Here is a 72,089-nt window from a genome sequence, read left to right as displayed (position 1 = left end):
GATTTGTGGATGTTGAACCATCCTTGCATTCCTAGAATAAATCCCATTTGATTATGATATATGATCCTTTAAATGTATTGTTGAATTTGGGTTGCTAATATTTTTTGAGGATTTTGCATCTATGTTCATCAGGGATATTGGTCTGTAATTTTTTTTTGTAGTATCTTTGTCTGATTTTGTTATCACAGTAATGCTGGTCTCATTGAATAAGTTTGGAAGTGCCCCCTTCCTTCAGTGTTTTGGAATAGTTTGAGAAGGATAGGTATTAGCCCTTCTCTAAATATTTGGTAAAATTTCCCTGTGACTCCATCTGGTCCTGGATTTTTATTTGTTGGGAAGTTGTTTTTAAATTACTGACTCAATTTTATTAGTGGTAGTCATTCTGCTCAGATGTTTTTCTTTTTGTTCAGTCTTGGAAGATTGTCTATTTCTAGGAATTTGTCTCATTTCTTCTAGATTGTCTAATTTGTTGGCATATAATTGTAGAATTCTCTTATTATTACTTGTATTTCTGTGATATCAGTTATAACTTTTCCTCTTTCATTTCTAATTTTATTCATTTGGATCCTCTGTCTTTTTTTGTTCATGAGTCTGGCTAAAGTTTTATCAATGTTATCTTTCCAAAAAACCATCTTTTAGTTTCCTTGATCTTTTCTATTATTTTTTGTTTCTATTTTATTTATTTCCACTCTGATATTTATTATTTCCTTCCTTCTACTTACTTTGGGCCTTGTTTGTTCATCTTTTTTCTCATTTCTTTAGGTGTAAAGTTAGATTGTTTATCTGAGACTTTTTTTTTTGTTGTTGTTTTTCTTTTTGATGTAGGCCTATATTGCTATATACTTCTACCATTCATCATCAGGGAAATGCAAATGAAAATCACAATATGTCACCTTACACCCATTAGAATGGCTATTATTAAAAAGATAAGAAATAACAAATGTCGATGAGGATATGGAGAAAAGGGAACCCTTTGCACTGTTGGTGTGAATATAATGGTGCATCCACTATGAAAAACAATATGGAGGTTCTAAAAGTTAGTTTTAAAAACAGAAGTATCATTTGATCCAGAAATTCCACGTTGGGTATTTATCCAAAGAAAACAAAAATAGTAACTCTAAAAGATATATGCACCCCCATTTTCATTGCAGCACCATTTACAATAGCCAAGATATGGAAGCCAACTATATGTCAACTGATGGTTGAATGGATAAAGAAAATGTGATCTATATATATTATATATGTAATAGAATATTACTCAGCCATAGAAAAGGAGCGAAATCTTGCCATTTGTGAGAACATGGATGGACAGGGACAGTGAGGGCATTATCCTTAGAGAAATACATGAGAGAAAGACAAAATTCCCTGTGACATCATTTACATGTGGAATCTAAAAAACAAAACAAACAGACAAACCTAACAAAACAGAAGCAGAGAATAAACTGGTGGTTTCCAGATAGGAGGGGGTTGCATGGATGATTGATGTACATAAGGGGGATTAAGAAATACAAATTTCTAGTTATAAAACAAATGTCATGGGATGTATGTACAGCATAGGGAATATAATTAATAATATTGTGATAACTTTGTATGGTAACAGATAGTAGCTAGACTTATCATGGTGATCGTTTTGTAATGTATAAAAATATCCAATCACTGTGTTGTACACTTAAAAGTGATATAATATTTTAAATCAATTGCATTTTGATTAAAATATTTTAAATCAAAATGAATGTTATATTGCTTCTTTGAAGTAAAATAATTTATATATAGTTAATTTAAACAAAACAACTCTTTCTAGATGGCTTAATAAAAGGAATGGTACTTGCTTCAATCATTGGTTGCTAATTAATAGCGAATAAGTTATAATTCCATAAATAACATGTAAAATCTTCATGAAAAATTATGCTAAAACTCCTAAATTGTGACGGTGATAAGTTGATCAGGAATGTATAGCTACTGTAATATTAACGAAAGAAAAAAATACTTAAATATTTGAAAGATTTTACACAACATATATACTTCGCTTGAAAATTTATTTTTCGTGTTCAACTACTCTAAATTTTTATTTGTCATCAAACATAAAGATTCATGAATTAAAGAAAAATTCAAGTCTTATAGATTAACTTTAAAACTATTATCTGTAATCCTATCACTGTTCCTTATGAATTTCAACCAAAATTTGAAATTTAATTCTTTGTTGTTAGCTTGATTTGTAGAGAGTCAGTTACTTAAGGCATTTTTTTTTTTTGGTTGGAAGATCACTGATAAAAGGAGAGGAGAAGGTATGAATGTATGATAGTGAGAGTGAAATGACACATGAAGAAGAGCCTAGCCACATTGGAAGGATTTTTTTCTTTTCTTTTTCCTTTCCTTTCCTTTCCCTTCCCTTCCCTTCCTTTTCCTTCCTTCCCCTTCCTCTTCTTTCCTTCCTTCCTTCCTTCCTTCCTTCCTTCCTTCCTTCCTTCCTTCCTTCCTTCCTTCCTTCCTCTCTCTTTTTCTTTCTTTCTTCTTGTTCAAATTTAGTTAGCTGTTGCCTTAGAAAATAGCAAACAGCTTGAGGGAAGAGAACACTTCAATTCTGATAAGGGGATACCTGAAAAAACTGGATGAAGCCTGGGATCTAGGAGAAGGCCAGCTAAGATGGAGCACTTCCTTTAGATTACCTGAGTAGCAAAGGTAAAACGAGGGTCTCAGGAACCCGCAATTTCTGCTGGAAGGGAGAGTGGAGATCTTATGGCATGAACTAACCATCTTTATCTAAACAACCACTGATCACCTTTGTTAACTTTAGATGGCTAATATTTTAATGCTGGTAACTACTCTGAGTTATATTTAAGAGATTGGTTACTTAAAAAAGAACTTACTGACTCCCTTTTCCTATTTCTTACAGTGATACTCAGTTTGCCCTTTTATATAATATAGTATATAAACTATTATATGTAAATGGTTTTGTTCAAAAGGGACCAGTTCCCACATCTATGTACAAAGTAGACTAAGATTGAGATTTCTAACCAATGTTCTCAGGTTGTGACCCTGGGAACTGCAAAATACAGTGTTTATCATGATGTAAAGTGCTTGGCATATAGCAAGCATGCAAAAATAGTTACTAAATGAGTAACACATAACAGAAGAGAAGAGTGAAGAGTAGGGGAAGAGAAAAGTCATTTTAGGCAAGCCTTCAAAGTGTAGACAATGATGGGGTCAGCAACAAAGAAGCCAACACAATTTGTGACACTGTATTTTTGTTATAACAACTGCTTGTCATGTTATTACAGTATTCCTGGTTCATAATGTTGCTGCCCTACTGCCATGGCCTATTTTCTTACTTATTAGGACCAAGAGTAATCTAACATTCTAATGACTGGTAAGTTACAAGTAAAGCTATTTTTGGCACTCAGGAGCTTAGAAGGGAGGTTGAAGAGACTTGGAATTAGCAGAGCTGACAGAGTAGATGGCACATACTTTAAGCATGCTTTCCTTAAAAGCACAAGAACACAGGTAGCTAATTTGAGGCCTTCATATCAAATATGAACAAGTAAAGGGAAAGGTATACTCAGAAAAAAAAAAAGATGAGAGAGAGAGAGAGAGAGAGAGAGAGAGAGAGAGAGAGAGAGAGAGAGAGAGAGAGAGAGAGAGGGAAATACATCACCTGGCAAAGAGAAGTGTTGAAAAGAACAGGGTTATCACAGGCTGGATCCTAATATTCTGCTGCAGTCACCAAACATGATTTAGATCACTTTACCAAACAGAAATAAAAACATCTTTCTGGTGAAAAGTATTATTTTGGTTAACAGTATTCACTACTCAACATAATTGTTCCAAAGACAATAAGAGAAAGTAAAGTACAGAAACTTCATTAGAAGATGACAGATTATTTTAAGTGAGCAAAATGATATTGCTAGAAAACATATCACTTTTAAAAATAGTAAAAAACAATTGACCTGACAATTTTGTATTCAAGACTTGGCCCAAAGAAATGACCTGTCATGTGCACAAAAGGTACATGTATAACTCTACTCATCATAGCATTATTTGAAATAACAAAAGATAGGAAACACTCCAAGTATATAACAATAAGAGATCAATTAGATAAATAATGACACATCTATTAGAAATGGTATTGTAGAAATATAATTGACACAACATGAGATTAAAATGACTAAGTGTAAGAAATTAGATTACAAAACTTCATGTGTGGTATGATCCCATTTTGAAGACTAAATATTTATGTACATATAAGAACAGAAAGCACATGGAAAGGCAGACAACATAATACCAATGTTAACAGTGGTTATCTCTGGGTAATGGGCTTAAGGATACTTTTTCATTTCATCTGACTTTCACTTTCTATATTTTTCAATGATGGAAATGTAATTATGTAGCAATAAGGGTTTTATTTATTTTTTAATGTTTCAATACTTACATTCTTTTTTTCCCCCATTTTTAAATTGAAGTACAGTCAGTTTACAATGTGTCAATTTCTGGTATACAGCATAATGTTTCAGTCATACACACACACACACACACACACACACACACACATACATATATTTGTTTTCATATTCTTTTTCATTATAGGTTACTACAAGATATTGAATATAATTCCCTGTGCTATATAGTATAAGCTTGTTGTTTATCTACCTTATATATAGTAGTTAGTATCTGCAAACCTTGGATTCCCAATTTATCTTTTCCCACCCCTTTTGCCCCCTGGTAACCATAATTTTGTTCTCTATGTGAGTACATTCCTGTTTTGTAAATAAGTTCACTTGTGTCTTTGTTTTTTTTTTTAAAGATTCTACCTACAAGTGATATCATGCAGTATTTTTCTTTCTCTTTCTGGCTTACTTTACTTAGAATGACAATCTCCAGGTCCATCCATGTTGCAGCAACTGACGTTATTTTATTATTTTTTAACAGCTAAGTAGTATTCAATTGTATAAATATACCACAACTTCTTTATCCAGTCATCAGTTGATGGACATTTAGGTTGTTTCCATGCAAGATGGGTTTTAAAAGAATGAAATGACTATTTGGCAAGTTAGTTAGAATTCTTTTCCTTTTTTTATGGAAGAGCCCAGTGGAATTTTTTAGTGACTAAGTATTGTCAATTGTTGTGCAGAAATGCCTATGTATCTCGACTACACTGGGTACACAGAGTATCTGTTAGAAGAATGCATGTATAGATAATTCTTTGAGATATTTTCTGTTACTATATCCCTTACATAGACAACAGACAAAAAATAACATTTATTTTGCCTGATTAAGAATAAATACCGCATATGAAAGCTACTGATATTCAAATCACAGAAAATTCTTGAAAACAAGGTTTGAGGATAGAAATGTTAGCTTTAAACTTAGTGTGTCAACAATATTAATAACTTGTACAATGAACCCAGGTTCTGTTTATGAATTTATCAGTTCACCATGATGAAAGAAAATGGATCAAGTTTTTTCTAAGACTAAACTCTTCAAAGTAAAATAGATATTTTTCACTTAATGTGTCTTATCTTCTTTCATCATTGTATTTAATCCTTCATCTTCATGGATTACTTCTGTGAGGCCAGCAAGTCTCAGGCTTCCATTCCCCCTAATCTATTAAGTGGAAGAAACCTCTAATCAGGGTATGTTTTCTCAAATCAGGGCATCTGTTTATGCTAAGCAGAGGAGAGTAGGAAGAGCAAACAATAGTTTGTTTGGTTACAGAGATAAAAAGTCCCTAGAATAACCTCAAGAAGTCCTTAATTCTGGAGTTTTGGTGCTGACTTGTTCTTTTTGTATGGCTCCTCTTCATCTCAAATTATAAACATTATTAAGGATACAAATTAGTATTTGTGAATGAAAAGTTGGTCACCTGTAGAGAAATTGATGTAGCTCCTAAGTTTTCTATCTGCAGTTAGAAATGAGTTTGTGAGGAATAGCTGCTGAATCCAAATACTATGCAGTATAGTTACCAGAAAAGGATAATTTAGAGTTAAACTGTAGGTATCTTCAGTTAATACAATTGATTTTTACATTAGTAAACTATTTATAACACTTAATAAGGACCATCTTGAATCCTACAATGAAAAAGAATTTGGCCTTTACTTTCTTCTTTAGTGCTAAAGAACTTGAAGAGTTGAAATGTTTTTAGTATTTACTGCAAGTCATGTTAAGTGAAATTATAGTTTTGTAGTTTTTAACACATTTTTTTGAAATGTGGGAAATATACTTCAAAATTGACCCCAACAAATTGATGAAAACACCTTGACATAAAGGTACTACAATTCCATATATTACTTGAAAAGCAATAATTTGATCACAAATATCTTTTACTTTCTTGGTTTTCTCGATTCTTGCTTGCAAGGAAGGAAGCAGTAACTCAACTGGCATAGCAAAAAGTTAAGTGGAGACTTGGTAGTTAATGTATTGTTATTAGTGTCAATAATGTATATCCCTTCTGGATTATGATGGGCATTGACATGCCCTTTTGGGAAAGGTAGAAACAAAAGTCAATCTGTATCCCAGGGAGAAGGGTAACTTCCCTTACCAGTGTGATAACCATATCAGTGGCCTTCCAGATGAGTTAACTGGTATGATTTATGGTGGGACTGCTAGAGTTTTACATGAAGTTCCTCACTAATGCCCTAGTCACTGCTCAGATCTCTGAAGCAGTGTAACCTGAAGTCTGTGTAACCTTGGATAAAGTCTGTGTAATCTTGGATAAAGCCTACATTTATTATTGCTTCTTAACACTAGGCAGAGTAATGCTTAGCCACTATTTCTTGGGCAAAGGGATCTAAAGAAATGCAGAAGAGTTTAATGTGTTCGTGTGCTGTCCCACTATTCTCAGAAGAGGCAGTAGCAGAGGGATTTTATTGCATAAATATAAAAAAAAATGCTACTCTACTTGAGAAATAGTGGAGTCTAACAGAAAGTGCTTTGAAATGGAAGTTAGGAGATCTGCATTCTAGTCCCAGATTTGCAATGTATTATTATTATGACCTTGAGAAAGTCCCTTTCCCACATGGGGCCTCTTCTTTTTTCTTGTGTAAAATTAAGTTAGGGGGACAATATTGCCTCTAACTTCCAATTTGTTATTCTAATAAGATAATAGCCTTTTGTTTCACACTGTTCAGTGTTAGGTTCCTGCTTGAATTGAATAAACTTTTCCCAGCGTAGAAAAGATAATGGTCTTAATACACTTATGATTCTTTTAAGGGAATTCATTTCTTCTTGAGAAAACATCCACAGATAGATAGTACTCCTTTATCCTATCCTTATCTCCCACCTCGCTTCATTCTTTTTTCCATTTAAGATAGCTAAATGCTTTTCTCCACAGCTGGCACTACCTATGGCCTTTGTTTCTCACAATAAGATGTTCACTGTTATGGGCTGAATTGTGTCCTTTCAAAATTCATATGTTGAAGACCAAACACCCCCAGTACCTCAGAATATGAGTATTTGGAGATAGGGCTTTTAAAGTGGTGATCAAGTCAGTACGAGAGAGTAGAGGTGGGCCTTAATCAACTCTGACTGCTATCCTTATTAGAAGAGAAAATTTGGACAAAAAAAAAAAAAAAAACATATCAGGGAAGAACAAGCTGAGGAAAGACCATGTAAAGACCCAGTGAGAAAGTGGCCATCTGAAGCCAAGGAGAAAGGCTTCAGGAAACACCAAGCGGCCTACACCTTGATCTTGAAATTTTAGACTCCAGAATTGCGAGAAAATAAATTTCTGTAGTTTAAATTTACTATGATTTACTATGTACCCTTAAGGACTTGTTGGGCAGGGGCAAAGAATAAGTATAAAGTGAAGTCCTTGCTCAAAGGAGTAATTTTTTTTTAATTAAGACTTTATTTTTTAGAGAAGTTTTTGGTTTACCAAAAAACTGAGCAGTAAATGCAGAGTTCCCAGACATCCCCTCTCACCCCACCACAATTTCCCCTATTATTAACATCCTGTATTAGTGTGATTCATTTGTTATAACTGATGGGCCAATATTGATACATCATTAACTAAAATCATAGTTTATATTAGGATTCAGTCTTCGTATTGTACAGTTTTATGGTTTTGAAAAATGCATAATGTTATGTATCTCCCAGTAGAGTATGATACAGAATAGTTTGTGTCCTAAAAATCCCCATGTACCCTATTCATTCACTCCTCTCTCTCTTTCCTCAAGCCCCTGGCAATCACTGATTTTTTACTGTCTCTATAGTTTTGCCTCTTCCAGAATTTCATATAGTTAGAATCATACAGTATATAGCCTTTTCAGACTGGCATCTTTCACTTAGCAACATGCATTTAAGGTTCCACGTGTCTTTTTGTGGCTTTATGACTCATTTCTTTTTAAAAAATTAGTTTATGTTGATGAATAATATTTCCATTGTATGGATGTAGCAGTTTGTTTATCCATTCACCTATGAAAGAAATTTTGGTTGCTTCAAAATTTTGTCAGTTATGAAGAAAGCTGCTATAGAAACTTGTGTACAGATTTTTGTGGGAACATAATTTTACAACTCAGTTAGATAAATTTCAAGGAGAAAAATTGATCATATGGTAAGAGTATGTTTAGTTTTGTAAGAAAACATCAAAGTGCTTTTCAAAGTGGCTGTACCATCTTCCATTTTCAATAACAATGAATGAGAGTTCCTGTTGCTCCACATCCTCCTAGCATTTGGTGTTGCCAGTGCTTCAGATTTTGGCCATTCTAATAGATGTATAGTGATGCCTCATTGTTGTTTTAATCTGCAGTTCCTTGATTACATACAACGTTGAGCATTATTTCATATTCTTATTTGACATCTGTATATCTTCCTTGGTCACATATCTGTTCATATCTTTAGCTCATTTTTTTGCCTCTTTTGTTTTCTTATTGCTGTGCTTTAAGAGTTCCCTATTACTTATGTATCTTACATAATTACAACCCTATTACTAATGTATCTTATCACTGGAAGTTTGCACCTTTGGTCACCTTCATCCAACTCCCCCTCCCCCATGCCCACCTCTAGTAACCGCAAATTTGATCTATTTTTTCTTTGAATTTGTTTGTTTTTTGAAGTAAAATTGGTCTACAACACTATTTTAATTCTTGGTGCATAGCACAGTGATTCAGTATTTCTGTACACTACAAAATGATCACCACAGGTTTAGTTTCCATGTATCATCATACAAATATATTACATAATTATAGACTATATTCCCCACACATTACATTTCATACCAGTGACTCATTTATTTTGCAGCTCACTTATTTCTCTCCCTCCACTCACTGCTCCCATCTGGCAACCACCTTTTTGTTCTTTGTACCTATGACTCTGATTCTGTTTTGTTACGTTTGTTCATTATTTTTTTTCAGATTCCACATATAAGTGAGCTTGTATGGTATTTGTCTTTCTCTGTCTGACTTATTTCACTTATCATAATACTCTCTAGGTCCATCTATCATTTCAAAAATGGCAAGAATTCATTCTTTTTCTGGCTAAGTAATTTATCTATCTATCTATCTATCTATCTATCTATCTATCTATCTATCTATCTATCTATCTATCTATCTATCATCTATATCACATCTTTCTTTATCCATTCATCAATGGGCACTTAGGTTCTTCCATATCTTGGCTATTGTGAATAGGGGTGCATAATTTTTTTTTTTGAATTAGTGTCAGTTCACTATAGAGAACTATTTCTGGTTTCTTTCTTCTATTTCATTGACCTATCTTTATGTTCTTTTGCAAATACAGCAGTGTCTTGATTACAGTAGCTTTATAGTAACTCCTGAAATCAGGTAGTGGCAGCTCTCTGATTTTTTTTTTCTCTTTCAGTATTATGTTGACTATTCTGAGTCTTTTTGCCTTTTTGTATAACTTTAGAATCAGTTTGTTGATATCTACAAAATACCTTCTTGGAATTTTGATTTGGACTGCATTGAAACTATAGATGAAGATGGGAAGAACGGAGACAATATTGACTTTTCCTATACATGTACATGTAATATTTCTTCATTTATTTTATTTTATTATTTTATTTTATTTTTTTACATATGGATTTTTATTTTCTAACATTTTTTATTGAGTAATACTCATTTTACAATGTTGTGTCAAAGTCTAGTGTAGAGCACAATTTTTCAGTTATATATGAATATATATATATATATTCATTGTCACAGTTTTTTCACTATGTGTTACCATAAGATCTTGTTTATATTTCCCTGTGTTATACAGTATAATCATGATTATCAATTCTGCATTTTAAAATCCCACTCTGTCCCATCCCACCCCTCGCCCCTTGGCAACCACAAGTTTGTATTGTATGACTATGAGTCTGTTTCTGTTTTGTATTTATGTTTTGTTTTGTTATGTTTTGTTTTGTACTTAGATTCTTCATAAGAACAATCTCATATGATACATTTCTTTCTCTTTCTGGCTGACTTCACGTAGAATGACATTCTCCAGGAGCATCCATGTTGCTGCAAATGGCATTATGTTGTCGGTTTTTATGGCTGAGTAGTATTCCATTGTATAAATATACCACTTCTTGTTTATCCAGTCACCTGTTGATGGACATTTAGGCTGTTTCCATGTTTTTGCTATAGTAAATAGTGCTGCTATGAACATTGGGGTGCAGGTGTCATCCTGAAGTAGGGTTCCTTCTGGATATATGTCCAGGAGTGGGATTCCTGGGTCATATGGTAAGTCAATTCCTAGTCTTTTGAGGAATCTCCACACTGTTTTCCATAGTGGCTGCACCAAACTGCATTCCCACCAGCAGTGTAGGAGGGTTCCCCTTTCTCCACAGCCTCTCCAGCATTTGTCATTTGTGGATTTTTGAATGACGGCCATTCTGACTGGTGTGAGGTGATACCTCATTGTAGTTTTGATTTGCATTTCTCTGATAATTAGTGATATTGAGCATTTTTTCATGTGCCTATTGATCATTTGTATGTCTTCCTTGGAGAATTGCTTGTTTAGGTCTTCTGCCCATTTTTGGATTGGGTTGTCTATTTTTTTCTTATTGAGTCATATGAGCTGCTTATATATTCTGGAGATCAAGCCTTTGTCGGATTCACTAGAAAAAATTTTCTCCCATTCCGTAGGTTTTCTTCTTGTTTTACTTCTGGTTTCCTTTGCTGTGCAGAAGCTTGTGAGTTTCATTAGGTCCCATTTGTTTATTCTTGCTTTTATTTCTTCTAGGAGACAATTTTTGAGATGTATGTCAGATAATGTTTTGCCTATGTTTTCCTCTAGGAGGTTTATTGTATCTTGTCTTATGTTTAAGTCTTTAATCCATTTTGAGTTGATTTTTGTATATGGTGTAAGGGAGTGTTCTAGCTTCATTGTTTTACATGCTGCTGTCCAGTTTTGCCAACAACATTTGCTGAAGAGACTGTCTTTATTCCAATGTATATTCTTGCCTCCTTTGTCGAAGATGAGTTGACCAAAAGTTTGTGGGTTCATTTCTGAGCTCTCTATTCTGTTCCATTGGTCTATATGTCTGTTTTGGTACCAATACCATGCTGTCTTGATGACTGTAGCTCTATAGTATTGTCTGAAGTCTGGGAGAGTTATTCCTCCAGCCTCTTTCTTTCTCTTCAGTAATGCTTTGGCAATTCTAGGTCTTTGATGGTTCCATATGAATTTTATTATGATTTTTTCTAGTTCTGTGAAATCTGTCCTGGGTAATTTGATAGGGATTGCATTAAATCTGTAGATTGCCTTGGGCAGTGTGACCATTTTAACAATATTGATTCTTCCAATCCAAGAGCATGGAATATCTTTCCATTTCTTAAAGTCTTCTTTAATTTCCTTCATCAATGGTTTATAGATTTCTCTGTATAATTCTTTCACCTCCTTGGTTAGATTTATTCACAGATATTTTATTACTTTGGGTGCTATTTTAAAGGGGATTGTTTCTTTACTTTCTTCTTCTGTTGATTTGTCATTAGTGTAAAGAAATGCCACTGATTTTTGAACGTTAATTTTGTAACCTGCTACCTTGCTGAATTCTTCAATCAGCTCTAGTAGTTTTTGTGTGGACCTTTTAGGGTTTTCTCTATATAGTAACATGTCATCAGCATATAGTGACACTTTTACCTCTTCTTTTCCAATTTGGATCCCTTTTATTTCTCTCTCTTGCCTGACTGCTGTGGCTAGGACTTCCAGGACCATGTTGAATAGGAGTGGTGATAGTGGGCATCCTCGTCTTGTCCCAGATTTTAGTGGGAAGCTTTTGAGTTTTTCAGTGTTGAGTACTATGCTGGCTGTATGTTTGTCATATTTAGCTTTTATTATGTTGAGATATGTTCCCTCTATACCCACTTTGGCGAGAGTTTTTATCATAAATGGGTGTTGAATTTTATCAAATGCTTTTTCTGCATCGATTGAGATGATCATGTGGTTTTTGTCCTTTCTCTTGTTGATGTGATGTATTCCATTGATTAATTTGCGTATGTTGAACCAGCCTTGTGTCCCTGGGATGAACCCCACTTGGTCATGATGTATAATCTTTTTTATGTGTTGTTGGATTCTATTTGCTAAAATTTTGGTGAGGATTTTGGCATCTATGTTCATCAGTGATATTGGCCAATAATTCTCTTTTTTTGTAGTGTCTTTGCCTGGTTTTGGTATCAGGGTGATGGTGGCTTCATAGAATGAGTTTGGGAGGATTCCCTCCTTTTCAATTGTCTGGAAGAGTTTGAGAAGGACTGGTATGAGTTCTTCTTTGTATGTTTGGTAGAATTCCCTGGTGAAGCTGTCCGGTCCTGGACTTTTATTTGTAGGGAGGTTTTTAATTGCTATTTCTATTTCCTTTCTAGTGATTGGATTGTTCAAGTGTTTAGATTCTTCTTGATTCAGTTTTGGTGGACAGTATATTCCCAGAAACTTGTCCATCTCCTCTAGATAATCCAGTTTGGTTCCATATAGTTTTTTATAATATTCTCGTATGATATTCTGTATTTCTATTTTGTTTGTTGTAATTTCTCCATTTTCCTTTCTTATTTTGCTAATTTGTGCTCTCTCTTTTTTCTTCTTTGTGAGTTTGGCCAGAGGTTTGTCGATTTCATGTCCTTTTTCAAAAAACCAGCTTTTGGTTTGGTTGATTTTTTCTATGGTCTTCTTAATCTCTATTGTATTTAATTCCTCTCTGATCTTTATTATTTCCTTCCTTCTGCTGCTTTTTGGGGCTTTTTGTTCTTCTTTTTCTAATTCATTCAGGTGGTGGGTTAAATTGTTTATTTGAGATTGTTCTTCTTTTTTGAGGAAGGCCTGTATCGCTATAAACTTCCCTCTTAGCACTGCCTTTGCTGCGTCCCATAGGTTTTGAGTGGTTGTGCTTTCATTATCATTTGTCTCAAGGTATTTTTTAATTTCAGCTTTGATTTCCTCATTGATCCATTGTTTTTTCAATAACATATTGTTTAATCTCCATGCTTTCCTTTTTTTCTCCTTTGTTTCTCTGTTGTTAATTTCCAGTTTCATGGCATTGTGGTCAGTAAAGATGCTTGAGATAATTTCTATCTTCTTAAAATTGTTGAGGTTTCTTTTGTGCCCAAGTACATGATCAATCCTGGAAAATGTTCCATGTGCACTTGAAAAGAATGTATATCCTATTTTTTGGAGGTGTAATGCTCTGAAAATATCCACCAAATCTAGTTTTTCTATTGTAGTATTTAATTTCTCTGTTGCCTTATTTATTTTCTGTCTGGAAGATCTGTCTAGTGATGTTAATGCAGTGTTAAAATCTCCAACTATGATTGTATTCCCATCAATATCCCCCTTTATCTCTGTTAGTAATTCTTGTATGTACTTAGGTGCTCCTATATTGGGTGCATATATATTAACGAGTGTAATATCCTCATCTTATATCACTCCTTTAATCATTATAAAATGTCCTTCTTTATCTTTCTTTATGGCCTTTGTTTTAAAGTCTATTTTGTCTGAGATCAGTACTGCAACACCTGCTTTTTTGGCTTTTCCATTTGCATGGAATATCCTTTTCCACCCTTTCTCTCTCAATCTATATGTGTCCTTCTCCCTAAAGTGGGTCTCTCGTATGCAGCATATTGAAGGTTCTTGCTTGATTATCCAGTCTGCCACTCTATGTCTTTTGACTGGAGCATTTAGTCCATTAACTTTTACAGTAATTAATGATAGATGTGTGTTTATTGCCATTTTGAACTTATCTTTGCAGTTGAATTGGTATATCCTCTTTGTTCCTTTCTTCTTCCTTTTGTGGTTTGGTAATTTTCCTTTGTATTATCATGGATTTTATTTAATTCTTGTGACTCCCTTGTAAATTTTTGGCTTGTGGTTACCCTTTTTTGTAAATCTATTAACCCATTACTATAACTGTTTTTATTAAACTGATAGTAAGATGATCTCAAACCCATCCTACTGTTAAAAAAATTTAAAAAAGAAAGAAAAATATATTCTTTATTTCCCTGCCTCCCTCTCCCAGTCTCAGTGATTTGTATGTCTTCTTTTATAATTTTATGTTTACTTTATTTGTAATTCATTAGTTATCACCTTTCCAGTTGTGTGTTTCTCATTTCTGTAGCATGCTGCTGCTTTTCTATTTAGAATAGCCCTTTCAATATTTCTTTTAGCATGGGTTTAGTGTTACTAAACTCCTGCAGCTATTTCTTGTCTGTGAAACACTTTATTTCTCCTTCTATCCTGAAGGATAGCCTTGCTGGATAAAGGATCCTAGGCTGCATCTTTTTTTCATTTGGGGCTTTGAATATTTCTTGCCACTCCCTTCTGGCCTGTAGTGTTTGTGTAGAGAAATCAGCTGAGAGCCTTATGGGGGTTCCCTTGTAACTTACTCTTTGCTTTTCTCTTGCTGCCTTTAGAATCATTTCTTTATCCTTGACTCTGGCCATCTTGATTATGATATGTTTTGGTGTGGGTCTATTTGGGTTTTTCTGTTTGGGACCCTCTGAGCTTCCTGTACTTGGATATCTGATTCCTTCTTTAAGTTTGGGAAATTTTTCAGTCATGATTACTTCAAAAACCTTTTCACTCCCCTTTGATCTTTCTTCCCCTTCTGGGACCCGTATTATGCGAAGTTTGGGATGCTTTATATTATCCCATAGGTCCCTTATGCTATTTTCATTATTTTTTATTTGCTTCTCTTGTAGTTCTTCTGAATGGGTGCTTTCTATTGCCCTGTCTTCTAGATCACTAATTCGTTCCTCTGCATTATCTAGTCGGCTTTGCACAGCTATTAGATCATTCCTCATGTCTGTCAATGAGTTTACCCATTCTACTTGGCTCTTCTTTATAGCTTCAATTTCATTTTTGACATATTTTATATCTCTAAACACTATCTCTTTTAATTCCTTCAGCAATTTGATCACTCCTTTTTTGAAATCTTTATCTAGTAGGCTATTGGTATCTATTTCGTTGATCTTTCTTTCAGGGGATTTCTCTTGTTCTTTTAATTGGGAAAGGTTTCTCTGCTTCTTCATCTTGCTCATACCTCTCTGGCACTGTGTTTTATGGAGTATCAGTTGTTTATTTTGGTCCTTAAGTATTTTATCTATCTAATGCCTATTTAGGAATAGAACTTAGGAAAAAAAGAAAAAAAATAAGAGAGAGAGAGAAAGAATTTTAAAAGAAGGGAGAAAAAGGGTTTGAAAACAGTGTATAATGAATAATAGAAGAGCGAGTTGAAGCAGAGTATTAATCGGGTTGAGACGTACTTTTAAAACCTTTACAAAAAAGGGGGGGGGGGAAGATGAATAGATGTATTTGAAACCTGTGTCTAATCAATAACAGGACATCAAAACCCAATAGTAATAGAAATGAATTAAGAAGTAAAAATTAAGAGAGTAATAGGAAATAGAACAGGTTAAGATAGATTAAAAGAAAAAAAGGGGGGAGGGTTTGTCGGTGTTCTCCTGGAGTCTGTGTGCTTTTAATGTGAAGTCTTTCTGTCTTCGTCCTGTTTTGGAAGGTCAGCTTGCTGTTTTCAGAGGCCCTCCGTTGGCGTCCTCTTCTGTGCTGCTCCCAGCACCTGTGGGCAAGCAGATCGCGCCTCCTCCCAACACTGGGTCAGGTGCAGCTCTCCTCTGCTGTGGGTGGGCGGGTAGCTGCCCCTCAGGATGCCGCAGTGAGATGTTGCAGACTGGCCGGGTAGGAGGGCGGGTCGTGCTCCCTCCCAGCACCTCGGTCAGGGGCTGTGTTCCTGCCCGAAATGCGGTGGCCGCTCTCCCTCTACCTGCGCCGCCGGTAGCTCTGCTGTTCTGTGCGACTGCGTGCTCCGCCCTGGTCAGCGCTCCACAGGTGGGCTTGGGGAAGACCGAGGGACAGCCTTGTCCCTGCTCCAAGCCAGAGCACAGTTCCTTGTTTGTCTTTGTGGAGCAAGTTCTTTGAGGGACCAGGATGGAAGGATCCTATCTGCCCCGGGCTGTAGACAAGTCTCAGTCTGGCTTTTGAGGCTGCTAAGCCCTTCGGTGCAGATGCAGGTTTCGCCCCCGCCCCCACCTGGGTGCTCAGTGCAGGAGGATATGGCGGCTGTGCCTGAGCCCCGCCTCTCTTCCCCTGAAAACTTTCCGTGGGTTTTCAGAGATGGGGGTGTGCACCCTTCCCCTGAGAGCACATCAACCGTGCTGTTTTATGGAGAGCCCAGGTTGTTCTGCCCTGTGCACCCACAGCCACAGTGCGCAGCCCCTTGCGTTCCCCCGGGGCTGCCTCCATGCCACTCCCGTCCTCTGCCCGGCTTGTGCAGCCTGGCCCTGCCTGCCGCTGTTGGCCTGTGTCTCAGGCTGGGTGTCGGGGGGGAACCTCTGTGCCCGTTTAACTTAGTTCTGTTGGTCAAGGGCTGTTCTGTACAGATCCGAGCCTCGGAGGCTCCCCCTCCATCCCGCTGGCCTCTCAGTTGGAGAGGGGAGACCCAACGAGCGAGCGCCAGTCCTCCTTTTCTGCTCCCTCCCCGTGGGACCCGTCCCACGCTGCTTTGCCTTTTGTTATTTCTTTTTTCTTTTTCTCCTACAAGATTTTTGGCGTCTTTATCTTTTGAAGAGGGCGATGTTCTGTCGGAGTTCCGCAGGTGCTCTGGTTGGCTGAGTGGGTCTGTAGATGTGGGTCTTGGTGTATTTGTGGGAGAGGGTGACCTGCGAGCGTCCTTCTACTCCGCCATCTTCTCCGTCTCATCTATAATCATTTTACAATGTTGTGTCAAATTCCAGTGTAGAGCACAATTCTTCAGTTATACATGAACATATATATATTCATTGTCACATTTTTTTTCCCTGTGAGCTACCATAAGATCTTGTGCCTATTTCCCTGTGCTATACAGTGTAATCTTGTTTATCTATTCTACAATTTTGAAATCCCGACTATCCCTTCCCACAATCCGCCCCCTTGGCAACCACAAGTTTGTATTCTATGTTTATGAGTCTGTTTCTGTTTTGTATTTATGCTTTTTTGTTTGTTTGTTTTTTTTTAGATTCCACATATGAGCGATCTCATATGGTATTTTCCTTTCTCTTTCTGGCTTACTTCACTTAGAATGACATTCTCTAGGAGCATCCATGTTGCTGCAAATGGCGTTACGTTGTTGTTTTCTATGGTTGAATAGTATTCCATCATATAAATAGACCACAGCTTCTTTATCCAGTCACCTGTTGATGGACATTTAGACTGTTTCCATGTCTTGGCTATTGTAAATAATGCTGCTATGAACATTGGGGTGCAGGTGTCATCCTGAAGTAGAGTTCTTTCTGGATATATGCCCAGGAGTGGGATTCCTGGGTCATATGTTAAGTGTATTCCTAGTCTTTTGAGGAATCTCCATACTGTTTTCCACAGTGGCTGCACCAAACTGCATTCCCACCAGCAGTGTAGGAGGGTTCCCTTTTCTCCACAGCCTCTCCAGTATTTGTCCTTTGTGGATTTTTGAATGATAGCCATTCTGACTGGTGTGAGGTGATAACTCATTGTAGTTTTGATTTGCATTTCTCTGATAATTAGTGATATTGAGCATTTTTTCATGTGCCTGTTTATCATTTGTATGTCTTCCTTGGAGAATTGCTTGTTTAGGTCTTTTGACCATTTTTGGATTGAGTTGTTTGGTTGTTTCTTATGAAGTTATATGAGCTGCTTATATATTCTGGAAATTAAGCCTTTGTCAGTTTCATTTGCAAAAATTTTCTCCCATTCTGTAGGTTGTCTTTTTGTTTTGCTTATGGTTTCCTTTGCTGTGCAGGAGCTTGTAAGTTTCACTGGGTCCCATTTGTTTATTGTTGCTTTTATTTCTATTGCTTGAGTAGACTGTTCTAGGAGAACATTTTTGAGATGTATGTCAGATAATGTTTTATCTATATTTTCTTCTAGGAGATTTATTGTATCTTGTCTTACGTTTAAGTCTTTGATTCATTTTGAGTTGATTTTTTGTGTGTGGTGTAAGGGAGTGTTGTAGCTTCATTGCTTTACATGCTGCTGTCCAGTTTTCCCAACACCATTTGCTGAAGAGACTGTCTTTATTCCATTGTATATTCTTGCCTCCTTTGTCGAAGATTAGTTGACCAAAAGTTTGTAGGTTCATTTCTGGGCTCTCTATTCTGTTCCATTGGTCTATATGTCTGTTTTTGTACCAATACCATGCTGTCTTGTTGAGAACTTTTAAGATTTACTCTCAGCAACACTGATATACACAATACAGTATTATTAAATACAGACCCCATGGTGTACGTTGCATCCTCATTACATTTATTTTATAGCTGCAATTTGTGCTCTTTAACCTCCTTCACCCTCCAGCCCTGCTTCTACCTCTGGCAACCACCAATCTGTTCTCTGTATCCATGAGCTTAGTTTATTATTTGCTTGTTTGTTTGCTTTTAAGATTCCACACTATCACTAATTATCAGAGAATTGCAAATCAAAACTGCAATGAGGTATCACCTCACACCAGTCAGAATGGCCGTCATTCAAAAATCCACAAATGACAAATGCTGGAGAGGCTGTGGAGAAAGGGGAACCCTCCTACACTGCTGGTGGGAATGCAGTTTGGTGCAGCCACTGTGGAAAACGGTGTGGGGATTCCTCAAAAGACTAAGAATAGACTTACCATATGACCCAGGAATCCCGCTCCCAGGCATATATCCAGAGGGAACCTTAATTCAAAATGATACATACACCTCAGTGTTCACAGCAGCACTAGATACAATAGCCAAGACACGGAAACAACCTCAATGTCCATTGACAGATGACTGGATAAGGAAGAGTTCATATATTTATAGAATGGAATACTGCTCAGCCATAAAAAAGAATAAAATATTGTCATTTTCAGCAACATGGATGGACCTGGAGAATGTCATTCTAAGTGAAGTAAGTCAGAAAGAAAAAGAAAAATACCATATGATACCACTTATATGCAAAATCTTAAAAAAAGAAAACAAACTTATTTACAAAACAGAAACAGACTCACAGATATAGAAAACAAACTTATGGTTACCAGAGGGGTAAGAGGGTGAGAAGGGATAAGTTGGGAATTCGAAATTTGTGGATATTAACTACTATATATAAAATAGATAAACAACAAGTTTATACTGTATAGTACAGGGAACTATATTCAATATCTTGTAGTAACTTATGGTGAAAAAATATGAAAACAAATATATGTATGTTCCTATATGACTGAAGCATTGTGCTGCACACCAGAAACTGATGCAACATTGCAACCTGTCTGTATGTCAATAAAAATATATTTAAGGAAAAAAAATTGTGCTTCTATAATTGATTATACTCTGTTTTCAAAGCTTATTTCTCCCTTCTTTTAAAATTCTCTTTCTCTCTCCCTCCTTTTTTATTTCTTAAGTTTTATTCCTACTTAGGTATTAGATAGATAAATAAATAAACTCTTATAAGGACCACAATAGATGACTGATACTCCATAAGCCACAGTACCAGAGAGATATGAGCAAGATGAAGAAGCAGAGAAACCATTCCCAATTAAAAATACAAGAAAAATCCCCTGAAAGAGTGATCAATGAAATAGACATGGATAGACTACTAGATCAAGATTTCAAAACAGGAGTGATCAAAGTATTAAAGGAACTAAAAGAGATATTGTTCTCACATATAAAATATGTCAAAAATGGAATTGAAGCTATTAAGAAGAGCAAAGTAGAATTGGTAAACTCATTGGCTGAGATGAGAACTGATCTAAAGGCTGTGCAAAGCAGACTAGATAATGCAGAGGAACGAGTTAGTGACCTAGAAGACAGGACAACAGAAAGCACGAAACCAGAACAGCTGAGAGATAAACAAATAAAATCAAATGAAAGCAACATAAGGGACCTTTGAGATAATATAAATAATGCCAATGTTTGCATAGTAGGGATCCCAGAAGGGGAAGAAAGAACAAAGGGGATTGAAAATGTATTGGAAGAAATCATGACTGTAAACTTCCCAAACTTAAAGAAGGAATAAGATATCCAACTACAGGAAGTTCAGAGGGTCCCAAACAGGAAGAACCCAAATAGACCCACATCAAGACATCATAATCAAGATGGCCAGAGTCAAGGATAAAAAATGATCCTAAAGGCAGCAAGAGAGAAGCAAACAGTGAGTTACAAGGGAACCCCCATAAGGCTCTCAGCTGATTTCTTTACAAAAAGACTACAGGCCAGAAGGGAGTGGCAAAATATATTCAAAGTCCTGAAAGAAAAAAAGATGAAGCCTAGGCTACTTTATCCAGCAAGGCTATCCTTTAGGATAGAAGGAGAAATAAAGAGTTTCACAGACCAAAAAAAAAACTGCAGGAGTTTAGCAACACTAAACCCATGCTAAAAGAAATATTGAAAGGTCTACTCTAAATAGAAAAGAAGCAGGATGCTACAGAAATGCGAAACTCATAACTGGAAAAGTGATAACTCATGAATTACAAATAAAGTAAACAAGAAATTGTAAAAGAAGACACCTAAATCTTTAAGAGTGGGAGAGGGAAGCAAGAAAATATCAATTATTTTTTTCTTTCATTTTTAAATTTTTTTGTTTTTGGTAGGATGGGTTCAAGATATAGTAATGGGCTAATAGACTTACAAAAAATGGTAACCACAAGCCAAAAACTTACAAGGGAGTCACAAAAACAAACAAAAAAATCCATGATAACACAAACGAAAATTACCAAACCACAAAAGGAAGAAGAAAGGAACAAAGAGGAAACACCAAATGAACTGCAAAGATAAGTTCAAAATGGCAATAAATACACATCTATCATTAATTACTGTAAATGTTAATGGACTAAATGCTCCAGTCAAAAGACACAGAGTGGCAAACTGGATAATAAAACAAGAACCTTCAATATGCTGCATATGAGAGACCCACTTTAGGGAGAAGGACACATATAGATCGAGAGTGAAAGGATGGAAAAGGATATTCCATGCAAATGGAAAAGCCAAAAAAGCAGGTGTTGCAGTACTGATCTCAGACAAAATAGACTTTAAAACAAAGGCCATAAAGAAAGATAAAGAAGGACATTTTATAATGATTAAAGGAGTGATACAAGATGAGGATATTACACTCGTTAATATATATGCACCCAATATAGGAGCACCTAAGTACATAGAAAAATTACTAACAGAGATAAAGGGGGATATTGATGGGAATACAATCATATTTGGAGATTTAAACACCGCATTAACATCACTAGACAGATGTTTCAGACAGAAAATAAATAAGGCAACAGAGAATTTAAATAATACAATAGATAAACTAGATTTGGTGGATATTTTCAGAGCATTACACCCCCCCAAAATAGGATATACATTCTTTTCAAGTGCACAGTAATTATCTTCCTATGTTTGAGTTATTTCACATAGCATAATGCCCTCAAGGTCTATTTTGTTGCAAATGCAAGATTTCATTCTTTTGTATGGCTAAATAACATCCTATTGTATAGATATAACACATTTTGTTTCTCCATTCATTTATTGATCGACATGTAGGGTACTTCCATATCTTGGCTATTGTTAATAATGCTGAAATGAACATGAAGTGCACATATCTTTTTGAGTTAGTGTTTTTGTTTTCTTCAGATAAATACCCATAGATAGAATTGCTTGATTATATGGTAGTTCAATTATTAGCTTTTTGTGGAAGCTCCATACTGTTTTCCATAGTGACTGTAGCAATTTGCTTTCACCCCAACTGTGTATATGTATTCCTTTTCCACCACATCCTTGCAAACACTTGTTATTTCTTGTCTGTTTCATAATAGCCATTCTAACAGGTGTGAGGTGATATCTCGTGGTTTTGATTTACATTTCTATGGTGATTAGTGATGTTTGGCATCTTTTCATGTGCCTGTTGGCCATCTGTATGTCTTCTTTGGAAAAATGTCTATTCAAATACTCTGCCCATTTTTAAAATCAGGTTATTTTATTTCCTACAGAGTTGCATGAATTCTTTTAGATATTATCTTCTTATCAGATATATGATTTGCAAATATTTGCAAATGATTGCAAAAAACCCCCCCCACATTTAGTGGGTTTGGTTTTCATTTTGTTGATGGTTTCCTTTGCAGTGCAGAAACTTTTTAGTTTGATGCAGTCCCACTGGTTTATTTTTGTTTTTGTTACCATTGCTTCTGGTGCCTAATCCAAAAATATTGCCAAGACCGATGTAAAGGACCTTACTGCCTATATTATCTTTGAAGAGTTTTGTGGCATCTGGCCTTAATTTCAAATTTTTTATCCATTTTAGTTAATTTTTATGTTTGGTGTAAAAAAGCAATCGAGTTTTTTTCTTTTGCTTATGGCCATCCAGTTTTCTAACACCATTTACTGAAGAGATTGTTCTTACCCTATTATATATTCTACACATTATGGGTCCTAAGTGTAATTGAGCATATATATGTGATTTATTTCTGGGATCACTATTATGTTCCATTGATCTATTTTTATGCCAATATCTTATTGTTTTGATTACTATAGCTTAGTAATATATGTAGTTTGAAATCAGGAAATGTGATGCCTTTATCTGTGTTCTTTCTAAAGCTCGCTTTAGCTAATGAGGTCTTTGGTGGTTTTATAAATTTTTGAATTGTTTGATCGATTTCTTTGAAAAATTTCATTAGAATTGTATTTTATTTATTTTTAGATTGAAGTATGTTTCATTTATAATATTAATTTGAGGGTTTTTTTTATTGAGTAGTTTGTTTTTTAAGTTGTATGAGCTATTTATATATTCTAAAAATTAAGCCTTTTTCAGTCGTATTAGTTGCAAATTCTGTAGGTTGTCATTTTGTTTTACTTATGGTTTCCTTTGCTGTGCAAAGGCTCATAAGTTTAATTAAGTCCCACTTGTTTATGTTGGCTCTTATTTCTATTGCCTGGGTAGACTGCCCTAGGAGAACATTGATAAGATTTACATCAGAGTATTATTTGCCTATGTTTTCTTCTAGGAGGTTTATCATGTCTTGTCTTATATTTAAGTGTTTAAGCCATTTTGAATTTACTTCTGAGTATGGAGTGAGGGAGTGTTCTAACTTCACTGATTTACATGCTGTCATCCAGTTTTCCCAACAACACTTACTGAAGAGACTGTCTTTTTTCCACTGTATATTCTTGTCTCTTTTGTTGAAGACTGTTGGTCTGTGGGTTTATTTCTGGGCTGTCTTCTTTTCCGTTGATCCATATGTCTGTTTTGTCTGTCATTCAATTTTGATTATTGTGGCTCTGTCGTATTGTCTGAAGTCTGGGAGAGGTTATACCTCCATCTTCATTCTTTTTCTTCAGTATTTCTTTAATTCTAGGTCTCTTGTGATTCAATATAAATTTTAGGATTATTTACTCTAGTTCTGTGAAAATGTCCTGGGTAATTTGATAGGGATTACATTAAATCTGTAGATTATCTTGGGCAGTATGACCATTTTAACAATATTGATTCTTACAATCCAAGAGCATGGGATATCTTTCCATTTCTTTAAGTCATCTTTAATTTCTTTCGTCAATATTTTGTAGTTCTTCACATATAAGTTTTTCATTTCCTTGGTCAGATTTATTCCTACGTACTTCATTTTTTTGAATGTGATTTAAAAAGTGGCTGTTTCTTTACTCTGTTTTCCTGCTGTTTCATTATTAGTGTAAAGAAATGCAACTAATTTCTGTATGTTAATCTTGTATCCTGCTACCTTGCTGATTCTTTTATCAGCTCTAGTAGTTTGTGTGTGGAACTTTTAGGGTTTTCTACATGTAGTATCATGTCATCCTCATATAGTGACAATTTTACCTCTTCCAATTTGGATCCCTTTTATATCTTTTTCTTGACTGATTGCTGTGGCTAAGACTTCCAAGACTATGTTGAATAAAAGTGGTGATAGTGGGCATCCTTGTCTTGTTCCAGATTTTAGTGGGAAGGCTTTCAGTTTTTCACCATTGAGTATTATGCTGGCTGCAGGTTTGCATAAATAGCTTTTATTATGTTGAGATATGTTCTCTGTATACCTACTTTGCTTTTTTTTTTATGAATGGGTGTTGAATTTTATCAAATGCTTTTTCTGCATCTATTGAGATGATCATGTGATTTCTGTCCTTTCTCTTGTTGATGTGGTGTACCACATTGGTTGATTTGTGAATGTTGAACCATTCTTATGTCCCTGGGATGAATCCAACTTGATCATGAGGTATGATTTTTTTTTTATGTGCTGTTGGATTCTGTTTGCTAAAATTTTTTAAGGATTTTTGCATTTATGTTCATCAGTGATATTGGCCAATAATTTTTTTTTTTTTGGTAGTGTCTTTTTCTGGTTTTGGTATCAGGATGATAGTTGGTGGCTTCATACAATGAGTTTGAGAGTACTCCCTCCTTTTCAATCCTTTAGAAGAGTTTGAGAAGGATCAGAATGAGCTCTTTGTATGTTTGGTAGAATTACCCAATGAAGCCATCTCATCCTGGACTTCTGTTTGCAGGGAGGTTTTTTCCCTTGCTGATTCTATTTCTAGTGTTTGGTCTGTTCAAGTGGTCTATTTCTTCTTTATTCAGTCTTCATGGACTGTTTGTTTCCAGAAACTTGTCCATTTCTTCTAAGTTGTCTAATTTTTTCCATATACTTGTTCATAGTATCTTTTATGATTTTTTGTATTTTTGTGGTTTTGGTTGTAATTTCTCCATTTTCCTTTCTCATTTTGTTTGATTGTGTTCTCACTTTTTTTCACTTGGGGAGACTGACCAGAGGTTTGTTGATTTTGTTTACTCTTTAAAAACCAGCTCTTGGTTTGATTGATTTTTCTATTGTTCTTTTAATCTCTATTTTATTTATTTCCTCCCTGATATTTCTTATTTCCTACCTTCTGCTGACTTTAGTTTTGTCTGTTCTTCTTTGTCTAATTCTTTCATGTGATAGGTTAGGTTGTTTATTTGAGATTCTTCTTCTTTTTTGAAGAAGACCTGTATTTCTATGAAATTCCCTTTTAGACTGCTTTTGCTGCATCACTTAGATTTTGTGTGGGTGTGTTTTCATTGTCATTTGTCTCAAAGTATTTTTAAATTTCTTCTTTGATTTCATCACTGACCCATTGGTTTCTTAGTAGCATGTTGCTTAATCTTCACGCTGGCTTTCTTTTCTCCTTTGTTTTTCTGTGGTTGATTTCTAGTTTCATGCCACTGTGGTCAGAGAAGAGGCTTGAATAATTTCTATCCACTTAAATTTGCTAAGGCTCCGTTTGTGCCCAAGTACATGATCTATCCTAGAGAATGTTTCATGCACACTTAAAAAGAATATATATATATAAATTTGGAGGGGGATGTAATGTCTTAAGAATACCAACCAAGTCCAACTGTTCTATTGTATCATTTAGTATCTCCAATGCCTGATTGATTTTCTGTCTGGAAGACCTGTCCAATGGTGTTAGTGGGGTGTTAAATTGTATTCCCATTAATTTCTCCCTTTATGCCTGGTAGTATTTGTTTTATATATTTTTGTGCTCCTATTTTGGGTGCATATATATTAATGAGTGTAATATAATATCTTCATCTTTTGTTGCTCCTTTGATCATTATATAGTGTCTTTCTTTATCTTTCATTATGGCCTTTGTTTTAAAGCCTATTTTGTCTGAAATCAGCATTGCTACTCTTGCTTTCTTGTCATTTCAATTTGCATGAAATATCTTTTCCCATCCTCTCACTTTCAATCTATGTGTGTCCTTCATCCTAAAGTGATTCTCTTGTATGCAACAAATTGCAGGTTCTTGTTTTGTTATCTGTCACTCTATGTCTTTTGATTGGAGCATTTAATCCATTGACATTTATAGTAATTATTGATAGATGTGTGTTTATTGCCTTTTTGAAGTCTTTTTTCATTTGATTTGGTATTTCCTCTTTGTTCCTTTCTTTTTCTTTTTGCCGTTTGATAATTTTCTCTTGTATTATATTGGTTTGCCTTTTGTTTTTGTGACTCTATTGTATACTTTTGATTTGTAATTACTTTGTTTTTCAAGTATGTTAACCCATTACTATATCTATTTGCTTCAAACTGATAGTCATATAAGCTCAAAGTCATCCTGAAAAGAATGAAAAAATAATCTATATTTTCTTGCTCCCCTCTCTCACATTTAATGATTTTGATGTCCTCTTTTATATCTTCATGTTTATTCTGTTGAAACTCATTGTACTTACCACATTTCCAATTATGGTTTTCTCTTTTCTATAGTGTTTTGCTTCTTTTTTATTTAGAGTAGACCTTTCAATATTTCCTTTAGCATATGTTTAGTATTGCTGATTTTTAAAATTTTTTTGCTTGTTTGTGAAATTCTTTATCTCTCTATTCTGAAGGATAGTCTTGATGGATAGAGTATCCTAGGCTGTAGTATTTTCCCATTCAGAACTTTGAATATATCTTGCCACATCTTTCTGGCCTGTAGTGTTTTTGTAGAGAAATCAGTGGAAAGCCTTATGAGGGTTCCCTTGTAAGTAACTCTTTGTTTTTCTCTTGCTGCCTTTAGAATCATTTCTTTTTCCTTAATCTTGGCCATCTTAATTATAATATGTCTTGGTATAGGTCTATTTGGGTTCTTCTTGTTTGGGACCTTCTGTGCTTTCTGTACTTGGATATCTGATTCCTTCTTTAGATTTGGGAAGTTTTCAGTCATGATTTCTTCAAATACCTTTTCAATCTGATTTTTCTCTTTCTTCTCCTTCTGAGACCCCTAGCATGCCTAGATTGGCACACTTTATATTATCCCATAGGCCCCTTTTATTGCATTCATTACTTTTCACTTGCTTTTCTGTCAGTGATTCTGATTCAGTGATTTCTGTTATCCTGTCTTCTAAGTCACTTATTTGTTCCTCTCCATTATCTAGCTTGCTTTTTATTGCCCTTCACTCTGGCTCTTATCTCAGTTATTGAGTTTTCTGTTTTTAATTTGCTCCTCTTTATAGTTACTATTTCCTTTTTATAGTATTCTGCATTTTTATTCATAGTCTTTCATTTCCTTCAGTGCCTTTTATCACTCCCTTTTTGAATTCATGATCCAGTTGACTATCGAAGTCTATTTTATTGATTATTCTTTGAGGGGACTTCTCTTGTTCTTTTAATTGGGAGTAGTTCCTCTGCTTCTTATTTTACTTATATCTCTCTGGCACTTTGTATTATTGAGTATCAGTTATCTATTCTGGTTTGAAGAGTTTTTTTTTTTTTTTTTTTTTTTAGAGAGGATGTACTACTGTGTAGACTGTGCACTTCTAATAATTTTGCTATGAGGTCTGTCTTTAGTATGGATGGTTTCCACATCTTTCTTCTGTTTGTGTTGGCTGTTATCCCTTTGATTGGGAGTCTGGCTGGTGTTGCTGTGATCAGAGCCTGCTCTGGTTGTTTAGTGGGGCCTCCTTTTTTTGTTCTGTGGTTGTCACAGTCCTTACAGAGGCCATGTATATTCCTGTCTATTGTAATGGAGGCTTCCATACCTGTTTCTGTGCTGCAGTACATGGTAGTTGGGGTTGGAGTGCTTGAAGTACTCTTTGTTGATGCTCCTCTTGTCTCTGATTCAGCTGTGGGAATGTCAGTACTCTGCTCTGGTGTCGCCTAGTTTCTCTGCCCTCAGAGCTACCAGTGCAGATCTGCTGACCTCTGGGTCACACCTGGATTGTGCTGTGCTATGAGATCAGTGCTCCCAATGCCTTGTCTGCATACAGTATGCAGGTCTGCTGAAAATGCTGCAGAAGCAGTTGCCTCACTGTGAGCCAAAACTCCACTCCTTGCTCATTTGTCTTAGAAGTGTGGATCCACAAAGACACTTGTGGAGCAAATTGATCCCCTCTGCCTGGAGCTGTAAACAAATTTCAGTCCCACCTGTGAAGTTCAGAGCCCCTGGGTATGAATTCAGGTTTCAACCCTACAACTGCTTGGGAGCTGTACACCAGGGAATATGGTAGCTATGGTTGAGCCCTGCCTCTCTTATTGCAAGAATGCACCAGCAATGGTGCCTGGGACTTGTGGTAACAATGATATGGCCCAGCTGCATTGTGCTCTTCCCCACAATGTTCACCAGTGGTGTTGCTTTTTTAAAAATGGAGGCCCTACACTGTTCTGTTCTGTTCTGTATACACTCCCAGCCATATCCCACAGCACACTCCAGCCCTCTGAGTCTGGCTCTGCACAGTCAGCCTCATCCTTCTGCCTGGCCTTGGCAGCCAGTCTTGGCCCACTCTCACTAGCTCATGTCTAAGGCTGAAGATTTCCAGAACCCTTTGTCCCAGTTTCTCTCAGTTCTGTCGACCAAGCAGCTGTTGTGCACTCCTCCAAGCCTTGGACATTCTCTTTCCATCCCTGCTTACCTCTCTGTTGGAGAGGGGGCATCCTCCTTTGCACTCCCTCCCCATGGGACAGGTCCCATACTAATGTCCTTTTTATTCTTTTTTTCCCTCCTACCAGATTTTGTGAGGAATTTTGTCTTTGAAATAGGCCATGTTCTGGCAAAGTTCAGCAGGTGTTCTGAGTGAATTGGTGTGTTCATGGATGTCTCTTTTGGTGTATTCATGGGAGAGGGTGAGCTAAGAGCCTTCTACTCCGCCATCTTGACACCCTCTCTGAGTTTATTCTTCTTTTTTTTTTGGTACTTCCAATGCAGTGGTGCTTACTAAAAAAGGGCCCACAAATTTACAGTGTTCTGAGATCTAATCTCACCTTTTAAGCTTCTGAATTTTCCATGGTTGGGGTCACTAAAGGGTTAACAGGAGGTAGATATTGAGAGATATATTTAATTGTCTCAGTAGGCCATTTAAAAGTCAATTGAAAATGCAAAGTCATGTCATTAGAATGAAAAGCAGGGAGGTTTTTGACAACCGAAAAAACCAAAGTTTACAGTCTGAGTACCCAAAACCATTTATGTTTATTCAGGAGTGTAAAATACAAAACATTGCTTTAAGATATGAAATTATTTTTTTCTGAGATATAGAAATCATATTGGCTGAACAAAATAAAAATCTCAGTGTACAATAAAAGAGAGCTTGGATAACTGATGAGGTTTGAAAGGACCTTTAGAGGCCAGAGGAATGTGCTTGAGGACATGGTATGTTGATGCCACAGTGTATTATATAGCCATTAGGAATTATAAACATTAAGTTCTTTCTAATATCAGTGTTCTAGGATAGCATAAAATATTCTTAAGATGTTCTTCCAAATAAAATCACAGGTTTTATGTCATGGTTCATGTGTTCATGTAATTAAAAATTTAAGCATGCAGTTAAACTAAACCTGGTTTAAAAAAGAAAACAAATAAATCATCTAAAGCCACCCTTGCTTCTGCTCCTTATATTTTGAAGGTGTTAAAAAGTCCAGCAGGTTAGCATAACAAATTAAAAAGTTATGAGTTATAGAGTCAGACTGCCTAGATTTAGTCAGACTTTTGGTTCTGATGCTTAACCAGCTGTCTGACATTGAGTAAGTTACTTAACCTCTTTGTGCCTCAGTTTTTAAATCAGCAAAACAGGGGCAATAATGGTACCTACCTCACAGAGCAGTTGTAAGCATTAAGTGAATTGATACAGTTGAAGCACTTAAAACAGAGCAAAAGCTCATTAAATGTTAGGCACCATGATTTAAGGCATAATTTTCAACCTCAAGGAATTTATAATTCTACAAAGTGATTATTTCACTTTGGGAGAAAATGCTAATACATATGGAAAAACTGGGAACAATTTAAGTATTAAACAGTGTGGTAAACAGTATTAAACACCGTGGTAACAGGCTATAAATGCATATAATACTAAAGAAGAACAAATTCATAGTAAGCTTGTAGGTGACTAAAGTATGTTATGTTTCTGTGTAGGAGGAAGTGGGACTGAGGGTGGAAGTGAGAACACAGGCAAAAACATGGAGATAAGAATAAATAAGTGACAAGATTCTACATGCAACAGATTTTAACTATGGCTATATCTTGTTTTAATTCTTTCAAAATTGAGAATCCATGTAGTAAATGTGATTCAGTATGTTTAAGTAACAAAACCTCTCTAAGTATTTCATATTCCATGTGATAAATTACATCACACTGTATATTTTTAAGGTAAAACTTTAACATATGTGTTTTAAAATATGTATGTATACTATGACCACATTTGAGTTTCAAATGTGCCTGTAAGAAAGGCAAGGGAAGTATTATTATTCTCACTTTACAAATGAGAAAGCTGAGGATCAGAGTTTATGTCACTTGCTTTAAGTTTCAGTACTAGTAAGTAATAGAGATCAGATTAGCATCCAGGTTTTCTAGCTTTCAGTGTAGTGTTCTTCTACCACACTATACTTATTGAATAGCAGAAAGCTAATAAATGAGATGAGAACTGCTTTTATGAGAAATATTACATGGGATCTTTATCTCAAGCAAGGGAAAAATAGTATAGGGTAGAAATACAGGTTCTAAGAAGTCTCAGGTATGTTAAAAATAAATGGGCACCAGTCATTACCATGCCTTCGAGATCCTGTCTTCAAGTTTCTTTCTAAGGGACTGTAACATTAGAAATGAAATATATACAAGATCTTGTGGTAGCTCATAGCAAAAAAGAATGCGACAATGAATATATGTATGTTCATGTATAACTGAAAAATTGTGTTCTACACTGGAAATTGACACAACGTTGTAAACTGACTATAACTCAATTAAAAATGTTAAAAAAAGAAATGAAATAGAAGCAATATACACGTGGCAGATTCAGATAGAACTTCTCCTTTCCTAGCTTTTCTCTTTTTTCACCATTATTGTTCATTTCCTCTGAGGTAATGCACGTTTTGAAACACAGAATTAAGAAACAGACTACACTTTGGCAGAAGCTTGCCCATGAATATTATATTTCAGCCATAATAAAGCTGTTGCTGTCTTAAGAACAAAGCTTCCACTGTAATATAAAAACCACTGTAAACATACCCTTGATATTCCTGTCAATATGCCAGTAAAAAGTAAAAAGTATAAAATAATAGTAAAGCTTATAATTAACTTCCACTCATGAGCAAAATCTCTTACATATAGTTTTATACATATGAATAAATATAAGTACTTCTTAAAAATTTGTAATATCAAAATTTAAATTTTTATTTAGAAACCAATTGCCATTAATTTTGAGCCCAGTAATAAGTGTGTAGAAAAGTAGACCCCTTTTCCTCTTCTTCAGGTACATTTTAAATTACTTCTGTTCATTTATGGTAGTGCTAGTTGTCTGGTTTCTTAAGGAAGGAGTAGGGAGAGAATTCCCTATAAGAACCTCAATGATCAACAAAAGCTCCACCATTCTTTTTGGGGGGGGGTCTAAGGCAGAAGCAGAAGAACTTTGGAAGCAATGACTTTTGATCAGGTTTATCTTCCTCAGTTTCCAGATTGTACATTGCATGGAGACTTTAGGGCCATTTGACTGAATACTAGGCTGCTACAGCATTTTATTTTGGAAGAAATAGCCTTACTTTTACTAGCTGGTCAATACTACAAAGGAAAATGGTGACAGTACACTTTTCTGTAGCTCCTGGGTCATTCCATCTCTCATCTGATGGCATTAATGCAAAGGGATATGTTAGGACCATTAAGAACTATTAGCTAAATTTATATCTTAAAAAGCTAGGTTTTATCCTTTGTAAAGTTTTTGAGGGTGGAAAAGCTTTGCTTTCAGACTCATTTTTTTACAGTGCCAAGATAGAAATATTTTCCATATTTAGATGAATGATTGAGAAACCATTTATAATTTATTTCATAGATGTGGACTGAATTTTTAACATTTAAAATATCTTTAGGACCTCTAACAATGTAGATTCATAAATGAGATAGATTTATAGGTACATATTCTGTTAAGTATTATTTGTAAATTATTAATAGAAATTCTTATATTTATTGTAAGTGATCTGAGAAAACACTCGTTTGGGAAAATCTTCATTAAAGATGGGTTTAAACTATTCTTTACATATTTCTTCTCCTTTTTCTGGCAAGGAGATCTTCTTCTTGGGTACATAAGTCAAGCTGGACAAAGAATGCTTTCTAAATGTAGATAGCTTTCTCCTAAAATTCCCTCCTGAAAAGAAATATAAGAGAGGATCAAAGCAACAATTTGACGCAGCCAGAGACAAGGTTATGACCACTGACTTTTGCATTCTAAGGACAGACTCACAGGGTTTAGTTTCATTGTGCAAAAAGTGAAGGTGAATGGTGCGTTGAATATGATATGGCAAGAAACTGATCAAAAAGGCAGCTGTAACAACTATGATCATTCCTATAGCCTTTTTACGGCTTGATAGATTTTTCTTCATTGAATTTTTAAGTAAGGTCAAAATGATCATTGTGTAACAGACAATTATGATAACAAAAGGAATGATAAATCCAAAAAATAATGACACATAATGCAAGATCAAGACATGATTTTTAGCTTGATTGTCCTGTGGAGGCTCAAAGCACTTGGTATTGTTTTTCTCATCTATGTACGATGCGGACATTAAAAATGGTGAACTAGTCAAAATAACAAAAATCCAAATACCAACACACACAAACCTGGCTTTTTTCTGTGTAACCAAATTAATGTTCTGGACTGGGAAAACAATCGCAATGCACCGGAAAAAGCTCATGGCTGTCATAAAGAAGATGCTACAATAGAGGTTGACATACAAAGCGTAGGTGCTGAGGCGGCACAAAAAGTCACCAAAGAACCAAATGCCTTTGTGAACATAATAAACTACACGGAGAGGCAGTGTGCACACGCACAGTAGATCTGCAACTGCTAAATTAATCATGTATACTTGATAGGCTGACTTCTCATGATATGTTTTTATGAGGACGTAGAGCACAAAGCCGTTGCCAAAGAAGCCCACTACGGAGATCATAGAGTACAAGGTGGAATACACTTGATTGCGGAAGTCGTCAATAGTATCATTGCATATGTTATTACTGGCAGAAGATACTGTCAGATTTCTGACACCATCCATGTTTCTCTAGGAATGTCTTCTTGGTACCTACAATATATATACATATATAAATCTTGTCAATTTTTTTAGACCAATAAATTATAGGAAGTACTATAATTTTACTTTATGGTATCACTATGTATATCTTTTGACCACTGCAGAAAGCAAGAGTCGGGGGACAGGCAATGAGGAGAGATTTAACTGCACTTTGCTCCCAGGAGAAGGGTTTGGGTCCTATGGACACCCAGAAAATTCTTTTTTTCTCCTTCTCCACCCATGTTTGCCTGATGGACTTTTAAATCTTCAAGACCTAGATAAAACAGCTCTGCTTTATTTTAAGTCATATTACTCCAGTACTTTTCTGTAAATCTTCCTTTTAAGTGGGTTTATTTTGTAATTAGAGAAAAGCTTTAAAAATGGTAGTTTCATAAATATGAGTCTATCTGTGTCTATTACCTATTTATCTTATTAGAAGAGCATTGAATTCTTTTAGAGAATAAAATCTGGGTGAAAATGCTTGGTTTCCCCAAGGAGAAGGCTTGCTAGGTAACATCTGCTGGGTGATGCTTATACCTAGGGAAAATAATTAAATTTGTTATCAGTGGAACTCACTCCCTGTGGGAGAATCTTAATCTAGAACATGGTAGACTCTATTTAGAACCACAGAACACCAAGGTTGGGGAAACTTCAGAAGCCATACATTTATTTTAATAAGAAAAAAGGTGAAATACATTTAAAATGTGCACCTTAAGGCTCTGAGGAAAGAAGCAGCATTACTAGTTGGAATATACTTTCTGGGTGAGGATATTGTTGACGCTGTTCATCCTTGTTCTTGCTTCCTAAACTTAAACTCAAAGCTTTATTGTTCAACAATACATGGTCATTTCTCTTATAGTAAGAAGTTGTTAAATTGGTCTAACCTAGTTCAGCTTTATGAGGGCAGTCAATTAGGATGGCCAACAAACTCTGATCAGAGAGAGCTGGGGATGAGATAGTATGGAAGTAGTGATTTCTTTAGTATTCCTCTAGATTCTTTTCTTTTACTCTTTAAGAAGATGGGAACAACTTATCAATGTATAATATAGTGGATAATCTTTGGTTGAAATCCCATTTTTTGTCCTTTTACACAGCTCTTGCTCCTTGGCAAGAGAGAGGTTGGTGTTTGTAAGGTGGGAAGACTGCTTAAGCATTCAAGAACTGCCAGCAGTGGAAGGGACTGATGTGGTCTCTGCACCAGAGATACAAATATGGATAGCTATAGCTGTGGTTATAGGTGGACTATAACTTCCAGGTTTACTACTGATAACAACTATATTTTCTGTGAGGATGTGTCATTCATCCATTTGTCCATTCCAGCTAGTTCTACTTTTTCCTTTTATTAAAAATGTTATTATTTTCCACTAAGAATTGTTGTTATACAGTAAAAAATTGAAAATGAATCATTCAGAGGGTGTATATCTAAGATCAATGAGAAAAATTATTTCACTCTTCCCAACTTCTGCATTATTTCTCAGTTTGCTTTCCAGTTACCTGCCTCTTTCACCGTTGGTTTTCTGAACTCAGATGCAATTGTGAAGTAAAGAGAAACTGCCTAAACGTACTCTAGCCCTGTACTGTTTTCCTCACAGTGTTAACCTGTGAGGCACTAGATGGTGCTGTTGAGATTTCTGATACAGCCTTTGTTTTAAGAAATACACTTGAAAGGTATTATTACTAATATCTTCTTGCCACCATCAGCTCTCACTATATCCTGCTGCATACTCTATCCAGAATAATTTTCTGGACATTGTCGCTTCCAATTATGTCATGTCCTTGCTCTCAAAATCTTCAGGGGTTCCACAGAGCTTTCAGAATAAAACCCAGACTTCTTGGCCTGATATTTAAGGCCTTCTACAGTCTGGTTCCAACTGAACTTTCCTAGTTTTTCTCTCACTTCTCCCCTTTGTACACCCTATAGTTCAATGAAACAACTATTTTACTATGCTAGGGACATGCACTACATGTTTTCCCACCTGCCTGTCTGTTTTCATGATATTTCTTCTTTCTGAAATGCCCTTTCCTCCATCTATTTGTATGCAAAAATTACCCATCTTTCAGCTCAAATTACACTTTATTGACCAAGACTTCCCTCAGCTTCCTTCCAAAGTGATTTCTATCTTTATCCCTTCTTTGGAACTTTAAGCCAACCTTTTAGATCTATGATATATGTATGTTATGTTCCTTCATAGACTATCTGGTTGATATATAAAGGCATCTCACAAAGGGCTAACACATATGTACCTTGCCTGTAAGTACTCATAAATGTTAATTGAGTGAATAAGTAAATGAATGATGGAACAAGTTTATCATTTGAAAGTATTATTTATCATTCAAAACCACTTAAAGTTATCTTTTCACCCCAACATAATTTAAAACTTTCCCAGTCTTAGAGCCTAAAGTGGCTTTGTTAAGTTGCTTCCTAAAGTATTAATAAAGGGACTAAATCATTAGACTGACTATAAGATTAAAAAACATCCATATCTTGACACATATTAATCATTTGCTGATTTTACTCATCTGTTAAACATTATAAATAAATTTGAATTTTCCAGATCTTTAAATGATAGATGCCAAATAACTCTGATGAATAAATTAATAAAAAACAAAGAAATAGATGTTCTCTAGTCCCATTAATAAATTTCTCAGTCATTGCAGCCCAAAATAAGCTTTCTTAATAATTTTGATATTTAGATTAAATTGTTTATTTATAACTAAGTCAAGTCAATTACTTATACTAGGCCCAAAGGGAAGACTGTGAAACTTTCAAGCAAGTAATGAATCATAGAGAGGTAGTTAATCATTTAGTTCAAACCACTCATTTCACAGATGATGGCTTTGCTTATCTTAAACAACATTTAATTCATTTTAGTAAAATTTACTGTGATCTCCAAAGATTGAGACCCACACTGTATGAATATAGAGATTCCTAAGAACCCATCTCTGCTTTCAAGCAGCTCATAGAATGGTGAGGGAGAAGAGTGATGGCTCAGAAATGTGAAGAGATTACAATACAGTATGGCAAGAGCTATCTTAGCACAAAACTAATGGGTTATTAACTGATTAATATAAATAAGTAATAAACATAAATGTAATTAGTATTTATTGTAGATAATGAAGGAAATTACTTTGTTAAGATAACTGGTTAGTTGAAAAAACAAGATTCATTTAGAAAATGGAGCCATACCTCTTTCTGGCCCTGCAGTACCCTTATCAAGTGTTCCTGGTTAGTGGTCAGTGCTTCTTATGTTGTAATAACAGATGAAGCCTAAGCTGAAATCATAAAATTGAAAAAGAAGTTAACAATCTTGGAAGCAGTCCAGAAAGGTCATGGGAGATTAGCAGCCTTAAGCATAGATCTAGGGTGTGTGATGGGACATCAAAACTTAACTGACAAATTTAGAGCTAGTTATTGGATTCCATGCCTCCTTCTTTCATCTCCATTCATTTTTACATCGCCAGGGGAAAATGTGGATTAGAGACCAGGAATGATCACACCTGTTTGCTACTGTGTGCATGGAGCTTCTGTATCTGAAGATGAGCACAGTATTACAAAATCTTTCTTCTCTCTTTGAAACCATGATATTTTCAACTCTAAACAGTTTTTTTTTATAAAGTTCAAAGGGGAAATTACTTGGAACTTCATATCCAAGGATCTAGTTTTCTAGGAAGAGGTGTTAGAACATTAAAAATATCAAGTACATCTGTTTGGGATGACCTAGACATAGTTTTCCTTGGAGGAAGGATGACTTAGAGGACTTTGGACTCTTTTCCCTAAAAACTCATAATAGTAATTATTTCTATCACTAATTTGGCATATATTATATACCTTCAGAGAGCAATTGTTTTATAGTTTGTATAGTTAACTTTTCATGAGTGTATGTCTCTTCAATTAAACCATGTTGGAAAATCTAATAAAGTATAACAAACCTCCAGGAAATTAGCAAAGAGGGGCTTTCCTGATACAGTAGCAACCTGAATATTTGTCTTCTAAATTTGTGTTGCCTTATGGCAACTTTCATCCCCCTGTCTGCAAGGACCCCAGAGGCTGACCACTTTTTATTTATTTGTAGTCAAATGCCAACAAAATAAACACCTCCCCTCAGTTTATTCTTATCAAGTATAAATAGACTGGGACTTTCCAAAGGCACTCTACTGAAAAAAAAAAAAGGAAATCAAAAGGAAAGTAAAGAAAATGCAAAAATATAAAACACAGACAAGTTTTAAAAGTAGGAACCTGAATCTACAGCTATGATATTACTGTTTGAGTCTACCCTCTACTCAGGTAATCATTTTTCAGATCTTCTCCAGTTTCTTCTCCCTCTCTGAATTTTCCCTCCTTCTCCAGGTAAGGAGTTGACATAAGTAAGATACTACTAGCAGCCTGAGTGAAGTATGGGTTGCAGATGGGGAATTACTCAGACAGAGCTGGCTTTTATATTTTGTTACACAGACATAAAACTTTCTTGGGGTTTCGTTTGTCCTAGGTCTCTGTAATCAACAAAAATTACTGACTAAATATTGAATGAAGAATATCTTTTCTAATCTTGAAATTATGATTCTAGTCATCTTATTTATGGTGAAAATTAACTTTGGCTCTGTCACAATTTTGTTTAGACAAAGCTTATATTTCCCCCCTGTGTGGAAAGAGAAAGTTTCTGAATTTTTAATACCTATCTATGAGAACTGTAGTATTACCAGGCTAAGTACTAGTTATCCTTTTCCATGGTAGCTGCATAATTACAATTTAGCCCACCCTGTATATGCATAGTTGAGTAAAAGTCACATTGTCTGGGCAACAATGTAATGTTTCCTCAAATCTGGGATTCTGAGATGTCTTCTGTGGCTCCTTTAGAAATTTTGAGCTTTGCCTATAGCAGACATTCAATACTTTTACTCCTTGCACCTCTTTTCAGTTTACTTAAGAACTCTTGTCTCTGACAACAGCTTCTGCCAAAATTGGATTTTACCATTATTATTTGGGTGATTAGGTGAGTGAAGTTGAAGCAATAGAGTAAGAGTGTGGATATATGGCTTTTGAGTTCAATTATTTAATTCAGGAGTTACTCAGATCTTTTATTTGGCTCATCTTAAGTCCATGTCTGTCTGTCTGTCTGTCTGTCTGTCTGTCTGTCTGTCTGTCTATCTATCTATCTATCTATCTATCTATCTATCTATCTATCTATCTATCTCTGTTTCTGTCTCTCTCTCTAGCTATCTATCATCATAATCACCATCTATCTACTGTTTTGTCATTAGCCTTTAGTCTCCACTGAGTCTGTAATCTGGTCAAGCTCCAGTGAGCAAGTAAGTAAGAGACCTCAGAGATGATCTAAGAATATAAGGTCTCAATTCATATAACATACTCTTTATTGTTGCTGCAATAAAACCACCTATGAATGAGAATGACTTATATACTGTTGTGCCTTCTAAGTGTCATCCAGGTAGAGCTGGTGATCTACAAGAGTCCCCAGGTAGTCCCCAGGCTAGTGTCTTCTATTAAATGAAGATAATAATGCCTCTTTTTTTTTGTTTCTAGTCAAACAAAAAGACATTCCTGATCCTCTCAATTCAATTTAATATTTCTCTACTTTGAAGTCCTACATTATTTTGTTTGTGCTTTCCTTGGTAATTTTCATTTATTGTTTCATGTCATACTCATCCTTGTAGTTATTCAATTTAAACTTCCCCATTCTTCCCACAACAGCCCCACTAGATTTAAAGGGCAATAACCAAGTCTTATTCTTTTTGTATTTCATGCTGTACATAGTACACTGTCTTTTAAATATTGGTTGATTTGAATATTAATTTTCTATATCATTTTGTTAATGTCTTATCGTAATCAGAGGGAATCTTGCATGGAGAAAGACAATGGGCATGGTAGAAATTTTGTAGGACTGGTAGGTACAAGACTTGAATCATTCCTCAAGCTCTGGTGGATGATTAATTGTGTGATCTTGAGTAAATCACTTTTTCTCTGTGATATCTTCACTTATCTGCAATTCAATAGGGTTGTAGTATACGATTTCTGAATTTCCTTCCAGTTTGCCATTCTGTAAATCTATGAAGATCAGAGTACGTTTCCTCCCTCCCTTTAGCAATTTTTGATCTTAGGGAAAAAAAGAGAGCAAATAGGAAAAGAGATCTATGGCTTCAGTAAAGAGGAAAACAGACATAAGTTGTGAACTTGATTTAAGACAACTAGGTGTTCCCTGAGTTTCTCTCGGGTGAACATCTGAAAGACTCACTTTATTCCTCTTTGAATATATCAGCTGTGCTCAGGATACAGGCTTGGTCAGGCCCTCTAAAGGCAACATAGTAGTTCTAGCTTTGACAGTGATTTCTAGATGAAGTGTTAATTTTGTGACGTAAAGCTGTACCATATTCTAAGGCTCATAGGTCTTTCTCCCAGGCAGTACCCCTTTTGTTTCAGAAGTAATGTCTCTGATTCTGGCAGTATGATTACCATTCCTTAGATCTTCTAAGAGAGAAAATCCTAAAATTATCTTTGTTGGTTTCTTTTTTTTTATCATCTCTTGTATGAGATGCCTATCCTGCTTGATCATATGGCTTTAGGGTTCTAGAACGAGCAATTCATCCATCCATATGTTAGCTGATGCCTGAAATCTACTCTGCAGAATTTCTCACAGGCTTTGATTTCTGTTAAACTGACAAATTTATCAGGTCCTGCTGTCTCAGTTAAATAGAAGGAGTCTGGGAGGGTTTTGCTAAAGCTAATAGGGCAAAAGGAAAAGAGAGGAAGGCAATGGAAATCTGAGACCTGAAGACATTGAAGTTAAAATTACAGATGGGAAAAACAGAGCAGATTTGGGAAGCTGGGGGTGAAGGGAGGAGGGATATGACTTCTTAATTTTGCTCCAGTTCCAGCTAACATTTATACAGTGTGAAATCAAGTCTTGATCTTTTTCCTCTTCATTTATCTTCATTCCTACTGCTGCTTCTTTGGTTCTAGCTCTCATTACATCAGACATAGATAGTAAACTCCTACTTTTCACATTCATCTTGTATATTAGCCATGCTGAACTATTTGTAGTTCCTTTCATGCCCTCTTAATTTCAAGCTCTTTCACCACTGCTAGACTAGTCATTCTTAAGCCTTGCTTTTACCCTGTCTTTTTGTTGCTCAAGAGCTTATAAATGACTATAATCAAATCCCAACCTTATATTTCAGGCAACTACCTCCACCATCTAGTACTAGCCTTCCATCCAACCTTTTGTCTTGAGAGAAAGGTGATAATGGAAGAGGTCAAAGAACTATTGTTACCTGGAGAAAGAAGAAACCTTGATAAAGATGAAACTAAGTACTAAGGAGAGTTTAGGTCTCTCAGAAGGAGAGACTTGAAATAATCTGAGGCATATTTTTGGATGTGCAGTTATCTCAAACTAAGATACTCTGTAGAATGAAAGGGACAGCTTAATTATTGAAATAGTGACTTTTGGGAAAACTTGGTTCAGGGACAAGTTTACCCTGACATGCTAGTTTAAAATTCTGATAGTCTTGACAGGCATATCCCTTTAGTATCATATAGTGACTCACCAAAGTAGGCTAATATCCTTGCTCTTCTGATCAGTGCTTTAGTCCTGAGGCCACAACTTATAGTACCAAAGTTTAAATTCTTTTTATGTTATCTTGTCATCATTTACAAATATTCATGGTTTCTACCCAATCCTTTCCCTCAAACCAACCTCAAGCCCTACTCTACTTGGATCTTTTGAGCAATGAAACATCTATTTTGACCTTGTTATTTATCCAATATAAACAAACTATAAACATTTTTGTTTCTTTATAAGTGATGTTTTGGAAAGTAGTCAAGTATACTTGATGTCTTCAACAACCCTAATCAGGGGCAATGCCAGGGCCAACTTTGATAAGCCATGAGAGAAGTGGGAGTTTGTTTACTTTCTGGCATTTGAACTCTAAAATGATTTTAGGAGATCATCTTAATTCTGGAATTTGCTTTCAAGAAGAATGTGAGAAATTTTCCAAAAATATACAAAGAAAGCAGCTGTGTTAATCTAAATTTGGGGATTTTACATTACTGATTACACTTTGTTGAAGTAAAATTACAAATCTTTTTACTTGGGAAAAAAGACTCACTTAATAACTTAGGTTATTAAGGGCCCAAAATAGTTTACATTAAGGGAGAAAGATACTTTCTATAAGGAGCAAGGAGATTGGTGAAAATTTACACTGAGCCTATTTTGTTTTCCAAAAATACAGGAATTTAATGGAAAAATTTGAAATTAGAGGAAAAAGAACATAATTTACTTTAAGGTCAGTTTATTGGTTTAAAAATATAGTTTTTTGAAAGGTAGACAGGGGTTGTGGTGTCGAGGGAGTGGCAGAAAATCTCTTCAGTTCACATTTTGAGAAAGTAAGAGGACTATAGTTGTTTAAAATACCCCAAATTCCACAGTGAAGTTATAAACTTTAGTTATTTTGAAGTTTAAAATTTGAAAAAAAATGCCCAAATAGAAAATCCTGTTTAAATTTTAAAAATAGGAATGAGAAGTATGTAAGTTGCAGAGGACATATAGTATGTTAAGTCAAATTGCTTCTGTAATAGTTTGCAAAGAGAAAGAGAGCTTGTTTCTAATGATTTGTAATTGCCTGAGCTCTTTCCTTGCTCATAATTCTTGAAAGCTATTGGAATTTTCAATCTTAGAGAACTATGTAGACTAAGGGATTGCTGGCCAGGCACCACTTACTGTGTGGTTACAGAGAAAGGCCTTAAAAATCACCTTGTATGGGAATGAAAGGATTTTGTGAAGGATGAAGCCAAATAACTATGCCTTCCTTGTTGGACCCATCATCCCTGTATTTCCCTTTGAGATTAATTTTTGTTTTATTCTATATCATGGCATTTATAGCAAGTTCTATGTTTTATAAATGAAGATTTTTAGTTTACAAAGACACACCTCTTTAGAAAAAGGAGAAAACTAAGATAATTTTCTGCTGAGACAACGTCAACGTGAATATAGTAGCAAAAACATAATGACTTTTGAGCCAAGGTAGATCTGAGTTTGAAACTTGGTTTCTCCACTTACTATGTGAACTTGGTCAAGTTACTTAATCTCACTAATACTCAGTTTTCTTATCTGTAAAATGAAGATAGTAAAGAAAAGGAGACAGCAAAAGAGTATCAAAGAGAGACAAGAAGAAAACAAAAATGTTAGTATTGTACAAGTCAAAAGAGCAGTTTTAAGGAAGAATGTGGTCATTTATTTCAAATGCTTCCAAAAGACCAAAGAGAATGAAGTTCATCAAATGGCAATTGAATTTATTAATTAGGAGGCCAGTGGTGACCTTGGAGAAACCATTTTCAATACAGTGTAGACTTTAGAACCAAAATGAAACTTTTAATCAGACTTTTTGGTCTCCATTTAAACAGTCATCATCAATAAAAAGAGAAAAAGGATGACAGAAGATATATTATTTTTCAATTGCTGTGTAACAAATTACCACAAACCTGAAAACAACATCCACTTGTTTCCTTATAGTTTCTGTGGGCCAGAAGTTCAGGTACAAGTTCGCTGGGTCCGCTGCTTAGGGTCTCACAGGGCTGCAATTAAGTTGTCAGCCAGAATTGAGACCTCATCTGAGGTCAGAGATCCTCTTACAAGATCACCTGTTGTTGGCAGAATTCATTCCTTGTTAGTGTATGATTGAAGGCTTGTTTTTTCTTTTCTTTTAAAAATTGTAACATATGGGACTTATTTTAGGAAAAAAATTTTATCCAATTGTGGAAAAAGCTCTGTGACCTGGGAAAAATTATTTTAGCTCTACAGGGAACCTGGGAAGCCAGGCATGTCCAGCAGCTGGAGGAGCCACTCTCAGCTCTCGGAGGTCATTCTTAGGCCCTTGACACCTGCTCCACTGCTCTCACAACACAGCTGTTTGCTTTCTTCCAGGACTTTAGGAAAGAAATCTCTTCAAATTTTTGACTTCTCAATCTTTTTTTAAAGGGCTCATCTGATTAAGTAGTCACACCAATGATAACCTCCATTTTGGTTAACTGAAAATGAACTGATTAGTACTCTAACACGGGAACAAAATCTCTTCATTTTCACAGGTCTCATCCATACTCAAGGGGAGGAAATTATACAGGGCTTGTACACCAGTGGGTAAGAATCTTGACTACCAAGAAGAAATGTCTAGGAGGAATTTTCTAGGTAGGAAAATGTGGTTCAAAGCCAAGCTACAATAATCTGAAAGAGTGGTAGGTATAGAAGTGTGGACTTATATATAGGAATGTAACGATTATTGGTTAAAGTTCTTCAAGTAGATGTTCATTTCATTTCAGACTTTTTTTCTGACAAGGTAGGAGTGAAGCAGTATAGTTTGCATATAAATACTTAACAGAAAAGGATTGTCAGAAATCTTTGAGTCCAGGTTATGTCTCCTGGCTAAATTATAGCAAAATCTGGGAATACAGCTGAAGGTTTCCAGATAAAGGCAAGGCTTTGTAGTGTTGAAGGAAGCTCTTAAAGGCACATGATGTGATTGAAGAAGGCATCATTATTTTACACAGATGCTACCAACTAGTGAGATGGGGTTAGAATTCTGAATAATTTAAAAAAATTAAATGAGTTGGGAGATGTAACTACAGTGAACATCCAGTAAGTTTGTGTAGTTTGTTAAACACCAGTCAGGAACAGTTTTGTCCCAAGTAAAGCTAGGAAGAAAGAAGGGAAGGAGGGAGGGAAGAAAGAAAGGAAAGGAAAGGAAAGGAAAGGAAAGGAAAGGAAAGGAAAGGAAAGGAAAGGAAAGGAAAGAAAGGAAAAGAAAAGAATTAAGTGTGGAAAGTAAGCTTCAACTTGTTCATAAATCAGCACTGAGGAGGTAATCCTGAGTGACTACCACATTGATCATACCTTCTCCCTCCTTAGAGTCTTCTGATTGCTTACAGGAGAAAGTATAAATTTCATCCTACTAAACTGTTCTAAATTACTTCTCAGAGTCCCTTCTGTCACTGTAAATCTGGTAACACAATGTCAAATTTGCTTCTTTATGGTATATTCAATTATTTAAAAAATTCTACCAATGCTACCTTGGCACTCTGTATGACAACAACAAAAAATGGCAGGGCAAAGAGTAACTTAGCAGTGTCTTGATGTTCAGGCTTTCATGATGTGAACCAGGTCACTGTGAAAAAGTCAACAAAAAGGAAGTACATGTCAAGATACTGAAAGCAATTCTTAAACAGATTTACTCCTTAAGGAAGCTTCCAGTATTGGCTATAAAATCTCTGTTTGGAATTGAATGACCTATTTTTATAGAATGTTAGAGTTGGAAGAGCACTTAGAAAACATCTTATCCAATCCCACTCCCTTCGTGACCCACAAAGATAAAATGATTACTGAAAGTAACACACAGAATTAGTGACAGAGCCAGGATGCCTGACTCACAGTCTAGTGCTATTTTCACTATATCACACTATTAAGTTTCAGATTCCGCAAGACCTATTATTAAATGCTGACATGAGATAAACTCATATACTGGTACAAATCATGGCACTTGAACAAACTGTTTTGCAGAGGACTACACAAAAGCCAAGGAGTGACCCATTTCTTTGCTCTCTCTTTGGTTATAATATAGAACTGTTTACTGATTATTAGAAATTACAACTTCTTTTTAATTTTCTTGTTTCTCTTCTGTTCACTCTGTCTTTGTCACTTATACCAAATTATTAATCTTAAAGCACAGTTCTAATCACATCACTTCCCTTTCAAAAGTCTCTGATGACTGATTAGGCATGAAGCACCATTCAAGGCCATAATAATATTCTACCTTAACTTTATAGACTCAGTTGACATGGTTTACTATATACACATGCTATATAATATAATATAATATAATATAATATAATATAATATAATATAATATAAACATAATATAAATGTGGCCTTATGACCAGCTCCATCCTTTATTTGGTCTGTTTTCCTTTGCTCAGGCAATTTTGCCATTTGACATGCCATTTTTTCTCATTGCTATTAGATGCAATTCTAACCATCTTTAAGACCATCTCTTATATCACGTCTTCCATAAAAAAATCTTTCCTGATCTCTGTATTACTGTTGTATGTTCATTATATTAAAAGGGATATACTAGCTACTTACTATGTGCCAATTCTGTGCTAGGTTCTTTGGAAAGTAAGACACAAACCCTGCCTGCCAATGAAGGCTTATACTCTACTAGAATAATACACAGACATGTCAACAAATTAATTCACTGCACCATTACAGGTGCTGCAATAGAAGTATATAAAGAACACAGAGAATGGGAATAGTAAGTGATATCTGTATGTTAGTAAAGGCTTCACAAAAGATAGAAGGGCATGACAGGTGGAGAAGAGCATTCTAGGCAGGGGTAGAAAATAGAATGAGCAAAAATTTGGAGGTGTGAAATAGTCTGACATGTTTGGGAAACAGCTAATGGCATGAAAGGGATAAAATAGAAGATGAAGGGTGTATGTGTGTGCACCTGTGTGTGTTTAGGTGTATGTATCTGTATATGATTGGACTATGAGGTTTAAACATGAGAAAATAAGTTGGAAAGAAATGCAGAAACCAGATCACAATAGGTCTTGTTTACTGTTTTAGAGAATTTCACTTTATCCTCTAGGGAATGGGGAGCTACTAGAGATTGCACAAGAAGAAAAAATACTGACCTGTAAGGGAAAGAGGAAGTGAAGCAGCAAAGATAGAGGTTGCTTATCCCTGAGAAGCCAGACTTTCTTGGTGAAATAAGAGACAATATTGCTTGTTGAGAGAAATAGGGCTGAACTTGGATTCAGGTCTTCTGAAAATTGGTGAAGGTTTGAATGGTGGCTCTGGGGATTGGGAGGGAAATATGACCAAGAAGGGACTGAAGGCCTAATTGAGGTTGGAGAGTGTGGATTTTTAACGGCCCAGTCTGTACAATTGTGCAAATTATTCCAGGAGTGTTCAACAGCCTGGGTGTAAGAGAGAAAAATACAAATGCTTAAATTGATATCAAGTTGGGGATCACAGGGAAAATGTTATGGAAGTGGTAAGAAAGTTGAAAATTCGACAAAAAGAATGGTTTAAAGTGAAACCACAGAGAAGTTTAACAGATTGGGAAGAAAAGGAGGAACCAAGGGATGGGAAGATTAACTGAGATTTAAAGACTGGTGTAGTGGCAATAAGGGAGTGAGAGAAATAAAAGTCTAGGAGCTTGTGGTCATAGTGTGGTACACTGGAGTTTAAGATTTCAGTTGTGTGATGATAAATAAGGCCCCAAGTGCGGCCATGGAAAGGTGAAATGTGAATATGTTGCTAGCGATTAGGTTCTTGTCCCATTGCAGAAAGAATTCAGAGATGAGACATGGATGTCAAGAAAGCAAAGTGAAGATTTATTAAAGGATAGATAGTACCCTTTCAAGGGGAGAGTGGGCAGGCTCAGGTGAGCAGGTGCCCTATCTTTGGCAAGTTGTAGGCTGCAGAAATGAATGGATGGAATATTCACTGGGGAAGGAAGGGTTTGGGATCTTATTCCCTGATTTTCATCTGAACCCCACCTTCCCAACGGGAGGAGGGACATTTGTCCTTATTTATTCTGGATTGAAAGTGTCATAGTGTCGGTGCATGATGGGTGCTTCTTATCTGCAAGGCTAATTTTATTGAAATGAGGGCATAATGAGCAAAGGTTACATTCGGACACTGGGGATTTCTGCCTTTTCTCACCTTTGTATGTCGGCCTCCAGGACACTTGTCACCCAAAATGTGTGATATCTTACCAGTCCCAAGGTTCCTGCTTTTCTCTGTCTGCCTAAGGAACCCTGTTGTCTGCATGATGTATGGTTTCCTTCATTTAGCCCGTGCCCCTTCTTTTTGCCCAATTCTTGCCATTTGGCCTGGGTCCCTTTTTGCTTATATCTAGCTATCTGCCTGCTCTAACAAATGGACGTTTTTTCAGATAAGGTGGTCAAGAAAATTTGAAGTCAGTTTATTGGGTTGATTGTTCACACAGAAGATGAAGTTACCAAGGTGACAGCAAGATTTGGGGTAGAAAGAAAGACTGCAAGTCCAATGCCAAAATATTCAATGAATAAAGGGAAAATAACTAGGAGGTCAATAGATGATGATATTCATAAGGAAAATTAGAGGGTGGCACAGATGAATGGCTTTTTGCATTGTGGTAGAAGAGTAATAATGGTTTTAACTGGCACAAGGGAGCCAGGAGACTCTCTAGGTCTCATAGTACATGGTGTGTAGAAAAATAAACATCTTATTTTTGATGGCCAGGGCCAAGTTTTGCTTAAGGCAAGGATGTGGTGGGAGAATTATTTGAAGAAGTTTAGGATGTAGGAGAGCTTACTTATAATGGAAAGGAGGTTACAGAGGGCACAGCGAGGAAAGTGTTAGTAGAAAGGTTAGATGTGGAAGGAAGAATTAGGAGAGGGGAAGTAAAAGGTGTTCTCAGGATATTAGAACTTTGGAAAGCAGTTGACCACAGAGGTCCATGGTTCAAATACAGAATTGAATTGTGTTTCTACCTCTTTTTACTTTTTGTTAGTAATTTCTGTGTTTGCCTAATCTGTACTGCTAATTTATAGACTTTTTTGGGGGGACAAAATCCAGATCTAATTAATATGAATAGTCTCTGTAGAACTTAGCAAGGAGCATTATACTTGGTACCCCACAAATGTGTTGAATCAGACTAATTCATTTCAAAATTGCTTGAGGTGAGGCACATTAGATTTATTGTTTATTTATTATATTACTTACTTGTTTTTGCTTTGGTGTAAGTCTTGAAAAAGTAACTGTTTTTTTTTCAGAACATTTTACCAAAGCAAAAAATTAATAGGTACAACTTTGCATGAGAGCTAAATTTAAGCTGCTTATTTCTCATCCAACTAAAGTGATGCAAGTCTGACAGCTGAATTGTGATTTACTGTGGATCAGCTGAAAGCGAGGCCAGTAGGTTCAACTAGATTGCAAGTTCCTTGAAAGCAGGGATTATATCTTCATGTTTACTTTTTTTTTTTACTTCGCTTTATACTTCCCCATTTTTCTTCAGTAGTGGTTAGCATAGTACTTTGCATACATAGCAGGAACATAATAAATGGTTAATGATATTCTATGCTATTCTTTTTTTAAAGAAAATTATATTATTCACCCATGTCAGTAGAACATGCTCTTTGTTATTCCAAGGATAGGTGCCAGTTTTGAACAAGAAGTGATCTTTGAGATCCTGGTCTGATAGACTGATGACTTGCTCAAGGGCACATAGCTAGTGACAGGACTGGGACTAGAACCCACTCATTTCAACTGAAAGTCCAGTCCTGCTACCACATTGCTGACCCAATACCCACTCTTCCTTTTTGTCCCCATTCATTAATAACAGGTATTTCAGATAGTCAATTCAGGTTATCAGTGCATTAAAGATCTGTGAAACGCAAAAGTTTGGTATTTCGTACTTTGCTTTTCTCTCTCTGTTGGAGAATCTACCAACTTCCATGGCTTAAAAAAATGACTTTTATGTGGGTGACTCAAATCTCTGTCTCTGCCACAAACTACATACCTGCACTTTAGTCCCTCATTTTCATCTGCCTATTAGGTTGCTCCTTTTGGATTGCATACATTTCCCTCAATTTCAACATGCTTAAGGACAAATATATCATCTTCCCTTCCAAATCAAATTCTCCAACTGATTTTTCTGTTTTTTTTTTCCCCATTGACCTAATAGTCTTCCAGTCACTCAAGCACAGAATCTGGCAGTCATATTTGACCCCACCACACCCTGACCTCATCCCTCACATGTAAACTCCAAGCTCTGTTGTTTCTTATTTTGCAGTATCTTCTGATCCTCCCTCTTCCACCAACGTAGTTCAGGATCCTTATCTCATCATACCTTGGCTACTTGAGAATGCTTGAACTACGCATCTTCTTTCACCCTTACATGGTCAAAGAGGTGAACTTGGCAAATTTCTACTTATACTTCAAGATTAAATTGAAGTGATCATTTTCTACAAATGCCCCTTTGTTCATGGTTTTATTATCTTATTTATTACAGTGCTTTAATTAATCTTTTTGCCTACTCATTTAGACAGTAAGCCCATTAAGGCAGTGAGTCTGCTTTATTTTTGCTCTCTTCCTCTCCTAATTGAGCAAACATTGGAAGAGTAACTGTGTGGTTTACGTGCTTTTGAATAACTTAGCTCCCCAGAGTGGGTGTCAGAAGTAGAGGGGAGGTTCATGTTTTTGGTGTGGAAACACAATGGGCTATTTTGCAGGAATCTAGATAATGATGTAAAGTGGAAGTGAAATGTGTACATTCCTAGAATGATAGAGTCTATTAAAAAGAAACCTGAAAAATAAAAGATTGTAGAGGATCACAACTCATGGATGAACATTTTACAAATTATTGGAGAAGAAAGGAAAGGGAATGGGGCAGTTGTATCAACACATTTAGGAAGGAACAGGAAGCTGAGCTTAAAATTAAAAAAAAAAAAGCAAAATTAGTCTGGTGGGGCTGTAGGAGAGTTCAAAGTGGCCTAGGTCATAGACTGCTGAGAATCCAAAGACCGAAGGATATATAAGGTCTGAGTTACGCTGATGATTGGTGTTTTAAATTCAGCCAACAAGAGAGACTGAAAGATTAAATCAGTATTTGAATGTAGTTTTATGGTTCTATTAAGTTGTTTGCCTCCCCAAAACATCCTTTACCTTTCCAGTAAATGCTAGCATGCACCGGATGGTCTGCATATGTTGGAGGACTGCCAGCAAGGGTGGGGTGATGAGGGAAGGACCAATGGCAGAAGGGGAAGTGGAGGACTCAGGGCTCAGGCTTCTAAGGCAGATACTTCCTCCACTTCTGCTGAGTAATGGTAAGATGCAGGAAACTTAGTTTTCACAAGGGTGCAGCTCAGTGGTGCCATTCTTTTATTTGGTCAACTCCCCAATGCCCTCTTTCCTGTTCTCCATGTATCTTATTATTGTCAAATGAAAAAAGTTTGCTGTGCTATTCATCCTTATAAAGCTGAGCTCAAGGAGGTGACAGACAAGGCTTCCCCCTTCCACTTTATTGAAGTAAATTGACATATAAAATTGTAAGATACTTAAGTGTACAATGTGATTGTTTGATATATATATACATTGTGAAGGGATTCCCCTCATCGAGTTAATTAACTGGGACAATGTTTTATTCATCTTTTGATACATCTGGTGTTTGTAGAATGGATAGTAGGATCAGCAGATGAGTATTTTATAAACTGTAATGCACTGACCAAAAGTAAATTTTTATTTACTTTCCTACCCATATTAGGCTGAGCCCAGTTTTCTCTTCCTGACACCTACTTTGACCACCCTATCCTACACTCATATCTCTCTTCTTTGAACTTGTATTATGTTTATTGTACAATAATATGCCAATCAGTATTCTACTACCTTGTATTGTATCTTTTAACATGTAGGAATGTTGTCTCCTTAGGTAGATTGTGAACTCCCCTAGGGCAGGAGAAAGGAATTTTGAGCTTACTTCCCCTTAAGCTCAATGAACCCAAAGTCTAACCTGTCTTAATATTTTGCACATAGAAAAATATGCAATGAATGTTTACTGAGTTATTGGTTATTGATTGGAGCAAAGCTACACATCCACCATGGGGTTTTAATCTATAAATGACCAGTTTTGTGCTAATGATCCCAGTGGCTTTCCTCCATGGTAATAAAAGATCTTGGGGAGGAGAGCAGAAAGACCCTCCTGTCATCACTGTAGCCTTATTATCACAATAAGTAGTTTTGTTACTTGGCATTTCTAGAGATATGCTTAGCAGCATTCTGACTAGTATTAGAAACTACTGGGAAGTTGATATTGTAATGCTGACAGCTCTAGGGACGTATCTTCTCCAGTAGCTTATTCATCCTTAAGGGGAGAACATCACACCCATCAAATTGGGCCACTCTGTTGTCAAGCAGTTGAATTCCAAACACAGGACACTGCCAAATCCAAAAGGAAATTAAGGCTCTGGCATTCGAAGTTAATGTCACTGTGTGCCTCCTTGCATAGTATTGTGACACAATGTTTTATCCTGTTTAATCAGAATAAAATGGTGCATAAGAACAGACCTGAAGAGAAATTCAAGTCACAAAATGGGAACAGAGATCTTGAAGAGTGCATAAGTGTGTATGGTGAGAGGTTACAGTGGGAGGACAGTTCCACTCTTAGCCTAGGTGGTAGAAATCTGTTATAGACAGCTTACACACCTTTGAACTTTTTGTAAAGCACTAACTAGAAAGCTGACTGTCTTCAAAGGATACCTGTATAAATATCTACCTAATTATTAGCTACTTGGAATCCCTCTAAATTCTGAGGCCACTCCTCACAGCTGACTCTGAGGGCCTGCCCCTAACTTCTTGGTATTTAGATGCTTGGATCATGGAAGCAAGATAATTGTTCTTCAGGAGATTGCTATTTATTGAAGACTTCTGTCATAAAAAAGAATTTAATTTCAGATTAAACACAAAGGGTAGCCAATTTGGAATGAAAAGAAGCTTTTAATATCTTCTAAGTCCTGAACTTCCTAGGAACTTTGGAATAAGTACATAAGGTGTGTCAGAGATGTTTGAGTATTGTTATTAACTTAATTCCACTTGTTATGTAGAACCCATGACAACAAAAAGACAACCCTATGTAAAAACAAAAGCTGTTAACATGAAATAGATGAGAAATCTTGACAAGTCTTTTATGTTAGGCATCTGAAAATATGATTCCAAACTGGACTTTTCTTTCCTTTTTAGGGAAAAGGGATTGATGAAAAGTAAAAGAGTGCCTGAACGGGCCAGGGAGCTCGAAGTCTAGGCCCAGCTCCTTTTCCTTTTCTATCAGCTACATTTAACTAGGAACTCAATATCTGGGATGTATTGATTCCACAAACACTCTAAATAAGATAATGGCATTTTATTCATCAAAAGGAAAACCAACTGCGTGTTTAAGTGCTAAAGAGTTTTTGTTTACTCTTCTGTTTTGTCTCATTTCTCCTGTTTCCCCCAGGGTTCCTCTCTAACTTCTCCTAAACATGTAGAGGTTTTTCTTTCTCCCTTCTCTCATGTGTACTCCTCCCTAAATCCAGAAGAAAACCTTGTTGGGCACAAAGAAAGGCAGGATCATGATGGGATGAAGTGGGATGGGATAGAAATAGGAAGTAGGATAGAAGAGGCTTGTGGTGCACAACTTATATTTTAACAGTGGTCTTCTCACTGACCTATGAAGAATTCTCAATTAAAAGCAAAAGTAATTGTCAGGTGATGATATTTTGGCACCATTATTGTAACATGAATTAATGGACTTAAGATGTCTGAATTTATCTAATCAGATTAAATGACTTACTTTGTTGTTTTTTCTGTAAGAATGAAGATGTGCCACTACCTGCTCTGAGTCTATCAGACTTATTAGCAGTTGTATTTCTTCAATACAAATCAACAAATTGGCATTCTAACTTAAGAATCTCTTTTTGTAGGGTTGATTAGTATGAATCTGTCTTCTAGGAGTCTGCGCACACCTGATTGAACTGGCAGAACTGTTTCTTACTGACTCTCAATTCATACCATGTTAAGAATCCATGCAGCCTGAAACCCAAATAACTGGTGTGAGGGATAAAAATGACTTTAGGTCTTTGTATTTCATGGAGAGATATATGCACTATACTTACCTATATATTCTGGAACATGATTTGTATTAACTAAATCTGTGGTTGGACAAGTGGTTAATAACAGAATAGTGGAATATTGTGTTACATTCAGAACTCAGTGTAAAAATTTATTTTGGTCCTTAGCATTTAATCCTAGGAATCAATGGACTTAATGGAAGTAATAGCTAATGAAAAAGGTGAATAGTGTTTTCACAGAAGTGCTTCTTAAATATTACTCTTAAATATTTTATTCTTTTCAGAATTCATATTGAAGTTTGCATAAAGATTGTAGAGTTAGTGGTAACAAGATGGCTGGATCCTACTGACTGTTTTTGGAGTAGGATAAGATTGCTTATGCTTAGAGTAAGGGCCCTGGTCTACAGTGTAGTGATGGGGGCAGAAAGTAACTGGCCCTATTCTCTCCACATGCAATCAATTTTGTTATGTATTTTGTTCTCCTGGAATGGACTTTTAAACAAAACGCTTTTGGATAGTGGTTTGTATTTTCAAGTTGCTTTCATATTTACCATTTTAAAAGATCTGAAAAAAATATATCTATAAGTTCATTACTACATTTTATACATGATAAATCCAAGAAATACTGACATTCAGTAACTTACTGGAGAACATGCAGCTGATTAAAATGCAAAGCCAATATGAACTCTTAGTTATCCAGGCCCAGTTTCCTTCCTACTGAAATCCCTGCAGCAAGGTAGTTTATAGCAGCCACTGTTGCAGAGTTTATGTCAGAGTTCAAACTGGAAGATAGCTTGAAGCAAAAAATCTCCCTGCTTGCTTATGTTAGAATAATTTAATATTTATTAAGTGCTCATGGTGTGTATGAAGGACCATGCTAGCTATTGCTGAGCAGGGGAGGTTTAAAGAAATAAATAACCTGATACCTCCCCTCAATACTCCTTTTTTATCTTTGAGGGGAAGAATTATATTTCTGTGCCTCTTATTTCTCAGGACCTTTTTCTTCCTCTTGGCTGAAAGTGTAGGCACTGCACAAGTTTCAGTTCTTGGTCATCTCTTATATTTGCTTTTTCTAAGCTGAGTAATTCTTATGATTTTGGCTATCACACTCCCCAGATTTAACTTTATCCTCCACCTTTTAACCATCACTCACATTCAAGGCTACTATTTCCAACCATCCATTAGATATTACTTCTTTGAATTTTTGCCATCTCCTCAAACTCAGGAGGTCAAAATCAGAACTCATCATGTCTTACACTCCCCTCCCCATGTTCATCCCCAAATTACCTATTTCTGTGGATAGTAGTCACCACACTGCCCAGATCCCACAGGTTCAAAATTTCAGAGAAAGCGCTGACTTATCTCTTTCCTATGCTGCCTGTATCTAATCACCGACCAACTTCCATCAATCACTCTTTTTAAATGTCTCTTAAGTTCCTCTTCATTCCATTTCCACCACCACCAAACTAGCCTAAAGCCTCATTAACTTCTACTCTTTAAGTGGTCTCTCCATCTCCAGTTTTCTCCAAATGTAGTCGGGCTTATAAAACTTTGCTGGATTGGTCTACTCAAAATGTTTTTCCATCATGTTCTCACTTATTCAAAGTTTGATAATATGAATTCCAATTAAAAAGTGCCTGGGCTGTTGGTGGGAATGCAGTTTGCTGTAGCCATTGTGGAAAACAGTATGGAGATTCCTTAAAAGACTAAAAATAGACTTACCATATGACCCAGTCATCCTACTCCTGGGCATATATCCAGAGGGAACCTTAATTCAAAAAGATACATGCACTCCAATGTTCATAGCAGCACTATTTACAATAGCCAAGACATGGAAACAACCTAAATGTCCATCAACAGAGGACTGGATAAAGAAGCTGTGGTATATTTATACAATGGAATACTATTCAGCCATAAAAACCAACAACATAATGCCATTTGCAGCAACATGGATGTGCCTGGAGAATGTCATTCTAAGCGAAGTAAGCCAGAAAGAGAAAGAAAAATACCATATGATATCACTCATATGTGGAATCTAAAAAAAAAAAAAAGACAAATGAACTTATATATAAAATAGAAACAGACTCAAGAGACATAGAATACAAACTTGTGGTTGCTGGGGGGAGGGGGGTGGGAAGGGATAAACTGGGAGTTTCAGATTTGCGGATACTGACTGGTATATATAAAATAGATAAATATGTTTATACTGTATAGCTCAGGGAAATATATTCAATATCTTATAGTAGCTTATGGTGAAAAAGAATATAAAAATGAATATATGTATATTCATGTATGACCTAAGAATTGTGTTGCACACCAGAAATTGACACAACATTGTAAACTACTATACCTCAATAAAAGAAAAAGTGCCTGGAATTCAATGCCTAATAATCTGGCCTTCAATTTCTATCCAGATTTATTTTCTTTCACACTTTGGCTCAATTCCTTTACTCTAGCCAGATCAGGTTCCTCAGTGCAAGTATTAGACTCAGTATTGACACATATGTTTCTGAAATCATTTCTGTGACTAGAACTGAATTCAAACAGCATATATTGACCACCTACTATGTGCACAGAAAATTTGCTCATTATGGTCCCATATCCTATATATTCTTCTGGGCCTCTCATTTTATCTGTTATCTTTCTTTTCTAAAGTTCTTTGCATTTAAAAACATAACATTGGTTTACTGTCTCATCTTTTTATGTTCTGTAGGTCTTGTATCCCCATCAACATTGTAAGTTCCCAAGGGCAGGGAATACATCTTACTTTGCTTTGTGCTACATACTGTATTGAGCTTAATTGACACTTGTTTAACTGAATTACAACAGATTTGAGGTATTTTAATAAGAACATGAAAAAATAGCAAAATAGATCAAAGTAGAGGTCCATGCAGAGCTATGTTATTTGGGAGCATATGTTATTATGTTATGATAGCTACCCTTCATGGCATCAAATCCACAAGACTGGCTATGAACATAAAGATGGGTGCTGTCCTTTAATCCTTTATCATCAGCCAATAGTACTGCAAAGGGAAATTCATAATTTTCTGTACCATGGAAGAATTTTTCTTTTATCCCAGATAAACAGTTTCTAAAGCAACAAAAGTTTGATTAAGGGTAGTAGGGAAAATGTAGTAGAAAATGAAATTGATGATTCTAGTCTAGGCAGACACCTAAATGTTGGATTCAGAAGGGACTCAATCTGCAAACTTTCTTTAACCTGTCATTCTATTTGGGTTCACTGGCTCCCAGGCTGATTTATTTCATTTGCAGGTAGTGGTTGGCTAATGTAGTTATTTAACTATTGTGAGGACCTAGGGAGCAGTTTTTGTTATGGGGTTGATGGATGTAAATATAGTACTCAAGGTTGTTTATTTACTGTGTAAACACAGAGTGCTTTCAGTTCTGATTGGACAATTAATAGCAAAACAGCAACAGAAAATATTTTTGGATGATTTAATAGATATCATAAATTTGATCTTGTTGCAATAGATATCACAAACTTAAAATTATCTAAAAACGAATTTCACTAATATATGCAGTCTCAAGTCAAGCTTACTTAAAATGTTTTTATTTTTTAAGTTATTTTTTAAAATATATTTTTAAAATTTGCTTTTAAATAATCATCTGATAAATCCTCTTTCTAGATTTCAAAATAATCAGACCACCGGAAGGCAGAATCACTGAATTCAAGTTTTTTTGTTTTGTTTTTTTGTTTTTAAGCTATAGATGGAACCCACCAACCCATTTGTTTACTTTTGAAAACAGCTTCTTTGCTTCTAAGTAAAAGACTACTCCCAGCCAAAGATTTTGATTAAAATGTGTGAAGTGTTGGAAATAGCCTAAATGTCCATCAACAGATGACTGGATAAAGAAGATGTGGTATATTTACACAATGGAATACTATTCAGCCATAAAAACCAACAACATAATGCCATTTGCAGCAACATGGATGTCCCTGGAGAATGTCATTCTAAGTGAAGTAAGCCAGAAAGAGAAAGAAAAATACCATATGAGATCACTCATATGTGGAATCTAAAAAAAGAAAAAACATAAATACAAAACAGAAACAGACTCATAGACATAGAATACAAACTTGTGGTTGCCAAGGGGGCAGGGGGTGGGAAAGGATAGACTGGGATTTCAAAATGTAGAATAGATAAACAAGATTATACTGTATAGCACAGGGAAATATATACAAGATCTTATGGTAGCTCACAGAGAAAAAAATGTGACAATGAATGTATATATGTTCATGTATAACTGAAAAATTGTGCTTCACACTGTAATTTGACACAACATTGTAAAATGATTATAAATCAATAAAAAATGTTTAAAAAATTTATGAAGTGTTGAGTGTTTAAACCTGGTGAAAATCAGATATGTCTAAGTTACTAAATCATGCAATTTCCCCATATTCATTTATAGTTGTGAGAGCTTTCTACTTCCAGTCTGTAGTCAGAACTTGCCAGTTTTAGTTGTGCAGTGCGTTTCCAGAAAATTTCTTAACCCCTTTGAGTTTATTTCCTTTTTTGCAAAACAGGGATAGTAACACTTGTCTTAATTGTAGAATGTTGAGAGATTCAAGTGGGATAATGAATGTGAAATTACCTTGTGAAAATTCAGATCATCCTTCACTGGTTGTTTTACCTTCAGCAGTCACTATACATTTTCTTTCCTTGTTGAAGGAAACTGCTACTACAGATTAGAGAAACTCCATTGAGATCTTAATATAGATTTTTAAAATATTCCTTACGTTTCTGACTTGATTGAAAATGTGCTGGAGGCTTGGGGAGTGTCCTCTCTGTATTTTGGGTCATTAAATCCTTAACAGAAGCACTGAACAATACTTGTTGACAGGATGATTAGATCAAATGTCTGGCCAATAAATAAAGCAGAAAGAATTTATCCTAGCAGCCTTATTTAAAGCAGGCAAGGCAAATGAGCTACTCCCAAAATCCTGGGACTTTGTTAAAATCCACTATCAAAGAGAGAAGATGGCAGAGTAGAAGGACGCTCGCAGCTCATCCTCTCCCACAAATGCACCAAGACTCACATCCACAGACCCACTCAGCCAACCAGAGCACCTGCGGAACTCCGACAGAACATCGCCCTCTTCAAAAGATAAAGACACCAAAAATCTGGTAGGAGAAAAGGAAAAAAGAAAGAACAAAAGGCAAAGGAGAGTGGGACGGGTCCCATGGGGAAGGAGCTGCAAAGGAGGACTAGCGCTCATTCGCTGGGTCTTCCCTCTCCAACTAAGAGGCCAGTGGGACAGAGGAGGACACTCCAAGGCTCGGATCTGTACAGAGCAGCCCTTGACTAACAGAACTAAGTTAAACGGGCACAGAGGGTCCCCCCGACACCCAGCCTGAGATGCAGGCCGGCAGCCGTGGGCAGGGCCAGGCTGCACAAACCGGGCGGAGGACGGAAGTGGCTGCACGGAGGCAGCCCCGGGGGAACGCAAGGGGCTGCGCGCCGTGGCTGTGGGTGCACAGGGCAGAACAACTTGGGCCCTCCATAAAACAACACGCTTGATGTGCCCTGGGGGGAAGGGTGCATACCCCCATCTCTGAAACCCGTGGAAAGTTTTCAGGGGAAGAGAGGCAGGGCTCAGGCACAGCCACCATATCCTCTGGCGCTTAGCATCCAGGCGGGGGTGGGGGTGAAACCTGTATCTGCACCGAAGGACTTAGCAGCCTCAAAGGCCAGACTGAGACTTGTCTACAGCCCAAGGCAGATAGGATCCTTCCACCCTGGTCCCTCAGAGAACTTGCTCTGCAAAGACAAACAAGGAGCTGAGTTTTGGTCCGGAGCAGGGACAGGGCTGTTCCTCAGTCTTTCCCAAGCCCACCTGCGGAGCGCCGACCCAAGGTGGAGCACGCAGCCGCACACAGCAGCGGAGCTACCGGCTCCAGGAGAGGGAGGGCGGCCCCCGCCTTACGCGCAGGAACGCAGCCCCTGACCACAGTGCTGAGAGGGGGTGCGACCCACCCTCCTACCTGGCCAGTCTGCAACATCTGACTGTGGCATCGGGAGGGACAGTGACCCGCCTGCCCACAGCAAAGGAGAGCTGCACCTGACCCAGTGTTGGGAGGAGGCGCGATCTGCTTGCAGACAGGTGCTGGGAGCAGCACAGAAGAGGGCGCCAATGGAGGGCCTCTGGAAACAGCAAGCTGAGCTTCCAAAACAGGACGAAGACAGAAAGATTTCACATTAAAAGCACACAGACTCCAGGAGAACAATGACACCCCCCCTTTTTTTAAAATCTGTTTTTACCTGTTCTATTTTCTATTACCCTCTTAATTTTTACTTCTTAATTCATTTCTATTTCTCTTGGGTTTTGATGTCCTGTTATTGATTAGACACAGGTTTCAAATACATCTTTTCATCTCCCCCCCCCCTTTTTTTAAAGGTTTTAAAAGGATGTCTCAACTAGATTGATATTCTGCTTCAACTCGCTCTTCTATTATTCATTATACACAGTTTTCAAACCTTCTTTCTCCCTTCTTTTAAAATTCTTTCTCTCTCTCTCTTATTTTTTCTTTTTTTCCTAAGTCTTATTCCTAAATAGGCATTAGATAGATAAACTCCTTAAGGACCAAAATAGACAACTGATAGTCCATAAACCACAGTGCCAGAGAGGTATGAGCAAGATGAAGAAGCAGAGAAACATTTCCCAATTAAAAGAACAAGAGAAATCCCCTGAAAGAAAGATCAATGAAATAAATATCAATAACATACTAGATCAAGATTTCAAAAAAGGAGTGATCAAATTGCTGAAGGAATTAAAAGAGATAGTGTTTAGAGATATAAAATATGTCAAAAATGAAATTGAAGCTATAAAGAAGAGCCAAGTAGAATGGGTAAACTCATTGACAGAGATGAGGAATGGTCTAATAGCTGTGCAAAGCTGACAAGATAACGCAGAGGAATGAATTAGTGACTTAGAAGACAGGACAACAGAAAGCACCCAATCAGAACAACTGCAAGATAAACAAATAAAAAATAATGAAAATAGCATAAGGGACCTATGGAATAATATAAAGCATCCCAAACTTCGCATAATAGGGGTCCCAGAAGGGGAAGAAAGATCAAAGGGGATTGAAAAGATTTTTGAAGAAATCATGAATGAAAATTTCCCAAACTTAAAGAAGGAATCAGATATCCAAGTACAGGAAACTCAGAGGGTCCCAAACAGGAAGAACCCAAACAGACCCACACCAAGACATATCATAATCAAGATGGCCAGAGTGAAGGATAAAGAAATGATCCTAAAGGCAGCAAGAGAAAAGGAAAGAGTAAGTTACAAGGGAACCCCCATAAGGCTCTCAGCTGATTATTCTACACCAACACTACAGGCCAGAAGGGAGTGGCAAGATATATTCAAAGTCCTGAATGAAAAAAAAGATGTAGCCTAGGATAATTTATCCAGCAAGGCTATCCTTTAGGATAGAAGGAGAAATAAAGAATTTCACAAACAAGAAAAAGCAGCAGGAGTTTAGCAACACTAAACCCAAGCGAAAAGAAATATTCTAAATAGAAAAGCAGCAGGATGCTACAGAAATGAGAAACTCATAACTGGAAAGGTGATAACTCATGAATTACAAATAAAATAAATACGAAATTATAAAAGAAGACATACAAATCACTGAGAGTGGGAGAGCGAGGCAGGGAAATATAGAATATTTTTTCTTTCTTTTTAAAATTTTTTTTAATGGTAGGATGGGTTTGAGATCATGTTACTATCAGTTTAATAAAAATAGTTATAGTAATGGGCTAATAGATTTACGAAAAGGGGTAACCACAAGCCAAAAACTTACAAGGGAGTCACAAACACTAAATAAATTCCTGATAATACAAAGGAAAATTACCAAACCACAAAAGGAAGAAGAAAGGAACAAAGAGGATATACCAATTCAACTGCAAAGATAAGTTCAAAATGGCAATAAACACACATCTATCATTAATTACTGTAAATGTTAATGGACTAACTGCTCCAGACAAAAGACACAGAGTGGCAGACTGTATAATAAAGGAAGAACCTTCAATATGCTGCATACAAGAGACCCACTTTAGGGAGAAGGACACATATAGAATGAGAGTGAAAGGAGTGAAAATGATATTCCATGCAAATGGAAAAGCCAAAAAAGCAGGTGTTGCAGTACTGATTTCAGACAAAATAGACTTTAAAACAAAGGCCATAAAGATAAAGAAGGACATTTTATAATGATTAAAGGAGTGATACAAGATGAGGACATTACACTCGTTAATATATATGCACCCAATATAGGAGCACCTACGTACATAGAACAATTACTAACAGAGATAAAGGGGGATATTGATGGGAATACAATCATAGTTGGAGATATTAACACTGCATTAACATCACTAGACAGATCTTCCAGACAGATAATAAACAAGGCAAGAGAGAAATTAAATACTACAATAGAAAAACTAGATTTGGTGGATATTTTCAGAGCATTACAACCCCCAAAATAGGATATACTTTCTTTTCAAGTGCACATGGAACATTTTCCAGGATCGATCATGTACTTGGGCACAAAAGAAACCTCAACAATTTTAAGAAGATAGAAATTATCTCAAGCATCTTTACTGACCACAATACCATGAAACTGGAAATTAACAACAGAGAAACATAGGAGAAAAAAAGGAAAGCATGGAGATTAAACAATATGTTACTGAGAAACAATGGGTCAATGAGGAAATCAAAGCTGAAATTAAAAAATACCTTGAGACAAATGATAATGGAAGCAGAGCCACTCAAAACCTATGGGACACAGCAAAGGCAGTGCTAAGAGGGAAGTTTATAGCGGTACAGGCCTTCCTCAAAAAAGAAGAACAATCTCAAATAAACAATTTAACCCACCACCTGAATGAATTAGAAAAAGAAGAACAAAAAGCCCCAAAACGCGGCAGAAGGAAGGAAATAATAAAGATCAGAGAGGAATTAAATACAATAGAGATTAACAAGACCATAGAAAAAATCAACCAAGCCAAAAGCTGGTTTTTTGAAAAAGTTCATGAAATCGACAAACCTCTGGCCAAACTCACAAAGAAGAAAAAACAGAGAGCACAAATTAGCAAAATAAGAAAGGAAAATGGAAACAAAATAGAAATACAGAATATCATACGAGAATATTATGAAAAACCATATGGAACCAAACTGGATTATCTAAAGGAGATGGACAAGTTTCTGGAAACATACTGTCCACCAAAACTGAATCAAGAAGAATCTGAACACTTGAACAATCCGATCACTAGAAAGGAAATACAAATGGCAATTAAAACCTCCCTACAAATAAAAGTCCAGGACTGAATGGCTTCACCGGGGAATTCTACCAAACATACAAAGAAGAACTCATACCAGTCCTTCTCAAACTCTTCCAGACGATTGAAAAGGGCGGAATACTCCCAAACTCATTCTATGAAGCCACCATCACCCTGATACCAAAACCAGGCAAAGACACTACAAAAAAAGAGAATTATAGGCCAATATCACTGATGAAAATAGACGCCAAAATCCTCACCAAAATTTTAGCAAAAATAATCCACCAACACATAAAAAAGATTATACATCATGACCAAGGGGGGTTCATCCCAGAGACAAAAGTCTGGTTCAACATACGCAAATCAATCAATATAATAAATCACATCATCAAGAGAAAGGACAAAAACCACATGATCATCTCAATCGATGCAGAAAAAGCACTTGATAAAATTCAAAACCCATTTATGATAAAAATTCTCACCAAAGTGGATATAGAGGGAACATATCTCAAAATAATAAAAGCTATATATGACAAACCTACAGCCAGCATAGTACTCAACGGTGAAAATCTCAAAAGTTTCCCAATAAAATCTGGGGCAAGACAAGGATGCCCACTATCACCACTCCTATTCAACATAGTCCTGGAAGTCCTCGCCACAGCAATCAGGCAAGAGAAAGAAATAAAAGAGATCCAAATTGGAAAAGAAGAGGTAAAAGTGTCATTATATGCCGATGACATGTTACCATATATAGAAAACCCTAAAAGGTCCACACAAAAGCTACTAGAGCTGATTGAAGAATTCAGCATGGTAGCAGGTTACAAGTTTAATGTTCAAAAATCAGTTGCATTTCTTTACACTATTGATGAAGCAACATAAAAAGAAAGTAAAGAAACAATCCCCTTTTAAATAGCACCCAAAGTAATAAAATATCTAGGAATAAATCTAACCAAGGAGGTGAAAGTATTATACACAGAAAACTATAAACCACTGATGAAGGAAATTAAAGAAGACTTAAAAAAATGGAAAGATATCCCATGCCCTTGGATTGGAAGAACCAATATTGTTAAGATGGTCACACTGCCCAAGGCAATCTACAGATTTAATGCAATCCCTATCAAATTACCCAGGACAGATTTCACAGAACTAGAGCCAATCATAATAAAATTTATATGGAACTGTCAAAGACCTAGAATTGCCAAAACATTACTGGAGAAAAAGAATGAGTCTGGAGGAATAACTCTCCCAGACTTCAGACAGTACTCTAGAGCTACAGTCATCAAGACAGTTTGGTATTGGTACAAAACAGACATATAGACCAATGGAACAGAATAGAAAGCCCAGAAATGAACCCACAAACTTTTGGTCAACTCATCTTCGACAAAGGAGGCAAGAATATACAATGGAATAAAGACAGTCTCTTCAGCAAATGGTGTTGGGAAAACTGGACAGCTGCATATAAAACAGTGAAGCTAGAACACTCCCTTACACCATATACAAAAATCAACTCAAAATGGATTAAAGACTTAAACATAAGACAAGATACAATAAACCTCCTAGAGGAAAACATAGGCAAAACATTATCTGTCATACATTTCAAAAATTTTCTCCTACGAGAAATAAAAGCAAGAAGAAACAAATGGGACCTAATGAAACTTACAAGCTTCTGCACAGCAAAGGAAACCAGAAGTAAAACAAGAAGAAAACCTATGGAGTGGGAGAAAATTTTTGCAAATGAAACAGACAAATGCTTGATCTCCAGAATATATAAATAGTTCATATGACTCAATAAGAAAAAAATAAACAACCCAATCCAAAAATGCGCAGAAGATCTAAACAAGCAGTTCTCCAAGGAAGACATACAAATGATCAAAAGGCACATGAAAAAATGCTCAATATCACTAATTATCAGAGAAATGCTAATCAAAACTACAATGAGGTATCACCTCACACCAGTCACACTGGCCATCGTTCAAAAATCCACAAATGACAAATGCTGGAGAGGCTGTGGAGGAAGGGGAACCCTCCTACGCTGCTGGTGGGAATGCAGTTTGGTGCAGCCACTATGGAAAACAGTGTGGAGATTCCTCGAAAGACTAGGAATAGACTTACCATATGACCCAGGAATCCCACTCCTGGGCTTGTATCCAGAAGGAAATCTACTTCAGGATGACACCTGCACCCCAATATTCATAGCAGCACTATTTACAATAGCCAAAACATGGAAACAGCCTAAATGTCCATCAACAGGTGACTGGATAATGAAGTGGTTGTATATTTACACAATGGAATACTACTCGGCCATAAAAACTGACAACATAAAGCCATTTGCAGCAACATTGATGCTCCTGGAAAATGTCCTTCTAAGTGAAGTAAGCCAGAAAGAGAAAGAAAAATACCATAGGAGAGCGCTCATATGTGCAATCTAAAAAACAAAGAAACAAACAAACAAACAAAATCAAAGCGTAAATACAGGACAGTAATAGACTCATAGAAAGAGAATACAGACTTGTGGTTGCCAGGGGGGCAGAGTTTGGGAAGGGATAGACTGGGATTTCACAATTGTAGAATAGATAAACAAGATTATTCTGTATAGCACAGGGAAATATTCACAAAGCATTATGGTAGCTCACAGAGAAAAAAATGTGACAATGAGTGTGTATATGTCCATGTATGACTGAAAAATTGTGCTGAACACTGGAATTGGACATGTCATTGTAAAATGATTATAAATTAATAAAAAATGTTAAAAAAAAAAAAAGAAATGGGGAACAGAGTAGGCTGACCCAGGACTTCTTCTTCCTTGCAACTCTCATTCTAAAGTTGTTCTCTTTTCACCTTTGTTTCTCCATTTAGAATCATAGAAAATGTTTTTAGTTAGAAAAAAAAAATTCACTATCAGCAGAATTTTCTATATACTGTTCTGGTCCTAGCACTGAAACATTGAATCTCCTTACCTGCTAACTTCAAGTTTGACGGGCTAGAGTCCTTTTGCATTCACTCTCAGAAGCAAGCTCCAAGTCTTCATTAAATCCAATCTACTTGTCCCTTGGAAATTTAATCGTCGTTGGTGAGCTGTACAGTGAATCTGAATACCCTGGAGGGCCCTGAAAGTTCATGCCACTCACAGCGTGCCTGCTCTTTAGGCAAGCTTCTTTGAAAAGATGAGTTGTTGCAATTTTTAAGAGGAGAGAGGGCAGGGCACTTATGCTTGCCAATGTATACAGATTCTTCTTCCTCTTTCAGATTAGTCCTCAAACTGTTTAAAGCACGCCTCAGTTCGGAGTTCAAAGTGGGGGAGCGGAAGGCAGAGGGAGGGAGGAAGAATAGAAACTGGAGACTTGTAGGTTTTTGTGTGTATAAATGAGCTTTTAACACTAGCTCCAGCAGTTCAATCCTCAGGAAATCCCACAGCTGCTCTGAGATGGGAAACAGGAAGGAGTATACTTCATCTAGTTTACTTCTCTCTGATTTTTATGATTTGAAAGTGGTTAGACTATTTGTAGGCGGAGAAAGATAATCCTACCAGTATATGCTAATCTAACTGCCATTATGTGGAACTTGATCTCAGGCAAGATAAATTTTACATCTCTCTCTCTCTCTCTCTCAATCTCTGATACTTGTGGTTCTATCCACATTCTAAGAAGCCTTTTCCTTTCTAGTGCCTTATCTCCTGAAAAATAATTTATTAGTTTGAGTTTTGTTTCCCTAAATCCCCACAGCAATAAATTACTTTCTTTGGATTAAAAGCATTTTTTTTCTCCTGTCACACTGAGAATGGTCTAGAATGACTGGGTTTGCTGTCAATGGTCCTCTGTTAGTAATTTAGAAGCCAGGTAAATGCTCTTGAGTTTTGGCTGGGCTCTAGGGTGCTGGAGCTTTGGGATGCTCTGTCTGACTTCTGGAGACTAAGGACATGACAGTCTGTTACATGCTGGTTGGAACTTGGGGCAGCACCTTGATGTTATAAACCAAAGGTATAATGATACCCTGATGTGGGTTGGTTACATCAATTATATTGAGCTATATTAAGATGGTTCATATGGGGATGGACATAAATATGTTCATACTAACACTTTTTAAACATAAACCTGTAACTGATAACCAATTTGGTAGCCTCAGTAAAACATGAGTCCAGCAACAGCCCTCTGGCCCACTACCTGCTACAGGAACAAGGCCATTTACTCAAATTTTGCATCTGTAGGTACCAGAATTATCTCACAGCCAATCTGGGGTCAGGGCTCTAAGCCTTCTGAAATCTTCATCATCTTTCATAAAATTCTTGACTGTGGTAGTGGTTGGAGGAAAAAGCCATTCAACCAAGTTAAAGAGAAAGATAACATTTGGATCCCAGATCAGATTATTTAATTCTTCCCTGGGAAGTTTTACTAACTTAAGTAATATTATAACTAGAATTTCTTCAACTGAGCTTAAATTCCCCAGAGATCTAGGGGAAAGTTCATAAGGCAGACAGGATGAATTATTACTTCCCTTCCAGTCTAGACTGTTAAAACCATTTTGAGCTATGGTGGAAGGGTAGTGCATACTCAGGTAAGGAAGAAAAGAGAAAGTGGCTAAATCTTTGAGTTTCAAGATGGCATCAAAACCGCTGTGACAAAGAGGGGATGCCCTGTGGTGCTTCCATGTCCTCTTCTACTCATTTCTTTCCTTAGATGTTTCTCTGCTTCCTGGATAGGAAAGGCGGTGCTCAACCCATCCCCAATTGTGACTTTGCCTTGTACAGTTGCATCAATTTATGCCATGTTTGTTATAATTGACAGCAGATTCCTTATCTTCTTTCCTCACCCTTCTATCGTTTTTTTGCTTTCTGTCTTTATGTATGTATGTCTTTTACATACTTTCCCTCACATTTTCTGTCATTTCAGGAAATGGTGAAGTGTCAGACTGATATCTCTTTGCTGCCCTTGCTCTACTCTTTCTATTTTCCCCAGAATTTTTCAATTATTACTTTATTACTGGGATGGAGAGGACCAAGAAGGGGATGGTGAGGGAGAGGGTGAATAACCTGTAGTTGGATGGGGACTCCATCTTAATAAGTAAGACTTGGGTTGAAGGTTAAAGGATTTTCAGTCATCCAACATTCACATATTAACTATGAGCCAAAGGATTTGTAGCTTATGTGGACTTACAGAGCTGAAAAGTCTTTGAAAAATCACTTTGTTTTGACTTTTTATTAAGTTGAGTTGCTGAGGATATGACAGGTTTGATTAATCATTGTTTCTCCAGATGTTAACTCATTGCCTTGTTTGGTTGTCAAATAAATCTAGTCCAACTCTTTCGTATTACAGATGAAGTACTGAGGTCATAGAGGAAGAGAGTTTCTCAAGATATATTTGTTTCACCACAAAATTAAGAGGAATAATTTTTTTCCTTCCAGAACCAAAATTGTTCCACAGTCAATACTAGTAGGCACATTGAAAAGGTAGATAAAGAGTGTTACTATACTCATAGTTTAGTTCTATACACACATATACATTCACTGACAGTTTAGCTGTGGAAATATTGTCACCACTTTCCCTCTTCTTGCCCTGGGGCCTACCCATGGGTATAAAGCAATCCTGGATCGTCATTTCTGGTGAGGCCAGGGCACACTAAGTGAAAATTCTGGATGAGATTGAATTAATCCTGTAGAACAGAATACCTAGGAGAGATGGTACAGATCATTTAAGCTAGCATCTCTACATTATTCTGTGCTGTCCAATGCAGTAATCACTAGCCGTGTGTGGTTATTTAAACTTAAATGTAGCTAAATGGAACCAGGTCAAATTAAATTAAAATAAAAATTCTGTCCTTCAATCACAGTAGCCACATTTCAGATGCTTAATAGCCACATGTTGGACAGTGGCTACAGCATTGAATGGCACAGATTTAGCATAGATTTTACAATTATTACCTAGCTCAGGGTAGAGAGTGTCATTAGTACAAGGTCATATAATTATTTGCCAAATTTGGGAAAAGAAACCAAGTTTCCAGATTCCCAATGGAGAGTAAGCAGATTTATTTTCACTCCCTTTGTATTTATTCCTATCTCAGTATGGGTCTATAGGCATGATTGAGGCACATTGAATGTGTGTAACTTTATGTGTGGGCTTTGAGGTTTCAGGAGGAGGGCAAATGGTTAGCATGGATGAGGGAGCTCATTTGCATGGATTTGTACAGTTCTTGCCTCTCTCCCTGACAGGATCAAAAGAAATAACATATGCAAAGATGCTGTGAAAAAGGGGAAAATGTTATACAAATAGAAGCTATAGTAATGATGATAAACTCCAGCTTTATTTCCTCCTACTTAGTGTGTGCCCCTGAGTCCAGCTGTAAGCTCCTCAAAGCTCTTACTACTCCAAACTTGCTAGCATAGCCTGAAATACCTTTAAGTGTAGTTCATGGTGAGTGTCCTCTTTCAGATGCCATTAAATTCAGGTCCACTAAGAAGTGACTCAAGAACTGACTCTCATAGGAGTGGTCATACACAATGAATTGGGAATCTTAGTGTTCTTATTAGAAAAAAATGATGATAGTAATATCAGCTCTGCTTATTTCACAGCATTTGAAAATCAAATAAAATGAGAGCCATAAAAGGGCTTAAAACTATAAGGTAATATGCAGATAAAATTATTTCATCATTTGTTTCTCCATCCTCTTCTCCTACACAGTGTTATTTCTCACTCAAAATATTGCATGAGTTCTTATAAATACAATTTTTTTGATAGAGAATTGTGGGTAACTTTGAGACGATTTGGAACACTGTAGGTTATGATCCCAGGGCAGGGAATTGCTGGCATTGAGGATCTAGTTGCAAAGGCCTATTTTTATGTCTGGAGTTCATTTTGCTACAATGACAGCATTTGCCATGCATATTTGTACGTGGCTGCTGTGGTATCAGCTAATGAAGTGCTATTTGTAAAACTGCCACAGCCATTGAAGCTGTCTGTGGGAAAACATTCATTTGACTTGAAAATGGAGTCCTAAAACCTGGGTTTATTAGAGCTCCATCACTTCTGATGTGATCTAGGAGACAGCAAGTCACTTGAATTTTCTGAGCCTCTGTTCTCCCCATTTGTAATTAATAATGGTAAAGGGTTAATAATCCCCACTGTCGCTTAACTGGGAATCAGAGTGAGCTAACACATATGAAAGTGCTTGTGAACTTTAAATAGCTGTAGAAACAACCTCATAGCTATTTCCTAGTATTGGGGGAAATCCCCAAGGGACATACTCAGAAGCTGTTTGGCATATTTTCTTTATCTCAGCAGGGACCAAACAGCTCGCTAGCCAAGAAGGGAAATTGTCTTAAACATTTAATTTTGGGGCCTAGCCTTTAACTTGCTTTACCTCTCTTACCAAGACACCTTCACTTTGAAAAAACACAAGCAAAACTAGATTTGGGCAAAGATTTTGAAGCAAATAAAGCATGTTTTTAATTACTTCCCTTTTTTTCCCTTGCAGTACCCACTCCCTAGAGAGAGTAGAGCATAGTGGAAGAAACTACATTCTGAGAGATTATATACACTAGTGGTTAATAGTGTAAACCCTGGAGGTGGACAGATCTGGGGTGAATCTTGGTTCCACCATTTACTAGTTGTGATCCTGGATAAGTTATCTAAATTCCTGGATGCTTAGATTCCTGTCTGTAAAATGGGGTCAATAATTACACTACCTTATGGAGTTGTTATGAGGCTTAAGGCAATAGTGCCTGACACAAATTATGCTTCCAATAAATATAGCTTTATTTTTATTCACATTATTGTTTTGTTCACTCAGAGTTATTTATAAAGTTACCAGCCAGGCATTTGATGCTGTCCCAAAGGATGACTTCTAGTTTGGAGCATTAAGAACTTTCCATCTTAGCTTTGCTGGTTTGGTGGTTTGTATAAGTAAGCCCTCAGACAATATTGGGCACACATTCAAATATAGAATAGAGTCTTGATTTTTAAAGAAATGATATTTCTACAGGCTTCCCAATTTACATTTTCAGGTGATTTTTCTTTTACTTTTGCTTACTGATTATCAGAAGTGCTTTACTTAGTAATGATTTGTCTCCTAATAAATATGTTAATTTCTGTTGTGCCCAGAGGTCGCTCACCACTGAATAGTTGGTGCCTAGATTAGCTGGTCAAGGCTCTGACCTTGGCTAAAAAAACTAACAAAATTAGATCATTTCCTATTCTTCAGAGAACACAAATAGTGGTATGTGTTTCACAGGGCTAAGCTGGGCCCCTTAAAATAGAATAGTTATGGTTATGGAATTAAGGGCTTAGTTTGTTTAATTTCATTATTTTTAATTTGGAACACACTTTTATAGATCAACCTTAAATTCACTTTGTCAGTTTGTAGATTGCCTTTGGTTCTATGAAGTTGTACCTAACAGTTTATTTCTCATTCATAGAGAAACACTGTGGGCAAATTTGTGGAAAGGAGACAAATATGTCATTACTGGTTGGTTGAACATTTTCTTTACAGAAGGAAAATACACTTAATAGGAAAAGGAGTAAAGGTTTGTCTGCTGATCAGGCACTCAAACTGATCACTTTTGTCACATCTCTTAACATAGAGCCTGAGTTATTGTTTTTCAATTTCTCACTGTTGATCAGATGAGGTCTGTGAAAGTACTTTGAAAATGGTAATGCACTATAAAATCCTGAAATTATTATTTATTAGCTTAGTGTTGGTTGTGAAATGTTCTTGTTAGATAATGTTGAACTTTCTCTTTTGCACAGAGATATTATTGATGTCTTCTTTCCTGTACAGAACAAATAATTCTAGTGTCCACTTGATTTCTAAATGAAGCACATTCGTGAATCTGATGACTATTCAATCCTCAGTCTGTCTTGAGTCCAATATAATTTAAACAAATGAACAAACAAACAAGCAGTTATCAGGAGCAGTCAAAAAGGTAGCTGTAAGGGTCTGTCTGTTTGGTTCCTGAGATAAAGAGGCCTCTTCCTTTTACTCATTTTGGGTTTATAACTGTCAGTCCTTCTCTTCCTTCCTGTTTTAAGCAGGAAGTGCTGATAGCATTATATATAAATAAGCACTCCACATTGCATAACTGTTGCCTCCTCTCAGACTTTTAAGAGTGTGTCAGATAGTCTTCTTGTACTTAATAGGTACTTAGGTGAGCCAGTCAGAATGTTTTCAACAAAGAAGAAAAGGGGCTAGACATCTCCCTTACACGCTGTATATGGTTTCTTGGGGGCACAATTTATCTGCCAAACATGTGAAATTAACTTTATTTATTTACTTATATACTTATATATATATATATATATATATATATATATATATATTTATTGAAGTATAGTCAGTATACAATGTTGTGTTAATTTCTGGTTACAGCATAATGCTTCAGTCATACATGAACATACATATATTCATTTTCATATTCTTTCTCACCATAAGTTACTAGAAGATATTGAATGTAGTTTGCTGTGCTATAAAGTATGAAATTGTTGTTTATTTATTTTATATATATTAGTTAGTGTCTGCAAATCTCGAACTCCCAATTTATCCCTTCCCACCTTCCTCCCACTCTGGTAACCATAAGTTTGTTTCCTATGTCTGTGAGTATGTTTTTGTTTTGTAAATAAGTTCATTTTTTTTTGATTCCACATTTTCTTTATGGCTTACTTCACTTAGTAAGACAATCTCCAGGACCATCCACATTGCTGCAAATGACATTATTTAATTCTTTTTTATGCCTGAATAGTATTCCATTGTATAAATATACCATCTCTTCTT

The 72,089-nt window shown here is 36.2% G+C and overlaps 1 protein-coding gene across 2 annotated transcripts; it reads right to left on the bottom strand.

The window, feature by feature from the left end:
* Positions 1–29,299: 29,299 nt before the first annotated feature.
* On the bottom strand, positions 29,300–65,681 carry CYSLTR1 (cysteinyl leukotriene receptor 1). Of its 2 annotated transcripts, XM_064483014.1 has the most exons (4): positions 65,291–65,681; positions 42,885–43,043; positions 36,582–36,667; positions 29,300–33,406 (listed from the first exon to the last, which is right to left on the bottom strand). In XM_064483014.1, exon 4 carries the CDS (start codon positions 33,377–33,379, stop codon positions 32,357–32,359), a length of 1,023 nt encoding a protein of 340 aa, XP_064339084.1. In that variant the 5' UTR covers positions 33,380–33,406; positions 36,582–36,667; positions 42,885–43,043; positions 65,291–65,681; the 3' UTR covers positions 29,300–32,356. The 2 variants fall into 2 exon arrangements, with proteins under 2 accessions (XP_064339084.1, XP_010979584.1); XM_010981282.3 differs by lacking the exon at positions 42,885–43,043.
* Between the last annotated feature and the right edge of the window lie 6,408 nt (positions 65,682–72,089).

The sequence above is a fragment of the Camelus dromedarius genome, chromosome X (assembly GCF_036321535.1).
Source record: "Camelus dromedarius isolate mCamDro1 chromosome X, mCamDro1.pat, whole genome shotgun sequence".
Classification (NCBI taxonomy): Eukaryota; Metazoa; Chordata; class Mammalia; order Artiodactyla; family Camelidae; genus Camelus; species Camelus dromedarius.
This window is presented reverse-complemented; position numbering and strand designations above follow the sequence as displayed.

Excerpts from the sequence above, each read along its gene's own strand:
- CYSLTR1 (XM_064483014.1), bottom strand. The coding sequence starts at position 33,379 with ATGGATGGTGTCAGAAATCTGACAGTATCTTCTGCCAGTAATAACATA.